Source organism: Gossypium raimondii, chromosome 9 (genome assembly GCF_025698545.1).
Source record: "Gossypium raimondii isolate GPD5lz chromosome 9, ASM2569854v1, whole genome shotgun sequence".
Taxonomy (NCBI): Eukaryota; Viridiplantae; Streptophyta; class Magnoliopsida; order Malvales; family Malvaceae; genus Gossypium; species Gossypium raimondii.
Genome location: NC_068573.1, coordinates 34,390,111 through 34,462,199, shown reverse-complemented (window position 1 = coordinate 34,462,199; position 72,089 = coordinate 34,390,111). Strand labels below are relative to the sequence as shown.

Sequence of the window (72,089 nt, the reverse complement as noted above, 5' to 3'; positions counted from 1 at the left end):
TTTGAATGGCATAATTTTTACTGAGATAAATCACACCAACATTATCACAATAAACTGTAGGTGGAACCGGTTGAGGAACACGTAACTCATGTAGTAGATTAGTAACCCAGCAAATCTCAGACACGGAATTAACAACCGCCTTAAACTCCGCCTCGGTGGATGATCGAGCAATTGTTTGCTGCTTCTTGGAGACCCAGCTGATCAGATTAGTTCCAAGAAACAAAATATGACCCGATGTCGAATTGCAGCTGTCAAGATCGCCGGCCCAGTCAGCATCTGCATACATGGATAGAGCAAACTGTTGCATACACCGAAGATGTAACCCAAGTGTCGAAGTACCACGCAAGTATCGTAGAACACGCTTCAAAGCTTTCCAATGTTGTTCGGATGGATTGTGCATGAACTGAGAAAGTTTATTGACAGAGTAGTTTATATCCGGCCTTGTAAAAGATAAGTATTGCAATTTTCCCAATACCGTACGATAACGAGTGGCATCGAATGAGGGAGAGCCATCATGCAATGATAATGGTTCGGTGCTGCTCATTAGGGTGGTGCCGGATTACAATCCTGCATGTTCTCGGTACTCAGTAGATTGGCAATGTAGTTTGTTTGAGTGAGATACAAGCCAGCAGCCGTGTGAGTGACTTCAACACCTAGAAAATAGTGTAGATGTCCAAGGTCTTTGATGGAAAAACGATTAGCAAGGGAATCAATAATGCGATCAACTGTTGCAACATGAGTCCCAGTGACAATAATATCATCGACGTAGACCAAAACAATAACTTGGACCACACCATTGCACAAAGTAAAGAGAGAGCTATCAGACTTGGACTTGTGAAAACCAAGATCATGCAGATAGGAGGTGAGAACATTGTACCATGCTAGTGGAGTCTGTTTAAGACCATAAATTGCTTTGCGAAGGCGACAAACATGATTCGGATAGGCAGAGGACTCAAAACCGGGAGGCTGCAGCATGTAGACTTCTTCATCTAATTCTCCTTGCAAGAAGGCATTGTTTACATCAAGTTGTCGAAGCACCCAATTGTTCGAAACTGCCAGAGACAAAACCACCTGAACCATCATTTGTTTGACTACTGGACTGAAAATTGAGTGATAATCAATACCGGGGCATTGAGTGAAACCTTTGGCAACCAACCGAGCTTTATAGCGATCAATTGTACCATCTGACTTACAATTTATCCTGAAAATCCACTTACAGGCAACAATATTTTTAGTATTATCTTTGGGAACCAATTCTCATGTCCCGGTTCTATCTAAAACATCGAGTTCAAGTTTCATAGAATCCCGCCACTCTTTGTTTTTTTTTGCTTGGGTAACGGTGTTGGGTATGGTTTCAGGATACACGGTGGCAAGACAGTTAATTTTTTTCTTTGGGTTGAAGACGTTATTTTGTGATCTAGTGGTGACTCGAGGCTGAGTGGAAACTGCCGTGGGCTTAGCTAAAGATGTCGAGGTGGTTTGGGGAGTAGATGTTGTCGTGGACTGAGTAGTGGCAGGGTCAGGTATGGGGGGTATCGGATCAGAATAATGGCTGGGATGTCCGAGATGACTGGGTTGATCGGGTCGAGAGGTATCGGCTGGAAGTGGTACTTGAGTTGGTGCATTGTTTGGTGACCGAGAGGATGGAGAGGAAGGAGAGGTTAACGTACCTTGAATGCTCGTGCTCGATTGAGATACTCGGTCATGGACTGAGTGTCTTTGGTGATGTGAGTGAGTTGATCGCGGAGACTAAAGAGTCGAGATTGAGATTTATTTGCATAGGTCGAGTGAAGGGCTTCCCAGGCACGTTGGGTAGAGACGGCGTTGGCCACTGTAGGTGCAATAGTTGGTTCGACTGATGCCATCATCGCACTCTGAATGAGCTTATCTTGTCGAATCCAGAGATTGTATGCTGGATTTGAGGTGTTGGTGTCACCGATGATACGAGTAGGAGTGGTTTTGGAGCTATCGAGGTGGCCGAAAAGATCGTGGCTGATCATAACCATGGAGAATTGAGCCTTCCATGTGGAGAAATTGATGCTCCTAGTCAGTTTAATCGTAAGCTGAGATGTTACATTGAACTAGATTACCGGTGTTATCACCGTTAGCTGTAAGGGCCATGAGGGACGGGTGGGAGATGAGGAAAAAAAACTGATTGGTTAGGATTTGTTGGCTCTGATTACCATATAGAAGCAGAGAATTTATGGAATTATATCTTTCTTAATTGATTGAGATTACAGTGAGCTAAATACATACTGTACACAACTAATTCCTAAACTCTAGGAGATAAAAACAATAATTTAAATCTACCTATTTACATGCTTAATAATACAAGTGGAGTTTATCTATATTAACAGAAGAATCAGTCAACAGCAGCATGTGCATAGCACGGGGTTACACTGATAGGGTTTTCAATCAATACAACAATTATTTTTCTTTATTATGGGGTATGCATGCAAACTTGAATCTTTACCGTTGGACAGGAATCGAGCTCTGGATGTGGAGGCGTTGTTCTGGAAACCTCCTGTTGTTTGAAACATCCAACGGAAACATCTTGTTTGGAGTCATGTGGACATGGACTTGTTTGCCTGACTTTTTGTTTTTGATGATACATGCATCATCATCAAATATGACAGAATATCTACCAGCCATTAGTTGTCCAACACTCAATAGATTGTATCCTAAATCAGTAACAAATTGAACATTGTCCAAATTTATTAAAGAAGGAAACTTGAAAGAGACAATTACAATATGCATCAAAGTTATTATATTATTGATGAACACTGAATTGATAAAACAAAGCATAAATGCCTATATTTATAGGCTTACAAAGAAACTACCTTAACACAAAAATAGCTAACAACTTATTCAATTAAACTGAAAATCTGGAACTAAAAAAGATTCTACCGAGATACTTGCTCAACTAAACAACCCACTACTTTGAATTAATTCTCAACACTCTCCCTTAATTCAAAGTTGCAGACAACAAGTAGATTTCTAAAATAGCTGAACTTCTCCTTTGATAAAGCCTTTGTTAACACATCTGCTAGCTGCTCTTGGATGCTGCAATACTCCAAAGATATCTCCTCTTTTGCTACCAAATCACAAATGAAATGATAACGAATATCAATGTGTTTTGTTCTACAATGAAATGTTGGATTCTTTGTCATGGAGATAGTTGATTTGTTGCACATTTTTGCTTTTGTTGAAGATCGGCTTTCTGACCCTTGTTGATCTCCTTAGTGGAATTGGTTCTTTAGAAGACTCTTCAAGTGTTGTAAATGTTGTTGGTGTCAACTCTTGTTTTTCATTTGGAGAATCTTCAATGGGAAAATATATCTCCTGTTGTACCTGCTCTACAATCATATCCCAGTTTGCATCTTCATCAAACACTACATCTCTTCTACTTAAAAAATTTCCACTACGAGGGTTATACAATCTATATGCTTTGGATTGAGTACAATAACCAATAAAATTACATTTTTCATATTTTTCATCAAGTCTTTTACGAGTATGAGAATTTACCAAAGCATAAGCAATACACCTAAAAATTCTTAAATGACTTACATTAGGTTTCCTACCATACCAAGCTTCATATGGAGTTTTGTCTATGACAGCTGTTGACACCATTTTTTTGATAAAATAGGGTCGACTTGGATTTTGAAAATGAAAACGAAAATGGGAGTCGCCACCAATCCTTTTTGATGAGGTGTGATAGGGTCACCTTAGAAAACGATTATTTTTAATAAAAGATTTGACTTTATCAAAACAACGATTTTGGTCTACGAAATTTAGAAAACGGGTTCGGGATTCGGTTACGTACGAGGAAGGATTCGCACCCTCGTAACGCCCAAAATTGGTACCTAGTTGATTACTTACCTAGTTGATTACTTAATGTCTTGGTGTCGAAAATTAAAAACTCGAAAAGAATTTAAAAATACGATCCCTCTTTATATTGTATTATTTTAAAATTACTCGAATAAATCAAAATGGAAAATGCCTCCTATCTCGAAGTAACAAGATGTCACATCCAGTAAGTTAAGATATGACACCTCGTATTTTGAGAGTAAGCTTGCCTTTTATTTTTTTATTTAAACCTCATTTATTTCAATTTTAAAAGGATATTCGGTTATTTAGGTTTAACGCGAGAAAAATCAAAACCCAGTAAGTTAGGGCACGACTTCTCGAGCTTCCAAATACGAAATATTGCCTTTATTATTATTTTTTTGAAAAATCATCGTCTCGAGAAAACAACGTGTCATATCCAATGCGTTAGGACACAACGTATTGAATTCTCGGTAATGAGCTTTTTATTTACATGTTTTGATTAAAGAATATTCTCGATTATTTAGATTCAACGAGAAAAATTAAAACCCAATTCGTTAGGGCTCAATCTTCTCGAATCAAAATACGAGGTTTTGCTTATTTTAAAGTCATGATTTATGCATCAAATAAAATTAATCTAACACGACATGGTAGAAATAAAACACGGTATTGATATGCGTAACACAACGATAATGAACACGATAATGTAAGCATAAATAATACGAACGACGTCGTAAATACGATAAATAATAGGAGAGACAAATCCATCATATCACAACAAATAAATAAATGCAATATTAAGACATTCTTTTCAAATGATAATGAAAATATATACAAATAAACAAATTAACATCGAGTGAAACAAAATGCAATAAATGAAATTAATAAAAGTATAAAAAGTATAAAAATATGTGTATATGTATATACATTTTAAAATTATAAAATATAACAAAAAATATATGTGTATATATATATATTATAAAATATATGTACATATATGTATTATGAAAATGTATAGATGTATGCGTATATTTTAAGACTATAAAAGATATAAAAAGAATATATGTATGTATATATAGTTTTAAGTTATAAAATGTACATAAAAATGTATGTAAATATATACTAATATATGATAATAAAATAATAGCACTTATTAAAACAATGTATACTTATATATAAAGAAAATATAAATAAATATAACAAAAATTAATAATTAATGATAAAATAAAAAATGCGAAAAGGATTAAATCAAAATCAGAACTAAATTTAAGGGAGAGAAAACGGAACTAAATATTGTTTGGGGATCAAATTAGGAAATGCACAGAAAATAGAGGACCAAAACAGTAAATATCCCGGTCCATTCTATACGTAGCGTTTCAGTAAGGACCGAATTGAAAACACAAAGAAAAATGAGGTGAAATTGTAAAAGTAAAAAATATTCAATTGAAAACGCAAAGAAAAACAGAAGGACTAGGGTAGCAATTATACCCTAGTCACAAAACACGCGGATCATGGTTGGATTGGTCGGGTCGCCCGCGGATCGCGCCAAACGGCGCCGTTTTAGACCATTGAAACAGAGTCTAAACGGCACCGTTTCAATAAGAAACAATGATTCTAACAAAACCCTAAGCCTCAGCAGACACTCCCCCTTTTGAAAGAAACATAATAGCCTTAAAGATCTCCTCTACGCCGCTCTTCTGCTTTCAGGCTCACCAAGGCTCCGATTACGATGAGTTTGGTGGCTCCGACGACGAGGTACGCTCCCCTCCCTCTCTTTATTTTATCTTATGCATAAAACAAGAACGAAGAACACCCCAAAAGAAATAAAAAATTGTTTCTGCCTTATTTGTTTTTTTTTTGTTTTTTTCCGAATGCATATCAGAAGAAAAGAATAGATCAAGAAAAATATAAGAACAAAAAGAAAAAAATAAAAAAAAGCTTTTAGAATCACCTCTGTTTTTTGTATTTTATTTTTTTAATATTTTTTCATCCCCAAAATCCCCCTTTTACATTACATTTCATTCGGCTCTTATAGCCGATTACACACTACTGTTTTTTGTTTTCTGTTGCTATTTTTTTTTGCTTTTGTGGTCCTTTCTTTCTTTTTCTTGCAGGTTCGGCCAGCTAGAGACGTTGACGAGGGCGGAGTTCACGGCTTTTTACCATTTTGGTGCAAGGTTGCCATGGGTAGCAGCAGGGGAGCGGCACATTAAGGAAGGCAGGGAACCCTAAGGTTCGCTGATGTTATTTAGTATTTGGCCCCTATTGGGCCGTTTAGGGTTTTAAAAATTGGGCTGTTTTGGCCCGTTGTACATGGACTTTATTTTTATTGGTTTTGGGTCTTTAGATCCAGGTCAAAATTGACCTGTTACAACAGCCCTTGTTGGCAAGAGACTCAGTAAATAGACTGATGTTGCCACAGCTTCTGCCCAAAACTGATTTGAGAGTCCCCTTGCTTGTAACATGCTTCTCGCCATCTCCATAACAGTTCGGTTCTTCCACTCAACGACATCGTTTTGCTCTGGAGTGTAAGGAATTGTTAACTCCCTACGAATGCCATTGTCTTCACAAAACAGATTAAACTTTTTGGACACGAACTCTCCTCCTTGATCCTTACGAAGAACTTTGATATGGCAGTTGCTTTGGTTCTCCACCGTAGCCTTGAATTTTTGGAACTTTTCATAAGTTTCTGACTTGTTTTCCAAAAAATACACCTAACTCATGCGGGTATAATCATCAGTGAACAACAAGAAGCAATGTCTCCCACCCAAGAACTCGGTTTGCATAGGACCACATAGATCAGCATGAATTAATTCTATACATTCAGTAGCTCTCCATGCTTTTCCAACAGAAAATGGCTTCCTAGTTTGCTTTCCATAAATGCACCCCTCACATAAATCAAGAGAGCCAATTTTTGGTAGTCCAAGAACCATACCTTTATCACTTAGCAATTTCAGGCCTTTAATATTGAGATGTTCATACCTCAAATGTCATAGCTTCACGTCATCCTTTGCACTTGCAGCAAGAACAAAGTTCTCCACGTTTGAAACATCCAACGAAAACATCTTGATTGGAGTCATGTAGACATAGACTTGTTTGCCTAACTTTTTTATTTGTTATGATACATGCATCATCATCAAATATGACAGAATATCCACCAACCATTAGTTGTCCAACACTTAATAGATTGTATCCTAAATCAGGAACAAATTGAACATTGTCCAAAATTTTTCCTTCTCCATGGCTAGTAAAAAATTTTACCGTGCCTTTTCCTTCAACTTGCATCTCCCTTTTGTTCCCAAGCTGCACATTTATCTTTTGTGACTCATTAAGCACCTTGAACAAGGATTTGGTGCCTGTCATATGATTCAAACAACTGCTGTCCACAAACCACGAATCACTTGGCTCATGGTTAGCATCAATACAAGCCCTAAAAAGCTTGTTTTCCTCATCACTTTCTGCTGCAAAGTTAATTTTTTTATCATTATACCAGCTGATGCCATTCCAAGAACACACACTCTCTTCTCTCGTGTTTCTCAAAGATCCAAAAAGGTGTTTCTCTAAAATACCCAGTGGATCCAAACTTAACTTTCACTCAATTGCCTAAAAGATCGAACCTTGCTCTGATGCCAAATTTGTTGAAGAAGGAAACATGAAAGAGACAATTACAGTATGCATCAAAGTTATTTTATTATTGATGAACACTGAATTGATAAAACAAAGCATAAATGCCTATATTTATAGGCTTACAAAGAAACTACCTTAACACAAAAATAACTAACAACTTATTCAATTAAACTGAAAATTTGAAACTAACAAAGATTCTACCGAGATATTTGGTCAACTAAACAACCCCTACTTTGAATTAATTCTCAAGAGGGTCCGTATCAACTTTGACGCTGGGTTCTTTGCAGATTTACAAGCTGCCAGCATTGGGAGGCAACACCGTTGGAATCAACAAATCACAGGTTAGCTTTATTATTTGGGAGGCAACACAGTGGCACCTTCATGGTAATAACCATTTAATATTATCACTTAATTATTATTTTTAATTAATGGCAATATAAAATTTTATTTAGAGAAAAATAATTATGACATAGATATGATGTCATCATTTTTACTATGGTAATTTTGGCTTTACTCTCAATAATTTCAGCTTGACACATGACGCCTTCTAATTTGTCCGAATTTTTTTTCTCATACAGACGAATGATTGAATTTTAGCATGCCTTCACCGATGCATGCAAGCATGCAGGATTGAATTTTAGCATGCTTTCACTGTTGCATGCAAGGCCTACTAAATTTTAGTTAATGAAAGTTGTAAGAAAAGGCATAATACTAAAAATAGCCCCTAACGTTTGGATGTTTGGTCACTTTGGCCATTTATGTTATTTTTGGATCACTTTGGCCCCTAATATTTTTTTGTCAAATTGGTCTATTTTTAATGGACATGCTCACGTGGTCGTTAGTTGAGTAACGGTCAACATTAACCACCGACATGGTGATCCAAGTGTATTTACATGCTGATATGGCACTATTTTGTTTTATATGTCATGTCAACAAATGATTTTAAAATTTTTAAAATTATTTTAAAATCATCATTATAATCTCCATTGTTTCTTTCCATCTGGATAAACTATTAAAATAGTCACTTATGTTTGAAATGTTACATTTTAGTCACTTACGTTATCGTATTGTAACATTTTAGTCACTGAGCCGTTAATTGCCGTTAACAATATAACGGTAAGCTGACGTGGCATATTAAATTATCATTTTAAATGACAATTTTAGGTTAAATTATACAATTGATTCCTATATTTTTTCGTTTTGAGCAATTTAATTTTTTTAATTTTTTCCTTATTTTCTCTTCTCTTTTGTTTCTCCTTATATTTTCCTCCCTTTTCTATTTTTAACATAGTTTTTATGTTTTCCATTTATTAAAATTAGTCCCTATACTTTTATTTTTTGAACAATTTATTTTTTCCTTTTTATTTTTATTCACAATTTTCTATAATAAGCAAAAAAAAGATTAAAAATCTTTATTCGGGTTAAAAATCTTTTTCCGGTTTTTTTGAAGATCAATACAAAATTTTTAGCTTTCCTTTTTTTTTTCTTTATTTTACATTCTCTCCTGTTTCTCTCTCTGTTTTCCTCCCTTCTCTGTTTCTTTTAACATAGTTTTTCTATATTTTCCGTTTGTTAAAACTAGTCTCTATACTTTTATTTTGATATTGGGTATTTCTTGTACGTTCTGTTTAATCTTCCTTTTGATTAGTTTTTAATATATTTTCAACTGAGGGAAACAATTTTGTGTTGCTCTTCAATGAAAATCCAGAGCAAAGATTTTTTTAATCTTTTTTTGCTTATTGTAAACAATTGTGAATTGGGTTTTTGATATTTTACACTTATTGTTGATGCTATACAAAGGATCCAAAAATGGATTATTATGATGATTTTATAGAATTGCTTGGACCTGATATTTCAATCAAGATTTTCATAATATTGGTTAACCCTTCTGATCCCATTAGAGTTAACTTGATTTTTAGTTTTTGGCACCAATTTGGTAAACAAATTAATGTCTTTGGTAGAATTTAGCTTGGTGTTCTATTATATATTGAAGAAGAGTTGGTATTGATTGATGTAATAAGATCGATTTTATTCATCTTGCAATGATCAAAAACAATCTTTGGGTTTACACACGAGTATGTAATCAAAGATAATTTGCTTTAACAAATAAAGAAATAAAAAATTAAATTGTTCAAGAAAAAAAGTATAGGGACTAATTTTAACAAATGGAAAATATAAAAAAACTACATTAAAAGAAATGGAGAAGGAGGAAAACAGAGGAGAAGTAGAAAAGAATAGAAAATAAAAAAATTAAAAGAACATAAAAGAAAAGAATTAAATTGCTTAAAATGAAAAAATATAGGGATCAATTTTATAATTTAATCTAAAATTTTCGTTTGAAATGATGATTTAATGTGCCACATCAGCTTAATGTTACACTGTTAACGGAAATTAATGACTTAATGACTAAAATGTTACAACATGATAACGTAAGTGACTAAAACGTAATATTTCAAACATAAGTGACTAAAATGTAACCTGAGACAAACAAAAGTGACTATTTTAATAGTTTACCTCTTTCCATCTTCATCATCCTCCTCCAAGTCCCACTTCTCCAGCTGAAAAAAACACAGCAAATGCAAGTGGTTAAAATTATTTTAAAATTATCATCATCATCTCCATTGTTTCTTTCCATCGTTTATTATCCTCCTCCCCCAAGTCCCACTTCTCCAACTGAAAAAAACAAACACAGCAAATGCAGAGCAAACAAAAACATAAATGGCTTAAAACGAGTCGCCTCCCATTTCCAACAAAACCCTACGGTAGTGGCACCCAAAACCAAACAGACTACAGACCTTCACAGGGTCCGTACACTCTAATTTGAGGTCAAATTTCAACAAAGAATAGAAAAAGATGATACAATAATTTGCAAAAATAAATAAATATATTGCCAATGACTCTTCAGAAGGCCACGATTTGGACCAAAACCAAATCTGCCTTTGGAAATCTGAGGTTTGAAAAACCAAACTCTGCAACCTAAAAGACTTTTGCTTGAAACCTTCTTATGGGTATTTGAGAAATAAAACCATAAACGCTTTGAAAATTTTGGATATGAGAGAAACCCCTGAATTTCCCCAATAAAACAAGAGTTTGATCACCATTGGTTCGAGAATGCAAAACTTATAAACTGGTTTTGGGGGGTTGGCTTGGCGATGGAAGAGAAGGTTTTGTACAGAAAGGAATGGAGAAGTGAAGAATGGGAACTAGTGAAGGTTGATTTTTAAAAACAGGTTTCAAAAACCAAGGTTTTAAAAACAGATTTCAAAACCTAGGTTGTTAAGTTTGATTTTTAAAATTTTTAAGATTTCATGGAAGAAAATGGGCAATCGATTTTTGGAGGATTAAGGGATTTTAGGGAAGAAACAATGGGGAAGAAGATTGGAGACAACGACGATGATGGTGAACAATGGAAAGAAACAGTGGGGAAGAAGAAACTATGGAAATTGGAAATTAAAATTATTTAATAATTTTATATTTAAAAAATAATATGATAATTTTAAAATTATTTACTGACGTGGCATATAAGATAAAATAGTGCCACATCATCATTTAATTACATTTGGACCGCCATATCAACGATTAATGTTGACCGTTGGTCAATTAATAGCCGTATCAGCATGTCGATTAAAAATAAACTAATTTGACAAAAAAATATTAAAAGCCAAAGTGATAAAAAAAAACATAAATGATTAAAGTGCCTAAATAACTAAACAACCAAAGATTAAGGGCTATTTTTAGTATTATTGAGTAAGAAAAATACTACCCATGTGGCTTGGCAATGTGGCGGTGGTCATATTTTGATGCAAACAATCGATTAGGCACAAATTTCCCCCCAGCAAAAATATTATACTAAGTACTTACTCATATTTATGGTCCACATCTTTGTGTCGTTAGTTTCCCCACATCTAGAGAGAAATTACATCCAATTTTTTTCTCAAGTAATTCCAGAATTTTATTTTAATTTTATGGAAATGTATTGGGTTTTTAATTATAAATAATAAAAAAGATCAACTTAAATTTAATTCATTTTTAAAACCTCTTTATCGTATCACATTGTATTATTTTTATAAAATAAATAAGATTCAATTTTGAAAATAATCTGACTCCTAACAAGTCTAACCTAAAACATGATTTTTTTATATGTTATTGTTGACAAGTATGAAAGGGTGAGAATTATAAAGCAAGATATATGTATGCAACTTACAACAACAAAAATGTAAAGAGTAAAAACACTGTATACGTAGACTTACATCAAAAGGGAAAGAAATATTAAAATATTGGAATTAGAAGTAAGTTTCTTTATCAAGAAATTCAGTATAAAATTAAACTGATTTTACATATTTTTGTAATTTTTATACGACTAGTATTTTAATAATCCAACAATTGAATTCATAAAATATTTGTATTTGCCATGCATATAAAATTTGAATTAATCCGATATTTCTATCGATTGATCTAAAATATTATCTATATGTAGAAAAATGTACGAGAGCATATATAAAATCTTTGAGTTCTAAATTAGGCTTTTAAGTTTCAAAATATTTCATTTTAAGTATATTTAGAGTGAGTTCTAATTTTAAAATTAAGTTTTAAATATGATTTTGACGTCATTAATAATAATGCTTTACATAATAGATAAATTTAACCATCATACATTAAATCATAATTATAATCTAAAATTATAATCTCTAACGTAAATAAAAATATAATTGCATCCAACAAGGTATAACATCTTTTTTAAAAAAATTCTTATAAAAATATCTTTTAAATATAAAATTATTTTTAATACTATTTAAATTTTAATATTTTTCTGCAAAATTTATGCATGTAATATATTTAAAATATTAAAATTATATAATCTTGTTGGAAAAATAACTTATATAAATAGCAAGCCTGTGCAAAACTAGTTAATATATATTTAACGGTTGAAAGTTTTTCACCTAAAATGAATAATTAAAATTTTTAATTTATGTCAAAATTGATATGTATGTTCTATATAAATGAAGCATAAAATATGATTATTGGATTGTTAAAATATTAATCGTATTAAAAGTTATGGAAGGATACAAAAGCGCTTTAGTTTTATATCGGTGTAAGTGGATCTCTCCCTAAAAAAGTATGTAAATAAAAATAAAACTTTGAGTTTTGAATTAGTTTTTTAATTTCAAAATATTTTTAATTATATTTAAAATGAGTCCAATTTTAAATTAAATTTTAAATATAATTTTCTTTCTATTAATAATATTAATAATAAAGTTTTCAATAATAAACAACTTTAAACAATTAATTTTTAATTTTAATTTCTAATATCATGCTTTATGAAATTACATAATTATTTTTAAAAATTAAAATGTTTTTAAAATTAAAATTATAAAACAGTTTAACATGCATATTTTATTTTTTAATTTTTTTCAAATTTTATAAAATTTTACATAAATGTTTGGAAAATGGGTAAATATATTGAAGCATGTTACGATTTATTACTTAAACATGCATAGAAATTAATATATTTTATTCTATTTTAACTATATATATATATCATAAAAGAAGTATGGAAGCAAAAATGAAAACTTTGAGTTTTGAATTAATTTATTGAGTCTCAAAATATTTCATTTTTATTATATTTAAAGTGGGTCTCATTTTTAAATTAAGTTTTAAATATGATTTTTTCTCCATTAATAATAACTAATAAACAACTTTAAATAAGTAATTTTATTTTTAATTTCTAATATCATGTTTTTTATGAAATTACATAATTATTTTTAAAAATTAAAAATTTTAAAACGGTTTAACATGCATATTTTAAAATAATTTTTAAAACTTTTAAATTTTATAAAAGTTTACATAAATAGATAAAATATTTTAAAACACATTACGATTTATTAGTTTTACATGTATACAAATTAAATATATTTTAATATAAATTTGGATATTTATTAATCCAAAATTACCACAAATAAAAGGTATGTTTGAAAAAGGAGGAGAGTATGAAAGTAAAGAACAAAATTGAGTGTGTGGTAGAGATGTAATAATATTTAACCAAAGCTAAAAGAAAAGAACAGATCTCGAATCTCGATTTGAAGACGTTATACTACACATAGAATCTTTTCTTAATTTATTATGACTAAAATAATATCGAATTAAATGTTTTAAAAAAATTAAATATAAAATAAAAGCAAAAAGATAAAAAAAAAAAAGAGAGAGTAAATATTAAAAGTTAAATTTATGATTATAGTATATATAACTTTTAAAAAATAAAAAAAGTAATTATTATCTAAAGTGTATTTAAAGAGTTGTTTTTTTGGAGGGTGTGCATGTGTCACGGGCCAAAGTGCAAAGCCCGTGATCATGGCACAAGATGTGCCCTATGGAGGTCTATCGATTAGATGGGAACATTTAGCTCATAAGAACTGGCCCGATTCAAAGAACTGTTGGAGAAGCCTATCAGATTAAAGCTTGATTGGCCGATAATGAAGACATGGCAACTTAGGCTAATTTTAATAACTAATCTTAGAAGATAGATAGAATCATATCTTGTAAAGATTAGATTAGATTTGATATGACATATCTTGTAAATCCCTAAAATCAAGGGATATGGTTAATCTCGTTCGTCGATGTAAATGTATCTTGACCGTCGGTTTTAGGGGAGCTCAATTATAAATAGAGAGCCTCCCCCTCATTTGTACTCATCCATTGTAAACTGAATTCTTAAAAGTAATAGAATTCTTTGAGCATTTACTCAAACACTTTGTGTGCATTCTTTCTTTGGCTTTCTGTTGTTCATCTGTAGTTTCTTTTAGCACAATAGCTTCCGCTATACAAATTGGTGCTTTGGAGGATTTCTAAAAGAATCCTCACTTTTGGACGTAAAGGCTGACTTAGGCAAGTTTGGAACAAACGGATTGCCTAAGGCCACACGGATTGCGAAATGAAAGGTCTAGCCCCATGACAAGTGGTATCAGAGCTGTTGGTTCGAACCAAGTGATATCTGAGTTATTGGTTCAAAGGCACCGTTGGGATGTCGAAAGAAGTTGTTGTTAGAGTGAGCCAATGGAGACCTGTGAGAGGGCCAGAAAAGCAAGTCGTTCGAAGGACATGCTGACAGCTTTGGAAAATGGAGTGGTTAATCTTGAGGAATCCGTAGGGAACATGAAAGAGACGCTTGAATTGGTCGAGGGACGCATGGATGGGTTTGACTCAATGGAAGAGCAACTCAAAGATTTTGTGTTGGATTCTCTCGATGCCAATGCGGAAAAGATGAATGAATTAGTCGAGTCCACTGCAAAAAAGCTGGCAGAGAGGGATGAGAATATCGAGGATATGGTGTTAGCCATGAAGAAAGAAATAGAGGAGCTCAAGGGGGAGCTCACGATTTACAAAGCCGCTTTGAGTAATGGGATGTTGTCTTCAAGGCCGAAGCAACAAGCAATGGATGTTCCCAAACCGAAGAAGTTTAAGGGTGCACGATCCGCAAGGGATGTGGACAACTTCTTGTGGGAAATAGAGCAATACTTCCGAATGATGGGCATCGAGGATGATGCCATTAAGGTAAACACTGCTTCAATCTATTTTACTGATGTGGCTATCTTGTGGTGGCGTCGTAAGTCCACGGAAGAAAAACATGGTGGGAACACAATTGAGACTTGGGAGGAGTTCAAAAGAGAGTTGAAGAAGCAGTTTTACCCAAAGTATACCAAGAAGGAGGCTCGAGCTAAGTTGCGTCATTTCACGAAACAATGCACTATTCGGGAGTATGTTCGGGCATTTAGTGAGTTGATGCTTCAAATCTCTGACTTGAGCGAGAAAGAGGCATTCTATTAGTTCGAGGATGGGTTAAAGCCGTGGCCAAAGCATGAGTTGCGTAGGCAAGGAATCACCGAACGTACTATAGCCATGGCCGAAGTAGAGTCCTTTGTTGAGCTTGGTCCAACGAAAGACAAGTTCAAGTCGTCTAAGCCCAATAGAAAAGGCAATGGTGAGAGAAACCATGAAGAAGAAGAAGAGGGACATAGCGATTATGACAACAGTACTGATAGCACAAGTGGCAATGGGAAACCACGAGATGCGAAGCGGAGATCCAACAACCTAAGGGACAAGGGAAAAAGAATAAAATGCTTCCTTTGTCAATGACCATACATGGCGCGAAAATGTCTGAATAAACTGATGATTTCGGCGATCAAGAAGAAAGATGAGCCGAAGGAAGAGGCGAAGCCTATTGAGGGGAAGACATCGATGGTCAATTCGATGGTGTTCATTCCTAAGAAGAGGAATGGTGAAAAAGGGTTGATGTTTGTGGATATCAATATTGCGGTTCAGAAGTGAAGTGCTCTTATTGATACGAGAGCATCGAACTTATTCATATCAGAAAAGGCTACGAAAAAGCTTGGTCTGTTGATTAGAAAATCGAATAAGAAGATCAAGATAGCAACTTCCGAGAAGGCCCCAACTGTGGGAGTAGTTCATGATGTGGAATTACAAATCGGTGAACGGAAGAGTAAGGAAGAATTCGAGGTAATCCAATTAGATGATTACAATTATGTGCTTGGCTTAAACTTCCTTGACAGGATTTAGGCAACTCTGTAATCATGGGCCGATCAAATCCATATTGTCACCAGTTCGTCAACAAAAATTATTGTGCCAGTGCATCGGGATATAAAGGTTGGGACCAAGGTGTTATCGTCAATCCAACTAGTCAAAGGTGTTTCGTATGGGAGAAACATTAACTCGTTAGAACGGAATACTACGAAAGCCCCTTCGAAAGTGTTAGTGGCACAAGAGATTGATATGAAGCCTGCAGATTCGACTGTGGAGCCGACACCTTTGGGAAATGTGGGTTGTGCATTGGGCTTCGAGGGAAGATGAGCGATGCAAAAACAGTCGGGACGAGTAAATGCTGTGAGTAAGGTACATTGCAAACACTCTAATAGTGTTTTGAATTCTGACTTGTTGGCTTGGCAAGATCGTAGGGGCCCTTTCAAAGTTCATAAGCAATGAGACAAAGGGTCTATGGGTGGTACGAAGCCAAGATGTGAGAATCCAGGGGATTCCAGTGAGAACAAGTCAAAATTAGAGTAAGTTAGAGCGGAGACTTCTTGCCAACGGGATGTACCAACGAGTGCAACGGTTTAAGTTAAGAGGCGACGGAAGCCGAGGCAAAGGTTCCAAAGTAAGGGACAACTCGATCACAAGACAAGTCGGGAAAAAGCCAAGGCAATAAGAAAATTCCAAAGTGAATTAAGTCAGTATCATTCAGAAGTCGCAACGAGGGCGTTGCGAGAATGGGTGGGGGAGAATGTCACGGGCCAAAGTGCAAATCCAGTGACCTTGACACAAGATGCGCCTCATGGAGGTCTATCGATTAGATGGGGAACATTTAGCCCACAAAAACTGGCCCGATTTAAAGAACTGTTGGAAAAGCCTGTCAGATTAAAGCCTGGTTGGCCCGATAATAAAAACATGGCAACTGAGGCTAATTTTGGCAACTAATCTTAGAAGATAGATGGAATCATATCTTGTAAAGATTAGATTAAATTTGATATGACATATCTTGTAAATCCCTAAAATTAAGGGATATGGTTAATCTCATTTGTCGATGTAAATGTATCTTGACCGTCGGTTTTGGGGGAGCTCAACTATAAATAGAAAGCCTCCCCCTCATTTGTACTCATCCATTGTAAGCTGAATTCTTAAGAGTAATAGAATTCTTTGAGCATTTACTTAAACACTTTGTGTGCATTCTTTCTTTGGCTTTCTGTTGTTCATCTGTAGCTTCTTTTGGCACAATCGCTTCCGCTATACAAATTGGTGCCTTAGAGGAGTTCTAAAAGAATCCTCACTTTTGGGCATAAAGGCTGACTTAGACTAGGTTGGAACAAACGGATTGCCTAAGGCCGCACGGATTGCGAGACGAAAGGTCTAGCCCCGTAACACGTGATTGTAGTTAAAATAATCTTTTCGCATATGTTATCATTCATAAAGGACATTTACCATTAAGAGCTTTATTCGTGGCCCGGTCTGCACAGAGACCTGTAATTTAATTTAATTTTTCTAATTCTTTTTGGTCTAAGCGAACTCATATATATATAATACTAATAGTTATAAAAATATTTTTATAACATTATATTTTTTAAGTTACACAAGTATAACTACAAATAATATATATCTTATTCACCTATAATCAAAATCAAATATTATAAAACTTAAATAGTGAAATATATTTGAAGATAAATTAAAATAACTCTAAAGAAGAAGTTAGAATAAATATAAAAAAAATTACACATAATTTAACTCAAACTTCAAGCCAAAACATGTTAGATATTGATTTTGTGTGAATAAATTCTTCTAAAAATATTTATAAGTTTTTGAAAAAAAAGGGTTTATGTTTACTGAATATAATAATTTATGGGAGATTTGTTGGAAGAAAACAAAATGTTGGGCATGTAAAGATTTTAATTAAAAATGTGGAAAAATTGGGGAAACTCCATAAATTGATTTACAATATTAAAACGTATAAGAAAGCTTTGGTCTAATTTATTAAAAAGGAAAAGAAAAAAATCAACATGTGAGCAAGTAAAGTATATTTAGAAGTGAATATATAATTCAACAGTGAAAAAAGAAGAAGTGGAAGAGGAAGAGGGTAGGTGTGAGATTGACCCAGTCATTACTGTTCCTCCCTCTTGATTTTTACTAATAAAAAAAGCATTTTCCATATATTTTAAATGAATAAGTTAGAAAATAAAATAAAGATGGAAAAAGCAAAAGATAAGGAAGGGGTTAGGTAGACAGAAGCAGCTCCACAAGAAAATTGAAAATGTAAAAGATACAGCGGAGGGAAGAGCCGAAGGGTGGGTAGGTGTGAGACTGACAGAACCACCTCCACATGCACCATCCTCTCTCCTTTCTTCATATAAAAATCCCTCTCTTCCCTTTCTTTTCTCTCAGCTTGACGTTCGCTTCTTCAAGAGAACACCAAGCTTATCTCCATTCCCTCTCCTCTTTTTTCTTTTTTGGTTTTTGGAAGGAAACGCTTTATTTATTACGAAATACACAAATATGCAGGCGGTTTCTCCTACACAAAATCTTAATTCTTCTGTCATTCGTCCTTCCAAGCCTCGCCGGTTCCATCAGTTGACTCGCTCCTTTATCCGTTGCGTTTATCACAATGACTCCGTTCAATTCCCTAATGGAGTCGGTTTAAACCGCGCTGATTGGCAGAGCTCTTGCGCTATTCTTTCTAGCAAGGTCTTTTCGCAAGATCAAGGTTCCGGCGACAAATCCACTGCTCCTTCCAACTCGGACCACCTTGCTGCCGCCGTCAATGGTCATAAAACTTCCATAGATCTTAACCTTGTCCCTATTGAAAAAAACAACAAGCCTCAACCACCTACACAGAAACCCTTAACCATCACCGACCTCTCCCCTGCTCCGATGCACGGCTCTCAGTTGCGCGTGGCTTACCAGGGAGTCCCGGGGGCCTACTCCGAAGCTGCCGCTGGGAAAGCTTATCCTAATTGCGAAGCGATCCCTTGTGACCAGTTTGAAGTCGCATTCCAAGCGGTTGAGCTTTGGATCGCCGATCGAGCTGTCTTACCGGTGGAGAACTCACTAGGAGGTTCCATTCATCGGAACTACGATCTCCTCCTCCGACACCGACTCCACATCGTCGGCGAAGTCCAACTCCCAGTGCACCACTGTTTATTAGCTCTCCCAGGTGTTAGGAAAGAGTACCTTGCACGAGTCATTTCTCATCCACAAGCCCTCTCCCAGTGTGAACACACGCTCACCAAACTCGGGCTCAACGTCACGCGTGAAGCTGTCGATGACACCGCCGGAGCCGCGGAGTACATAGCGGCCAACAACCTTCGTGACACCGCCGCCATAGCAAGCGCACGCGCCGCTGAACTTTATGGACTTCAAATCCTAGCCGATGGTATCCAAGACGATTCGAGTAATGTGACGCGCTTCGTTATGTTAGCTCGGGAGCCAATCATCCCGCGCACTGACCGGCCATTCAAAACGAGCATCGTATTCGCGCATGATAAAGGGACGAGCGTGCTTTTCAAAGTACTATCAGCGTTTGCGTTTAGGAATATCAGTTTGACGAAAATCGAATCCCGGCCACACCGCAATAGGCCGATCCGGTTGGTAGATGACGCCAACGTTGGAACCGCCAAGCATTTCGAGTATATGTTCTACGTGGATTTCGAAGCGTCGATGGCAGAGGTTAGAGCCCAAAACGCGTTGGCCGAGGTCCAGGAGTTCACTTCTTTCTTGAGGGTATTGGGCAGTTACCCAATGGATATGACGCCTTGGTGCCCTTCCAGCGGAGATTAACAAAACTTATGAAAGTAAAAAATAAAAAAAGGAATTATTTGCACAAAAAGGATATTGTGAAAATCAATTTTAATTTACCTTTATTTTTTTTGGGTATCATGAGAATTTTTAATTCATCGATGGATTTAACAACAGGCCAAAAGAAATTGTTGTTGCCGTCGTTGCTGTTATTATTTGTTGGGTAAATACTTTTATAATATGGTCCAATTAAGTCCTTCCAAAATTTTATTTCTTTTATTTATTTATTTATTTTTAAAACTATAAAAATCATAATTATATTTAATATAAAAAGAAAATACTCAACTAACAAAACCAACTATAATAGGATGGAATTCATCGTATCTACTACCACTCAACCATAAATTCTTGCTCATGGTTAATGTGTTCGTCCTACACAAACTCTCTCTGATACCCGAATTCAAAATGGAAAACCATTGCTGCATCCTTGGGTTGAAGGAAGTGAAGGAAAATGGGAAGAAAAGGGGAGTTTGGTGAGGAATAAGACAAAAGACGGGGAAAGAGCATGAACATGAACATAATTCTAAAATGGGGTGTGGTAGGTGAGAGATGTGGCCTTGCTTTATTTTTTGTAGTTGAACTTCATACCTACCAACCCTTCCTCATCTCTCGCTTACCTACGTCGGCATTTCCTGACCAATCACTTTTAACATCATCAACGATTACCTAAAACAATTAACATAAGCGTTGTAAACAAATAAAAATCAACCCAACAAGTTATTGAATTACTCACGCATGCCTCTCCTTGCTCCTTTCTCTTTCTTCAACATCCACCTACTCCACATCCTTTTCTCGCAAGTTTTTTGCTTTTTAGGTATAAATTAAACCAAAAAAAGCAGAAGTTTAAAGAGACCATTTTTAAATATATTTTAAATTTTCTGTTTCGACAATCATTAGCTTTCCGTACATGCAATTGATTCATATAAAATTTAAATTGAAAATAAATTAACTGTAATAAATGAAACTGGCAGGCGTATAAATAAAAGCGGGCCTCCATAACTCTTCAATTAATGTATCCAATTATTTGGGACCACTTGATTTAGCCAACGAAGAAAAAACCCAATGGCAAACCAAATTGGAACAACTATTACGACGTTCAAGAAAGGTACAATACAAGTAGCAAAATTTCATCACATGTGACTTGATTTTATTAGGGTAATTATTTGAGGCATGATGGTTGGAGGTTTTGAGATTCCAAGTACCACACAAATGCCATATTTATTTATATAATTATTTTTCTTTTTACATCTTATCATATATTTATTAAATTCCCAATTTATTTGTAGAGTTTAAAAACCTTTGCAGATTGTCGATGTATCAAATAATTTTCTACTATTTATTATTATTTTTAATATTATTAATTAATATGTGTAGGAAAGTTGTTTCAAGTATATTTTATCAGAGTGCTTCAATATCTATGAGTGTTAAGTTCATCTTGAGTTTTTCATACCCTTTTGAAATCTGAGTAATTATTATATGATTATTACTCCTCAATGTTCATGGGTGTCAAGTTCATTGTAATATATTTAAAATTTTAATGGTGACAATTTAAATTAATTTCCAAACAACTGAAGATTACTTTTAATCCTAAATTCAACACCTTTAGTTTGTGAATGATGATTAAAAAAAAGATAATGTAATCTAATAAAATTACAATGGACATCAACACTTGTGAGCATCATGTTTCACGTAAAATACCTAGTAGAACCCTAATTTCAAAACTTATAAATTGACAGTTAAAGTGGTTAGTTTTTCACGGGAAACCAAAAGAAGTTGTTTTTTATGTTCTACCGTAAACCCTACATAGCTATGTATCTTGAGATTACAATTTTGAAGAACACCATACATGTTATAAAGTAAAGTCACCTTCCGATCCAATTCAATTGTGGATAAGAAGACAAAAGTTATTTTTGAAGAAATTTGTTTTTCAATTCGTTTCAATTGAAGAAAGGAGATATAAATCCGTTTCAAGAGCAAGTCAAGCCGGCACTTGATGCAATCTACATCCATCCAAGACCAAATCAGACAACCCTTGGATCAAAATCAAAGCAGAGAAAAGAATCAAATGATACTTTTCTTTGTATTCAAGAAATTTTTAGAGATTATAACTTTTCTTTGAAAGTAATCAAAAAATTTTGACTTCGAATTTTCAAGTCAATTTTCGACTTGAATTTTGTGTGTACAATATGATATGGTATTATATAATATAATAGGAAGCTTAACTTTCAAATGTACCAAAAGATAAAGGCTTAGAGCATATTTCAACCAGCACAATAATAAACAATAATATATGGTAATAATAATTAATATATAATGTACTACTATATCATATATAACTATTATTATATTATAAATTATAATAAAATATATAGTATTACATGATATTATAATATTTAACCATTGATGTATAGATATAAGCTATTAATATATTATATACTATATGATATGATATAACATTATATAATATAGCAGGGGCTACCTTTCAAATGTATGAAAAGTATAAAGACTTAAATCATATTTCAACCAAGTATAATAATAAATAATAACATATGATAATGAAATAATATATTTTTATAAGTATTAATATATATAACCATCATTATATTATAGATTATAATATATCAATACTTATGTATAAAATATTATTAAAAATTTAATATGAACTTAGTATAATAGATTTGAGTTTTGAAATAAAGATGAATGTTACTGTTTTCTCGACTGTGTCCCCTTTTCTTTTTGTCTTAATGGCTAGTATAATTATATACCTTACAACATAAATTTTATATATAATTTGTCAGATCTACTTGCAGAATTGCATGTGCCTTATTCTCTACTTTGCCACTTTTTAAAATAGATTATTAACTTATTGATTTATCCGAAAACCATGTGTGCGGTGTGCGCACCAAAACCCATAAGACAACTGGAATGATTCCAACGTTTCTCATAAATTGATGTGGAATCCATATTTCATAATACCTGTACTGTAGTTTTAATTATAAATAAATACATTACTGTCAATTATTTTTCATACTGATTAAACATTAAATTTGACTTTTCCTAATTTCTCTTTAAAAAATTGGAGGATTTTATGAACAAAATAACTCATAACACATTAAAATAAATTCATAAGATGCAAACTTTAAATGAGAAAAAGTTAGAATTTTAAAGATGGTATTTGGAGCCATTGTGATTTGTCGAATTGCTTTAGGGTATGTTTGGTTGGATGGAAAAGTAGAGGTAGTGGAAAAATGAAAAAAAAAATTTGAGGAAAAAAATTGAGAGAAAAGAAAATAGAAGAGATATCACTTTCTATTTTAACGTATAAACTTCCAAATTGGAATTACGAGAGGAGTAAAAGTAAGGGAGGAAAATGTAAGTTTAAAATTATGTATTTTTAAATGTTTTATTTTATTTCCTTTTATTTTTCAACTTTACCAACAAATGGATGGAAAGAAAATTACATTTTCTTTTCTTTTTCCATATTTCATACTAAACACACCTATGGAAAGAAAAATTATATTTTGCATCTTTCTATTTTTCCACCCATTCAATTTTACATCTTTCCAATTCTCTTTCAGCTCTACCAAGCAAAGCTTTAGGGTGTGTTTGGTTGGGTGAAAATGTAAACGGAGGATGAAGGTAGTGGAATAGTGGGAAGAAAATGAATTTTGAGTGTACTTGGCAGTGAAGAAAAGTGAGAGGAAATAAAATAAAAGGGATGATCAATTTTCATCCTAATACATAAAATCAATCCATCCAAATTGGAATGGTGAGAGTAAAAGAGAGAGAGAATGATTTGTATGATAGTTCAAAATTATGTATTTTTAAAATGTTATATTTTTTCCTTTCATTTTGCAACTCTACCAAGTAATGGATGAAAATGTTTTTCTTTTAATTTCTCCATCTTTCCTACCAAGCACACATGTAGAAAGAAAATTTATATTTTCCATCTTTCTACTTTTCTACCTCTTCAATTTTCCTTCTTTCCGCTCTACAAATATTTGTACTCAATTTCTCAAACATCACATTCACATGGAGGTATCGAATGAGGGGGACAATCAAAGTGGTGGCTAATTGGTTTCTATGGGCAACATGAGCCATGGAGATTGCTCTGTTTGGTATGTCAAATATACCATGGTTTTTCAAGAGATTTCATTGAAATAATATGGTAGTTTAAGAAATCAAGTAGCAAATTAAGGACTAAAAGCAAGATGAAGGAATTCCATGAATTGCTTGATGATAGTGGGATCTGTGAGTAGTTAGTTCACGTGAGAAAGGGGAAACTCATAACACAATAATATAAGGGATTGAATCGATTGCGGTGGCTAAAAAAAAGTGGTGGGAAGCTTTTGCTTTCTTCTAAATATAGCACCTCATGGTTTCAGTTTAAAACATTACACTATCATGGTGAACACGAAAGGAATGTTCCTAGGGTTAGATATTAGAGTGAGTCATGATGGGTTTTATTTTTTTCTCTCAACGCGAGTTGAGTTTTGGAGAGAGAAATTTTTTATATTAAAAGGGACTCATGGCAATGAACCAACGACAATGGTGGTCAAGTGTAGGTTGCTAACATTGGAAAAAAAAAGCTAAGAATTGGGATAATATACAAAGGATCTTACCGAGAAACTCCAAAAAAGTAATGATATACCTCTTATTGATTTGAACATCGCCGTGGCGACAGACATAAAGTGTAGTTGAACCAAGAAATAAAAGAAGAAGAAGAAGTTATTGGAATAAAGAGCTAGTGTGAATTGGACGAAATTAGGAGATAAAAATACTTTGTTTTCCCATAGATTGGCAATGTAGAGGAGGAAAGTGAACAACATTATAAGGTTCAATAATAGAGAAGGAATTTCGCATGAGAAGAAAGAATCAGATAGCAGTATAACTACTAGTTATTTTTATAAGCTATTCAAGACCCAGAGACGAGTGGATTACACCCAAAATTTGGAGGGAGTTGACACTATCCAATGAAATGAGTATGTTTCTTCTCTAGAATTAGAAAAAGGAAACTCAAGAAGTTACTGAATTTGTTGGCAGGCCTCAAACCCATCGGTTTCTTAGCATTATTCTACCAAAAAGTTTTATAAGATCCCTACTCCTGATACGAGAACGATGTCATTTTGAATCTTACACATGTTAGAAATTTTAAAGTAGATAAATTAAATTTTCAATATTAATGGAGAAGGTAGTTGGATATCATAAGAAATTAAAAAGATTTTTAAATTTAAAGAAAGTAATTTGAGGTATTGACTAAATTATAAACTTGATTATGTTTGGTTTTGCATTAAGTTGGATTAAGTGATGGTCAAGGTTGGAAATTGTCATAAATGAATGCAGTGTTGGCTGAAATGGTTGATAGGTATCATAGGAAAATTAATTTTGGAGTTGTGAATAGAAATTGTATAGGATTTTTTGAAATAGAATGCATGTCGTGACGTGAATCTCTTGAAGTTACGACAAGCCTAGTCAAAGTGTGTGATCATGTCTCAGTGTACGTACATCGGGGTTTAGAAATATGCAATTAAATATGAAATTATGTGTGGTGTCTACAAGTGTACATGTCAAATTGTAATATAGTTAATTCTATAACAAAACACTTTGAAAATATTCTGAGGATCGTATTCAAGAGAGGTTTGTTTAAACTAAATTAACAGTAAATCTTAACACACTAAACTAAGCCTAAGCAACTATTAGTATACTTATCACAATATGGCTAACACTAAAGTGACAACAACTAAAGTGCATAAATAATAGAATTCCAAATTAATAATCAAATTTAACTACTAGAAGGATGATTAACTCCCATAGTTGTGATTAACCTAGTGTAACACCCCTAACTAGTCAGGTCGTCGAACCTGAACTATGAAACTCCACATTAGTCATCTAAGTGACTCTCCTTTATCACCCAACCTAGCCTCAAACATACCACAATTTAAAAGCATGTAATGTGCCTAGTTTGCAATGGAATGTCATAAATGTATTTATCATCAAAACTTAAAAATTCAAGACAACCCAAACTTATGGGGTTTGGCATACTTATGGGGTTTTGCATACATAATAGGTTAAGGGTTCACACTTATATGTAATAAATACTAGCACAAATTCAAGACAACCCAAACTCGCAAATATTCAAAAACTTTTTTTTTGGTGTGATTTGGAGGGATTTTTGCTTATTAAATTTGTAATTTCCATGTTAATTGAGCAAAAGAATATATGGGCTCGTATGTCGAAGAATACATAGTAAGTGTAATGGGCCAATTTTATTCAGCCCAAATAAGAAACAAAATAAAAATCAAATAAAGAATCCAAAGTCCAATTACAATGATGGCCCAAATACAAAAAAAACCCAATGCCCAAAATACAACCTAACCAAACCCCTAAGACATAATTACAGGCCCACAACCTAAACTATCTTTCAGTAAAATTAAAACCCCTAGCCCTATTCATGCCGCTCCTTGCCATGTCAACATGCGCTCCTCCCGAAGATGCCTACACCCCAAGGTCTGTTCCTCTGCCGCCCTTGCACCAAAATGACAAAAGCGAGGGTCTCCGTCCCACCGTTGACTCCATCGCCACCTGCAAAATAGAAAGAACGAAAGGACAGAAACAGTAGCAGCACAGAGACAAAAAAGAAAAGAAAAAAGAAAAATATTGTAATTTAAAATGACTATAAAGGCCGAGTTTTTGTAAGATTCAAAAAAAAAAAAAAGAGGACAATCAAAAGAAATAAAAAACTACCATAGTTTTTTAACAAAGGTATTCCTCTTCTGTATATTTATTTTTAAATATATTATATATATAAAATACGAAGGGTCTTACCTCGATTGCCGTCACCGGTGGCTCCTTTGGCCGAGAAGGCTGCCGAGCCTTTGGTGGTTTGCCGAAAGCCGCGTCGAGGACGACTAGAAACCGAAAGACCCTTTATGTTCCTTTTTTGCAATGTATACCTTAAATGTCATTTAAGTTTCGATTTAATCTCTCATTTATTAAATGTTGCTTCTTTATTCACCATATCTTTTTTTTTTAAATCCTTGTTATTTATTTTCTTTATTATTATGAATTTTATTTTATCCCTTTTATTATTATTATTATTATTATTATTATTATTATTATTATTATTATTATTATTATTTCTATCCTTTAAATTAATATTATAATAATAATCATGACGCGATATCGCTGATATTACCACAAATCGATATTTTTACTTTCATTATACTTGCATTATTATTACTTGTTAGAATAGCATTTTTCTTTTTATTTTATCTATTCATTTATTTATGCATCTACCATGTTAATATCATTGTTTCCTACTCGCCATTATGTATTTCATTTTGCCAAATCGTCATGCCATCTTGCTAAAATTTATTTATTCATCTTTATATTATGCTTAAATAAACTAAAAGGAATATCGTTTTAAAAGTTACATTCATTTTATCTAATTTATGAAAAATATTTAAAACCGAGGTTATGTTCATTATTTTTGGGATTTGAGGAATTCGTGCTCTTAATTTACGGAGTATGGCATCTCCCTAGAACCGAAGTAATTGAATAACCTATTTAAAATAACAAAAAAGAATATTTAGGTAGCAATCAAATGGCGATTATTCTGGTTTTTGAGAATTTGAGGGATCGTGTCCTAACTTACGGGATATGATCTTTCCTTCTCGATTAACTCGAAATAAAGCCCTTTTTCATAAAATTCAATTTATTTAAGTGAGTTTAATTAAAGATAACATTATGCAAAGTGGGATCGTGTTTTAAGTTCTCCTCAAATTTTTTATTCTCGACATTAAGACATCAATTAATCAACTAGGTACCAATTTTGGGCGTTACGAGGGCGCTAATCCTTCCTTCTGCGTAATCGACTCCAGAATCAATTTTCTAGATTTTGTAAACCGAAAATCATCGTTTTAGCAAATCTAAACTTTTATTAAAATAATCAAATTATAAGGTGATCCGGTCACACCTAATAAAAACGATTGGTGGCGACTCCCATTTTCGTTTTTTAAAAATAAAAGTCGATTTTCAAAAAAGGTTTCAATAGTAACATATTGATCAAACCTGATATGTTTCATATAATTTTTTAGAATATTTTAAAATAAAACATTTTAAAAACTATTTAAGTTGAATTTGGATAGGATTAGGCTGGTTTGAAATTAAAATTCTTTATCAAAATTTATCAAACAAGTGTGGATGTTAGATAATGTATATATTTTAAATATTAAATAATTAGAATGGAGTTTAGATGATGGATTGGTAAATTATATATAAAGATTGCTTTGCATTTTGCGTTTGGTTTAAAGGGGTTTTATCTATTCAATGAAATGATTATATTAATCTTTCCTTTAGTTTAAAATGCTAAGGGGTAATTAAAAGGAGATCTTAGCCACAATGAATGTCTATTTCAAACAAAAAAAGATTTGAAATCAAAGCTGTCGAAACCACTTTTTTGAAAACAAAAATTTTGTTGTCGACTTTTAAAAATAAAACTGGAGTCGCCACGATCCTTTTTTAATGTGTGACCGGCCCACCTTAAAAATTATTTTGGTCTGCGAATTTTGAAAATAGGTTCGGGAGTCAGTTACGCACGAGGAAGGGTTAGCACCCTCGTAACGCCCAAAAATCGGTACCAAATTGACTATTTAATGTCTTAGTGTCGAAAGTTAAAAAAGATTTTAAAATAAGCTTGAATGATGAAATTTGCAAAAGGATAACCAATTGTTTAAGTCATGTAAAGAAATCGAGTCCCAATACGTTAGGGGACAATCCCTCATAATCCCCGAACTTTGGATATCTCTCTTATTTTATACGAAAATCTTCATTTCGAGAAAGTAACATGCCACACCCAATACGTTAGGGCACAACAAGTTAAGTTCCCAAAAATGATTTTTATGCATTTTGAATAAAAACTATTCTCGGTCATTTAGGATTGACAAAGAAAATCAGAACCCAATACGTTAGGGCTCAATTTCCTCGAAAATCCCGAACTTCGAATATTGCTTTTATTCAAAATAAACCTTGAATCAAGAAAAAATGATTTTGATTTATCGAAAAAAAACCAAGATTTATTTTCCAAAGGGTATGTTAAAAAATTAATGTACAATATGAAGCAAATATTTTAATTTAAATTATATGTATATATGTGTTTTCAAAATATAAGTATAAAGCATAAATGAATTTTAAAAACATGTATATGCATACATTTTAAAAAATATAAGTGTACATAAAAGGGAATGAAATATACAAAACAAAACTTATAATAATATGCATGTATATATGTATGTGAAAATTGTGAAGATAAAATAAAAAAACATATGTATACGTGCATCTATTTACAAAATGTATGAGTATGTATGTATTGGAAAATCGTGTAAATACGTGTATGTACATATATAAATACTTATATATGTACAATATGTATATAAATAATAGAGTATACATAGAATAAAAAAATTTATAATAACTCAACAATATCAAAAATGTATATATATAATATAAAAATGTGTATTTTGAATTATAAAATGTAAATATATATATATAAATGTGTGTACAAAAGTCACGAAAATAAAATATAAAGTATAAATATAAAATAAGTATAATACATTAATAGATTATGGGTATATATATATGTATATAAAAAATGTGAAAATAGAATAAAGTAAAAAAATATATATGTATTTAAAACGTGTAAAATATATATATTGTACATATGCATAATAAGAGTATAATAATAAAAAATAATAATGTACAACAATAGAAATAATAATAATAATAACAATAAAAAACAATATAATATAATATAGCATAATTATGATAAAAACAAAGAAAAAGGATGAAATTGAGTTAAAACAGAAGAAATGGGGCGAATTTAGAATAATATTATTAAAAATGACTAATTCGAACACGCGAGCAAGAATGGGGGACTAAAAAGGAAATTAGTCCTTCCCTCTCAAAACGCCACGCAATAGGGTATCAAATTGCAGCAAGATTAAAATCTGCGACCCAATTTTTAAAAAAAATAAAACCGGATTTAATTGAAACGCATCGCAAAAGAAGGGGACCAAACGCGCAAATATACCACTAAGGGGTAGGACGAGCGGACCCTGCCTGCGGGTCGGGTCAACGCGCGGACCCTACCCCTGAAAACGGCGCCGTTTCAGTGATGCTATTTAAAACTGTTTTCTAACAAAAAAAACATTTGAAACAGAATGAAAAAAAAATTAAAAAAAACCCCAAATGCTCTGCTAGGGTTTTCAATCCCTAGCCCTTTGCGCTGCCGTTCATCAGCCTCCCCACCCAAAGCTCCGATGACGGCGGAGATGGTGGTGGCTCGACGACCTCGCCGAACAGATAAGCTTTTTCTTTCTTTTTTTTTGTTATTTTAGGTGAAACAAAATGAAAATAAAAGAAAATAAAAAGAAATATAAAAAAATGAACAGAAATAAACGATGAACACTACCAAAGTAAAGAACCTTCGAAAAAAGCAAATTTGATCTGTATTTCCCTCTATTTTCTTGTCTCCTTTTACACTAAAATCCCCCTACATGATTTAAATCGGTCTTTAAATAGCCGAAAAAAGACAATAAAATAAGCAAAAAAATCTTCTCTTCAATATTCGTTGCGTTTTTTACTGTTACTCTGTTATTCTTTGCGTTGTCGTCCCCTTTTTCGCAGGTTCGGTGGCCGTGGAGTGCGCCCGACGTGGAGGCGCAACTCATGCGAATGGTGGCTACTTGTTGCGACTTGACGACATTCTTTGTGGTGCTTTAGGGTTTCCTCTTTTTGTGTTTTAGGCTAGTGGGCTTGCTTAGGGTTGGGTGCAGTGCAGTAAACAAGTAATTGGGCTTGTAAAAAAACTTGGACTGCCTTATTTTTTTGTTTTGTAAGGGCCCGGGCCAATTGGGCCTGTTACAAAAGTCAAAATCTAAATTTTATGCAATCAGAATGATTTTTTTTAGGATAAAAATAAGTTAAATTCGAGATTAATCATTTCATTCCAGAAATATTGTATTGTATAATAAATTTATATTAAAATAAAGAGTTAGGCACGACGGAGTATAATTTTTTAAGGGCCAAGCTAACCCAACTTACAATCTTAATCACCGTCAATTGGTTGCAACGTGATTCGCTTTCTCGGGTGATGGTTTCATACTCACATGGCAGAGGAAATTTGTAGGTCATTCAGATCTACGACACCACTATAAATTTAAATATTCCTTAAGACTATAATTCTGTCTATTTCAAACACGGACAAAATAAATACACAAACTTTTAATTTTCTACCGCAAGAAAAAAAAAGAAAAAGAATAATTTTTTCTAAAGTGAAAACGCGTCCTATCTTAAACAGTAACGGTATGTAAGGATGAGGATTAATTGGGCAGCTGACCTTGTTAGTCCGTTCTTTGCAAGAGTCGAAGCATAATCTTTTTGCTTTTTAAATAGGATTTTCCCCGCTTAATGGATAAGCATTTGCTACCAATGGGGAATTTTTTCTCATCTTAAATTCCAAGATTGGATTTGCGCCAATGGAAACCATAAATTTCATACACAATAGAAGGATATGATAGATCTATGTTTTTTAGATAGTGAACGGACGAACCCCATTCTATTCACTGGTTCGGATCGTTGATATTGAAAAAGTTGTTTCTTTTTCTCACCCATGATCTGAACAAGTAGCACATACACCCTAGTACATGTTCCTCGTACGAGGACATCCCCAAGAGCGGGGATTTCGTGACATTTCTAATTGGTCATCTTGCATTTCTAATAAGTTGTTAAATAGTTGGCATCTTGAATCATATACATAATAGACTGTTTTAGATCGATCCTAACCGGATGATTTTGAATTACTTCTTTTCTATTTAATAGATTAATAAAATATTAACCCTTAGGCTTAAGTTAAGAAGGAAAGGAAGAAGAGGATTAACTTAATTAAATTGTGGATTGGTGTTAAATTGTTGCTATTGCTATTTGTTATTTAACTTATTTAACCTCTACAAGATCCACAATTCCATGAGCTTGGGCTTCATTCTTGACATAAAAACATCTCTTTCCATGTCTTGGATACAACCCATAGGGGCTTGCACATTCTTTGTACATAAACCCTTGTGAGGCTTTTTGAAGTTTCATGAGTTCTTCCGCTTCGGATAAATTCCCTGTTTGTGCCTCATAAAAAGAACTAGCAGGTTGATGGATCATTACCATGATGATATAACATAATAAAAGGTTCTTCTAACTCACATAATGAGGCGAGAAGAATAGCTAAAAATAGCTAAAGAATAATAAGAAAAAAAAGATAGAATTGAACAACCGTACAGGCATTTTTTGTGCATTGCATACGGCTTTACAATGGAATTCTCTTTTTTCTTTCATCGAAAAAAGAAAAAGAGAAAATATAGAGAGAGCCTATTAGAGGTGCTCATGGGCCGGGTCGGGTCGGGTTCGGGTCGGGCCCATAAAAAATTTTAGCCCGGCCCTAAATATGGGCCTGAAATTTTGCCCAGGCCCGGCCTGGGAAAAAATCATAAGCCCGGGCCCGGCCAATTTTTTTAATAAATACCAAAAATTTATTTTAAAAATTAAAAAAAGTATTTTAAAAATATTTTAAAAATAAAAAAATTTTAAAAAAATATTTTTAAAATAAAAAAATTAAAAAAAGTATTTTAAAAATATTTTAAAATTAAAAAAATATTTTAAAAATATTTTAAAGTTTAAAAAATAAATATATTTATTATATCTGGCCGGGCCGGACCGGGCCCGAGCCAAAAAAGTTGTGCCCGAGGCCCGGCCCGTTTTCTAAACATGCCTCGTTTTTTTGCCCAAGCCCATATTTTGGGCCTATATTTTTACCCAAACCTTCCCATATTTCGGCCCCGGCCCATGAGCACCTCTAGCGCCTATTAGACCCAGATCACTAAATAATCCAATTACCACCCTTCTTTTTTTTTCTTTTTTTTCGGAAAAGTTCAAAAATACTATAATGGCTCCGTTGCTTTATATATTTATTTCGTCTGTAATTCAGCAATCCCAGAAAAAAATAGTCTTTTTTCTCGAACTCTTTTATTTTATAACATAAATATTGTTATAAATATTGTTAATAGTCTTTGGTGTGAAAAGAAAAAAAGTTTGTGACGCTGAGTGGGCCCACGAAAGCTAAGATAAAATTGGAAATGCCCTTTCTCTCATACTACTCTTTCGATACAAAATCTAATATTTTGAAAAAAAAAGAAATAAAAAAAATTTCATATCGAATTCAAAGTGCCATGCTATTATTACTTACTAATTCATATTTCATATGGCGAAGGCATAGTCTTCTTTTTTCTTTCCATCAAATAAAAAAACTCATTGGTGCCGAGCGTGAGGGAATGCTAGAGGTTTGGTAATTTCTCCTCCGGCCAGGAGAAAAGATCCCATTGAAGCAGGCAATCCCATGCATATTGTATGCACATCTGGTTGCACAAATTGCATAATATCATAAATAGCTACCTCCAGGTATTACCCATCCGCTAGGAGAGTTTATAAACAAATACAGATCTTTGGTATCATTCTCTATACTGAGATATACCATAAGACCAACAAGTTGATTCGAGATCTCGATATCAACCTCTTGGCCTAAAAAAAGTATGTACAGACCCATTTTAACCTCAGCCCAAACGGCCCAATTACATTACAAATTAAATGGACCAGCCCAAATGCAAAGCCCAAAACGCGAATGGCCCACCTTACCAACCCTAGACTCAAACTAGGGTTTCAGAAAAGCTGAAACCCTAGTGCCGCCGCCATCATCACATCAGCAGGGCAATTGGTATGCCGCCACCTCTGCCACTGCCACTTTGACCAGCACCGCCACGGTCACGTCGCCTCACCCACTTGCACCTGCAGCACCTGCAAAACAAAGACCAAACACGCAACAACCAGGGCAAAAAGAAGAAACAACAGAGAAATGAAAAAAATAGAAGAAAAACGATTGTAATACTCAGCTATAAAGGCCATTTTTTCGATTTTTTTGCTCTCCTCTCCCTTTTTATGAATACTAAGAAATAAATAGAAAACCAAGGTGATTTCCTGGTTTTTAGATTTCAATCTTTCGTTTTTCCTTTTTTTTATCGCTGTTTTTATTTAATTTTTAACAAAAATAGAAAAACAAAGAAAACGAGAAGAAACCTTACTTGCGCCCTTGATTACGGTGACAGCACGGTGGCTTGCCGTTGAGATCGGCGCTGGAGTTCAGGGGGGGCTAAAACGAAAGAATGAAGGCTCTCTGTTCTCTGCTTTTTTTATTTTATTTTTGGGGGCTGCTAAAGATGAAACTAGGTTTTTTTAGGGGATTTTAAGGCTCCATTAAACGGCGCCGTTTAAGCCCCATGACCCGTGCGTGATCCGACCCGACCCAGGGGGGATCCGCGTGTTTTCGTGATACGGGCTATTTGCGCATGTGGTCCTTCCCATTTTGCACCTGAGTGCAATTTGGTCCCATTTGTTTTTTTTAATTTGGCCTCCTGGTTTTTCGCATGTTTCATTTTAGTCCACATTGAAACACTGCGTGCTGGGGAGGGGAATATTTCCTGATCAACCCCTCCCCCTTTTTAGCGTGTACCATTTTGGTCCCGAGCCACCCTTTTGTTTATTTACGTTTTAACCCTGAGATTTGTTTTAGTTTTCGATTTAGTCCTGTTCATTATTTTGTTTACTTGTTAAAATTATTAAGTTTTATTAGCATTTTCAAGCTTTAAAATTTGCTATATCACATACGAATATACATACATGCACATATTTCCATAAAGCATTTGTATACGTGTATATGCTTGTATATGTTTTTCATATTTTATATTTTATACATCTATATATCTATATCCATGTCTCATTTCCATGAGTATATACATTTATATATATATTTTAAAATATATATTCTCTTGTGGATATTTTTTTGTTTTATAACTCATATATTTATATATTTGCATGTTATATTTTTATATACATATATATATATATATCTACGCGCATATTTATATAGTTTGTAACTTATGTATGTCTATTCATATATATATATGTCTATACGTATACTTATTTTCGTTTTAAAAATACACGTGTCTAAAAATATACTTTTATGCCTTTTATAATTTATATGTATATACATACATGTGTACATCCATACATTTCTTGCATTTTTTATAGTTTCATTTGTTTGATTCATTTATTTATTCACTTATTTATTTATCCATTATATTCATTTTACTTAGATTCTTGAAAAGGAAAATTTTAAAATATATATATATATATAAGTAATACTCAATATTTAGGATCTTCGAGAGAATCGAGCCCTAACGTATTGGGTTCCGATGTTCTTCGTTGAATCTAAATAATTGAGATAATTCTTTTAAAAATGATAAAAAGTCGTTATCGAGAATTCAATACGTTGTGTCCTAACGCATTGGATGTGACACGTTTTCTCGAAACGAGGATTTTTCGAAATAAATACAATATTCAATGTTTAATATTTTGAGAAATTGTGCCCTAACGTATTGGGTTGCGATTTCTTCATTTGATTTAAACAATTGAATATTCTTTTAAACTTTATTACACGAATCTTTTCAAACTCAAGTTTTAAACGATATCGAGAATTAAAAAAGGATCGTGTCCTAACTTACTGGTCGTGATCCCTTTTTTAATCCAAGATAGTTAAATATCTTTTAAATAAGCATTTTTCTTTCGCGTATCGGGAATTCGAGACATTGTGTCCTAACTTACTGGATATGATTCTCTTTCTTGAATAATGTGAAATATGCCCCTTTTCTTGAAAATTTTCAACGTTTTAATAAAAGGATCGCATTTTTTTAAAAATTCTTCAAAGTTATCAATTTTCGACATTAAGACATTAAATAATCAATTAGGTACCAATTTTGGGCGTATCGAGGGTGCTAATCCTTCCTCGTGCGTAACCGACTCCCGAACCCGTTTTCTAAATTTCGTGGGCCAAAACCGTTGTTTTAATAAAATCAAATTATTTATTAAAAACAACATTTTTCAAGGTGACCCAATCACACCTCAAAAAGGATTGGTGGCGACTCCCATTTTCGTTTTCATTTTTCAAAACCCAAGTCGACCCCGTTTTTCATCCAAAAAATGGTGTCAACAGCTTGGCGACTCCACTAGGGACATAAAATAAGTGAGTCGAGCCACGAGTTGATTATTTTTTGTCTTTTTGTCGAAAATTGAAAATTTGGTTTAAATTTACGATCCTTTCATGACATTTCATTCTTCATTATAATTTTCATCATTGTGGTTTATAATTGCTCTGTTTGTTTAAATTTTGGTATCTTTTGCATTGTATTGCATGACCTTTGGTCACACCTTTTAAGTGGGAGTGAGAAACTAGTCCTTCGTGAGGTTTTCACCTCCGTGCAGGATAGTGAATCACTTTCGGGATACAGCCGTACCTATGTATTCGTGAGATTTTCATCTCCGTGCAGCCATAGGGAAATGTATTCTCCCGAACCGAACTCGGTCTGTATGATCCTATAATGGGTGAAGATCGAGGAATCTGCTGGTTCGGGTACCTTATCTTTAGAGCCAAACCTCATATAGTGGACTTAGGAACTTAGCCTAGATAGAGCCATTCCAAACCCCTAGTAGTCACCCGAATAGGTACTTTCCGTTTTCCTTGTTTATTTTTGTACTAACCTTTCTTATTGTGCTTTGATTATGATTGCATCGCATCTGCATCTTAGGAAAGAGATATTGATTCAAGTCCGATTACTAAATTAGAAAGCTTGTCATGGAATACGGATTCCTTGATAAAGTGGAAAACAATACGACTTCCCAAATATATTTTGAGAAACACAAGAAGGGCGATGGAAGAGTTCGTGATCTTTACTTGGTGGCCTAAGGGTTCGAGACGATTGTCCAAAAGCCTTCGACAAGCTGACGAGCCTTATGAAGATGGGCAAATGATGGATCGCGACCAAGATCAAGAAAATGAGCTAGGAATGGCATCTATTGGCGAGATTACCTCAAACATGCGGATGAAGAAAAAGACCGATGTTGTTTCTTGGAATATGAGGGTGGGGCCGTACATGTATCCGTTTTATGTAAGGGAATTTGCTTTCTAGAAAAGTTTCCTAAATGTAATTGAATCAGAATCAACGTCTCTTTAGGCATTCATTTCATGCATTTGCATTACATTGCATTACATGCATTAAAATCCATTGAAAGAGTCTAAATGAGTAAATTTATTTCAGCTAACCTGGAAAACCAACCAACCAAACGCCTTTACGATATCCAAGCAAAGACTAGAGAAATGGAACGAAGGTTGGAAAAATTAGAGCGAATGCAGATTCAGATGCAGGAGCAATTGACTGAATTTCAACAGGAGATGAGAGATCAGATTCTAGGATTACAGAGAACCATGATAAGTCAGTTCAACCGATTGCTAGCTGGAGAAAAAAGGAAGGACCCGATGGACCACACGGGGGTTGATAATGAGGATTTTGCTTATTCCCTAGATTGTACTCTGATAAGTGCACAGATCTAGCTAGATGGGCGTTCACACGGGGCACCCTTTACTATCTGATCACAACGGTATCAGACTGGTACAGCAACACAAGTGGGTTGCTTGATGGACCCAAGGTCCAAAGTGAGGAACAATTTTCCTGTTGCTCTCGACAACCTGGCTGAAACAAAGTAGGCGAGGGTGGAATACCTAAGTACCACAAAGGCCCCAAGGAAGGAGGGGAATAAATGGGATAATGCGGGCAGGTATAACAAGGGCCACTCAAAACCAATCACTGCGGGCCGACCAAAGACAGGAACCACCAGCCATCAGAGGTCTTCAAAGTAAGAATCTGGAGTGAAGCCAGGTATTGAGAAGCTCCAGTTCATACCAATTCCGATGTCATATAGTCAGTTATACTGAAGCTTATTTGATGCACATGTGGTGTCCCCCTTCTACTTAAAACCCATACAGCCTCCGTATCTCAAATGGTATGACACGAACGTACAATGCGACTACCATGCGGGAATTACGGGGCACTCAATAGAGAACTGCATTGCCTTCAAGAAATTGGTTGAAAAACTCATTAATATGGGTGTTGTCAGATTTGATGACTCGTCTAGCGCAGAAAATCTACTACCTAGTCATATTGATAATGGGGTAGACATGAAGGTAGGAAGGGGATCAGTTATTTCTGATTCAGGAGGAAATAAGGGAAAGACACGGAACCATTGCGATTTCCATCACGAGAGGGGGTTCGAGACCCAAGAGAGTGTGGAATTCAAGGTCTTGGTTCAGGACATGATGGACGATAAGGGGATGAAGCTTCGTGAGGAAATTAAAGAGGAGGAAAACATACGCTCAATGTTGGCAAGTGTTCACACCAATGACAATGACATATTTGAAGACACGAATGAAAAGGAACCTTTTTAGATATCTGCCCTTATAAATCTGGAGTGTTCTAAGCAATTAGACTGCCGAAGAAATCCCTATAGTTTTTAGGGCTTATCTAGAGTAATGTTCAGAATATTTTGTTGTTTTTAGCCTAGAAATGATAGAAATTCCTTTGTGAAATAGGCTTATGTCTGAACGTTATTATTTTAATGAAATACATCTTTGCGATTATTTTTGAGCCAATATTTTCATTCTTTACGAATAATTCTACATTATTTCATTCTTTCGGATTTTTTTTTCCAAACCATTATTCATTCATAATCATATTGTATAAATAATTATTCATAAATTTATATATTCTTTTGCATATTCTTTGGTACTTGTTATGGGTCCCCAAATATCAATTACGTGAATGATTCTGCTACAGACTTAGAATCTCCTTTTGAGCGAGACATGTGTTTAGAGGGATCTCACGCCTTTGAAGATGACATAGATTGTAGCCTATCTCTGGACTTGTTGATGATGGTAGAACAAGAGGATAAACAGATCCTACCTCTCAAGGAATCATTAGAAATGGTAAGCTTGGTGAAGACTAGAACTAACCTGACCACAGAAACGAAGCAAGACCTTGTTGAGTTACCTCTAGTGCTCAAAGATGTTTTTGTATGATCATACTAGGGTATGCCTCGATTCTTATAATAGAACTCACAATGAAATGCATGACTTGATGTCGAAATTTACAAAGATCTGAATGATGCAATTCTTTGCTGGGGCAATGCCTCTCTCGTTGAGTCAGCATAGCTTTGCCCATTTGAAGTCGAGTTTTCATCCTTTCAAAATGTTGTTGGATTTTATCCTGATTAAAGAGAAATATCCAAAGTTTTCTGCCGTAGTTGCATCCCAAAAGGGCTCTATGAAAGAAATCTGGTACCAAAGAGGGTTTTTCACATATAAGATGAAAGTGGAAGATCTTATGTGGAAGACTTTAGAATAACATTGATTCTGGTCGAAAAGCATGACCAAGACTTGCCTGATCTCATGAGTTCACATCTCAAAAAAAAAACGAAAAACAAAAAAAAATCAAATCAAATCAAATAAAAAAATCAATCAAAAAATCAAAAAAATCAAAGTCAAAAATAAGAGAAAAAGAAAGAAAAAAGAAAAAAGAGATGTCAAGGCGAAAACCCGCAAAGGGCGCTTTGACCAAAGGTGGATCTGAGTTGAAAACCCGAAAAAGGGCGACTTAAATTTCGAGCACAATGGGGCATGGACATCACCATTATCGAAGACTTCTAACGGGTATTGCTTCACTTTGAGAGGCTACTTCATGAGCTAAAGTCATCGTATACCGATACAGAATTTCAGAGAAGAGGGTATTGGAGAATGCATTGAGCTTAAACAATAGCACGATAGCTGAGGTCTCAAATTAACTCAGAAGTAGACACCACGATTCGTCACTGAAGTTCCTAGAGTTGAACATCGAAAATTGAAGGAAAATGACTGAGACTTACAAGGATTGACGTGAGAAATTACCATTTGCCCTCATTGTTTGTCGAACATCGGTACTGGGGCAACGCCTCTCTTTTTGGTTTACAGGATTGAGGTAGTTCTACCTATTAAAATCCCCTCATTGCTCGTTGAAGGGATCCAATCGCGATGTGATCAGTTGGCCCTAGGAAAAGGGTTAAAAGCTATTTATCAGGGTCAGATGTACCATAAATAAATAATATGAGCCCATAATAAACAGGCTCGTCTCAGAGAATTCCACAAGAGGGCTGGATGTTGAAAAAGATTCTTCCTTAACGAAAGGATTCTAAAGGGAAATGAATGCCAAACTAGGAAAGTCCCTATGTTGTAAAGAAGACCATTTTTAGAGAAGCACTGATCCTGAGTGAGATTGCTAATCCTATAAACTCGGATCCAGTCAAGAAACACTTCGTTTAAAAAAGAAGGAAGGACCAGGGTGAAAACCTGCAAAAGAGCACTTTGAGTCAAAAAAAATAAAAAATGAATGAAAAAATGAAAAAATGAAAAAAATGAAAACGTAAAAATGGAGAGGCTAAGGGGAAAACCCGCAAAGGGCACCTTAGGCCAAAAGGGATTTGAGTTGAAAACCCGAAAATGGCAGCTCAAATATTGATCAGAATAGGGCATGAAGTGATCAGATTTGGGCATGTGGTGATCCTGCTATACCTGAAAGGGTAGGGCGACATCTTGGGGCATCGACAAAGTCCTATAGATCTCCTAAACACATGTCAAACTCAGGAAAGTCTTCAGAAAGTTTATACAGAGAAGTTCAAGCTGCGATATCTGGGGCACCTGACATTCATACTATTTATATATTGAATTTGTCAGTCTTGGAATACTTTTTTCTTTTTCAAGATACATGTTCTAATCAATTCCTCTTTTTATTCTTGTTATCCTTGATAATTTATTCATTTCGAGCTGTGCTCTCAAATCAATTCTATTTTACCTATCGTTATGATTTTTTTGCAAGCATGTTGCATTAGAATAATGATTAATGGACTAATAATACTTTCACAATGGAAGTTTTGCATATTACTCTAGAAGTTTCTAAATAATATAGGAACCTGAAACAGGACTATTGTTTAGAAAACACCAAGTTTAAAGGGTGAAATATCTAAGAAGGAAGAGCCTAAGTTAAAGACTATCCTTTCAGATTTTGTTGTCTAAATATTGATTGAACAAAATGACAAGATGTCGTGTTGGTGGCAAAGCTTCAATGAACCAACAAGCGATGTTTACCAGGCAAAAAGAAAAGGTCTTCTAGGAGAAAAAAATTTTGCAATTGTGCATGAGCATTTGGTATGAAACCTTGGGAATGGGGTAAAGGACCAAAGAGCTTCACATTCTGTATCCTTGAATTGCGATAGGATAAGATTGAGAAAAGCCATATCTTTCTACAATTGTATTATAGTGGGAGAATGATGGTACAAATTTTGCATCCCAGTGGATTGAAGTTTGAATATCACACTGGGGGGCAATCAGATTAAGTGTTTCTTTGGATACGCCAGCCGAGCAAGAAGGCATTGTAGCACGTCAATGATAAAAGCTTTAATATGCTTTTGCGTGATGATAACCTAAGCATTAATGAATCATTTTCATGACATTTTGCATTCATACACATCTAGTTAGGAGCATTTGATTCGTTCTGATCATGTCATCCTAATCACTAGGCATAATTAGGTTCATAAAATAGAACATATAGGTCATGTTCCCCAGAGAACAGATCAATGAAGACATCAGATCTTGCTTTCCTGTACTTACTGCGAAGCAGATCAAAGACAACAGATCTTGCCTTCCTGCCTTAACAGTGAAGCAGATCGAAGATACAAGCTTTGTCTCCATCGGTTGTGGTGGAACTGTTTGAAGATAGCAGATCTGGCCTTCCTGCGTTAACAGCGAAGCAGATTGGAAACAAAGCCTTGTCTCCATCGGTTGTAGTGGAGCTGATTAAAGATAGTAGATCTTGCCTTCATGCGTTAACAACGAAGCAGATCGAAAACAAAGCCTTGCCTCCATCGGTTGCAGTGAAGCTGATTGAAAGATTTCAAATCTTATCTCCCTGAGATTACAGCGGAGCAGATTGAAGATAGTAATCCTATCTCCCTGAGATTACAGTGGAGCGGATTAAAATAAATGATCTTATCTCTCTGAAGTTACAGCAGAGTAGATCACGTCAGGTCTTATTTCCCTGAGATTACAGTGGAACAGACCGCAGAATGTCAGATCTTATCTCCCTGAGATTACAGCTGAGCAGATTAAAGTTAGTAATCCTATCTCTTTGAGATTACAGTGGAGTGGATTAAAATGAATGATCTTTTCTCTCTGAAGTTACAACAGAGTAGATCGCACTGTGTCTTATTTCCACGAGACTACAAAGTGGAATGTAATCAATAATTTCATATTATCTCCCGAGATTACAATGAGTAGATTGAAGATAGTAATCCTATCTCCCTGAGATTACAGTGGAGTGGATTAAAATGAAGGATCTTATCTCTCTGAAGTTACAGCAGAGTAGATCGCATCAGGTCTTATCTCTCTGAGATTACAGGGGAACAGACCGAAAGATTTCAGATCTTATCTCCCTGAGATTACAGCGGAGCAGATTGAAGTTAGTAATCCTATCTCCCTGAGATTACAGTGGAGTGGATTAAAATGAAGGATCTTATCTCTCCGGGTTACTGAGAGTAGATCACACGTGTCTTATTTCCACGAGATTACAAAGGAGCAGGCATCAAGAATTTCAGATCTTATCTCCCTGAGATTACAGAGGAGCAGATTGAAGCTAGTAATCCTATCTCCCTAAGATTACAGTAGAGCGGATTAAAATAAATGATCTTATCTCTCTGAAGTTACAGTAGAGTAGATCGTATCAGGTCTTATCTCTTTGAGATTACAGCGGAGCAGATTGAAACTAGTAATCCTATAGTAATCCTATCTCCCTGAGATTACAGTGGAACGGATTAAAATAAAGGATCTTATCTCTCTGAAGTTACAGCAGAGTGGATCGCATCAGGTCTTATCTCCCTGAGGTTATAGTGGAGTAGACCGAAGAATTTCAGATCTTATCTCCCTGAGGTTACAGCGGAGCAGATTGAAGATAGTAATCCTATCTCCCTGAGATTACAGTGGAGTGGATTAAAATAAATGATCTTATCTCTCTGAAGTTACAGCAGAGTGGATCGCATCAGGTCTTATCTCTCTGAGGTTACAGTGGAGTAGACCGAAGAATTTCAGATCTTATCTCCCTGATGTTACAGTGGAACAGATTGAAGCCAGAGATCTTATCTCCCTGAGATTACAGCGGAGCAGATTGAAGCTAGTAATCTTATCTCTCTGAGATTACAGTGGAGCGGATTAAAATAAAGGATCTTATCTCTCTGAAGTTACAGTAGAGTAGATCACATTAGATTGAAGCCAGAGATCTTATCTCCCTGAGATTACAGTGGAGTAGATTGAAGCTAGTAATCCTATCCCCCTGGAGTTACAACAGAGTGGATTGAAGCTACAAGATGTATCTTTCTAAAGAGCAGTGAAGTGGATCGAAGCAACAAAGCATAGTGGACTAGAATGAAGCTACTTAAAGGAGAGAAGCACCAGAACAAGTCAAGAATCGGTGAGGCCGGGCAAAATGAGTCTTTCTTAGTCTTTGCTCTGTTATCGTTACACGACAACGAGCAAAGAGGGGCAGCTGTAAAGACCCATTTTAACCTCAGCCCAAACGGCCCAATTACATTACAAAATTAAATGGACCAGCCCAAATGCAAAGCCCAAAACGCGAATGGCCTACCTCACCAACCCTAGACTCAAACTAGGGTTTCAGAAAAGCTGAAACCCTAGTGCCGCCGCCATCATCACATCGCCAGGCAAGTGGTATGTCACGCCTCGCCATCGCCACTTTGACCAAAGACCGCCACGGTCACGTCGCCTCACCCACTTGCACCTGCAAAACAAAGACCAAACACGCAACAACCAGGGCAAAAAGAAGAAACAACAGAGAAATGAAAAAAATAGAAGAAAAACGATTGTAATACTCAGCTATAAAGGCCATTTTTTCGATTTCTTTGCTCTCCTCTCCCTTTTTATGAATACTAAGAAATCAAAAGAAAACCAAGGTGATTTCCTGGTTTTTAGATTTCAATCTTTCGTTTTTCCTTATTTTTTATAGCTGTTTTTATTTAATTTTTAACGAAAATAGAAAAACAAAGAAAACGAGAAGAAACCTTACCTGCGCCCTTGATTACGGTGACCGCACGGCGGCTTGCCGTTGAGATCGGTGCCGGAGTTCAGGGGGGGCTAAAACGAAAGAATGAAGGCTCTCTGTTCTCTGCTTTTTTTTATTTTTGGGGGCTGCTAAAGATAAAACTAGGTTTTTTTAGGGGATTTTAATGCTCCATTAAACGGCGCCGTTTAAGCCCCATGACCCGCGCGTGATCCGACCCGACCCAAGGGGATCCGCGTGTTTTCGTGATACGGGCTATTTGCGTGTGTGGTCCTTCCCCTTTTGCGCCTGAGTGCAATTTGGTCCCATTTGTTTTTTTTTAATTTGGCCTCCTGGTTTTTCGCATGTTTCATTTTAGTCCACATTGAAACACTACGTGCTGGGGAGGGGAATATTTCCTGATCAACCCCTCCCCATTTTCAGCGTGTACCATTTTGGTCCCGAGCCACCCTTTTGTTTATTTACGGTGTTAACCCTGAGATTTGTTTTAGTTTTCGATTTAGTCCTGTTCATTATTTTGTTTACTTGTTAAAATTATTAAGCTTTATTAGCATTTTCAAGCTTTAAAATTTGCTATATCACATACGAATATACATACATGCACATATTTCCATAAAGCATTTGTATACGTGTATATGCTTGTATATGTTTTCCATATTTTATATTTTATACATCTATATATCTATATCCATGTCCCATTTCCATGAGTATATACATTTATATATATATTTTAAAATATATATTCTCTTGTGGATATTTTTTGTTTTATAACTCATATATTTATATATTTGCATGTTATATTTTTATATACATATATATATATCTACGCGCATATTTATATAGTTTGTAACTTATGTATGTCTATTCATATATATATATGTCTATACGTATACTTATTTTCGTTTTAAAAATACACGTGTCTAAAATATACTTTTATGCCTTTTATAATTTATATGTATATACATACATGTGTACATCCATACATTTCTTGCATTTTTTATAGTTTCATTTGTTTGATTCATTTATTTATTCACTTATTTATTTATCCATTATATTCATTTTTACTTAGATTCTTGAAAAGGAAAATTTTAAAAAATATATATATATATAAGTAATACTCAATATTTGGGATCTTCGAGAGAATCGAGCCCTAACGCATTGGGTTCCGATGTTCTTCGTTGAATCTAAATAATTGAGATAATTCTTTTAAAAATGATAAAAAGTCGTTATCGAGAATTCAATACGTTGTGTCCTAACGCATTGGATGTGACACGTTGTTTTCTCGAGACGAGGATTTTTCGAAATAAATTCAATATTCAATGTTTAATATTTTGAGAAATTGTGCCCTAACGTATTGGGTTGCAATTTCTTCATTTGATTTAAACAATTGAATATTCTTTTAAACTTTATTACACGAATCTTTTCAAACTCAAGTTTTAAACGATATCGAGAATTAAAAAAGGATCGTGTCCTAACTTATTGGTCGTGATCCCTTTTTTAATCCAAGATAGTTAAATATCTTTTAAATAAGCATTTTTCTTTCGCGTATCGGGAATTCGAGACATTGTGTCCTAACTTACTGGATATGATTCTCTTTCTTGAATAATGTGAAATATGCCCCTTTTCTTGAAAATTTTCAACGTTTTAATAAAAGGATCACTTTTTTTAAAAAATTCTTCAAAGTTATCAATTTTCGACATTAAGACATTAAATAATCAATTAGGTACCAATTTTGGGCGTATCGAGGGTGCTAATCCTTCCTCGTGCGTAACCGACTCCCGAACCCGTTTTCTAAATTTCGTGGGCCAAAACCGTTGTTTTAATAAAATCAAATTATTTATTAAAAACAACATTTTTCAAGGTGACCCAATCACACCTCAAAAAGGATTGGTGGCGACTCCCGTTTTCGTTTTCATTTTTCAAAACCCAAGTCGACCCCGTTTTTCATCCAAAAAATGGTGTCAACAAAGTAATTTTTCTCAATAAAGTCGGTTGATTAGGATAAAATTGTATCCCTTAGTAGCCGTACAGCACCTTTTGATGCATACGGTTCAACAAAATTGCGAAAAAAATCACTGTAGATTCCACCATCCTTCGCTTTTTCTAGTGTGCCTTTTCTAACTTCTAATTTCTAACGAAGGGCTTTTCTTACATTTTAAAATAAAATGAAATTCAAAATGAAATTAAAGAAAGATAAGTTTTGGCCCGTTTTCCTATAATCTATAATATAGAAAAAATTCGCTAAACTTATCGCACAAACTTTTCATTGATCTATTTTTTTCATTAGAATTCAATCCAAATCATGATGTCATTTTCTTGTTCCTGAATGGGTTTCATCAATTTTTTATTCAATTTTTTTAGGTTTATGCTCTACTCCGAGTAAAGATCCGCCCGATTTTGATTTTCGTATATAGGACAAATGACCCAATACCACATCTTTTTGCTATGATTTCATTTCCCTTTTTATTTTAATTTAATTCCTTTTTCTTTCATGTTTTCCGCCAAATATTCAACGTATTTCTCATATTTTTCGATTGATTAATAGTTTGGAATCGTTCTTACTTCTATTTCAATTTGTAAATAAAAAGATTTATGATTATGATATAGGTGGTAATCATAAATGTATTACCAATTGGGTTTTTTCTAAACGAACTGGATGCTTCATTTTTCGGTCCAACCAAGCCAACCATAAATCAGTCTAATTGAAAATATTAATCAATACCCTCAAAATGAAATGGATCTCTAATTGCACTTCATTACACTTGCGCTACAAATTTTGATAATTCAATCAATCTTTTGGGGCGAACAGAGGATATCTCGATCGGGCGAGAGAACGGTGGAATCCCATATGACCCAATATATTTGACAAATCGTACTATATGTCAACCCAAAATGCATCTTCCTCTCCCGGATTTCGAAAAGGAACTTTTGGAACACCAATTGGCATTAAAGGAAAGAAAAAGAATTAAATACTATATTTCACTTTGATCTGGAAGCGTAATAATGGTCTTAATAATATTGGCCTCATATTTTATACATAGATAGAATAAGGCCATGAAATAAAGAAAGACAGAATGAATGAATGAGAATTCTTACCAATAGGTCCTTTGAATGACGAACAAATAGGGATGCGTTCATTCATAAAAAATAGGATCAACCCCCATTGCGTATTAATACTTATTGGGTATAGAATAGATCTACTTCTCTTTTTTCTTCTGAGTCGAATTCTTCCCTTAATTACTAATGGAATAGAACAAATATTAATCCTTTCTCCGAAAGAATCCACTGAAAAGGGGAGATATTCCAGTGCAATAAAGTTACATAGTGTTTATTTTTCGTTGATAAAGGGGTATTTCCATGGGTTTGCCTTGGTATCGTGTTCATACTGTCGTATTGAATGATCCCGGTCGCTTGCTTTTGTTCATATAATGCATACGGTTTGCTGGTTGGGCGGTTCAATGGCTCTATATGAATTAGCCGTTTTTGATCCCTCTGATCCCGTTCTTGATCCAATGTGGAGACAAGGTATATTCGTTATACCCTTCATGACTCGTTTAGGAATAACCAATTCATGGGGCGGTTGGAGTATTACGGGGGACTATAACAAATCCGGTATTTGGAGTTACTGAAGGTGTGGCGGAGCACATATTGTGTTTTCTCGCTTGTGCTTCTTGGCGACTATCGGCATTGGGTATATTGGGATCTAGAAATTTTTGTGATGAGCGCACAGGAAAACCTTCTTTGGATTTGCTCAAGATTTTTGGAATTCATTTATTTCTCTAAGGAGTGGCGCCCTATAGGATGTGTTTTCTTTTCTCTCTCCAAAAACAACATAGACTAGTAAATTTCAAAATTTTCAGCATATATACTTTCTCAATTGTATTTTTTCCAACATATTTAGATAAATTAATCATATTTTTCCGATAAAATTAGAGATAATTTTTAAACTTTAACAATATAATATATATATATATATATATATATATATATATATAAAACCAATTTCTAATAGAGCGATTAGGAGTAGATAGGGTATTGTAATAATTTGTAGTCATTAGAAATTAATGGAGACAAAATGGATAAATTATCGACACTCCTTTGTAATGAATAAGAGCATTATGGACATTTAAATATAATAATATTTTAAATTATTATTAAATCGCTAATCAAAATGTAATTATTTTTATATAATATATAGACATTTCGTTTTCTTAAAAAATAATTTTCACATATTATATAAAACCATCTCCTATGGAACTTAATGGAATAAAGAAGGGTAAAATAAGTATGTAAACTTAAATTTAAAGGTCAAATTGTATCTTTCACTTTTATATAATATTTTTATTAAAATTATAATTATTTTAATATAATATTAAAATGCAAACAAGATTATATTTCTTGGTGTTGTATTTTGATATATTTATTAAGACGTTGCATAAATATATTATCAATAGGATCATGAATAAAATATTATATCTATCCATGTCCTCTTTGGTTATTTGGAATAAATAGGATGGTGTTTTTTAGTTATGTTTTAATTTTTAATGGTTATATTTTACAATTTTAATGAATCAATTTAACTTTAAAATGTTCTTTTCATAGCCGATTAGATAATTTTCTTTGTTTACATTAATTTTTGATTTTTTAATGCTACCATGGCAGAAGCTTGAGTTGTTGTGTAAGTTATTAGAGGACAATTCCCAGTAAATAGTATAGTTGGTTGCTCAAGAGGATAGAAGATGATTTATTTGACCTTGAAAATATATATAGAAGATAAAGTGAGACAAATTTGATAGTTAAGTATCATTTCTAATTAAAAATACTTTAAATACTAATTTGAAAATTGGGATATAATTTAGAAACTAATTCGCAAATAAACCAAAATTGTACTACTAAAATCCATCTCTATAATTTTATTACTAAAATTTACTATGAAATATTACTATAAACATTAAAGAATTATAATTTTTTGTACCAACAGACTAGACAAAATTGGTATATATAAAGAAATATAAATCATCTCATGTATTCTTAAAGATTTGTCATTCAAACTTTGATTGTGTTGACAAAAGTTGGTATTGAAATCTTGAGTGTTAAGTCTGAGTCTTATTACGTATGAATCATATATCAATTCTTCTCTCAGTTAATTTAAGATAAATTATTAAAATTTACTGAATATTGAATTTAGAAGTCTCTTATGAGATTTTATTTACTTTGTTTTTGGGGCAAAAACACAGAGTCAAAAAACTCAACTTTGATATTTCGATTGAAGAGGGAAAAAAAAATCTCCAACACTAATATTTGGTATTTCCAGTTGAAAGAAAAAGGTTTAATTCTATCTCCAGCCATATTCTTTGAACTTTTGGAATTTATATCCCTCTATTTTTATTTTTGAAAATTTATTCCTAATTTGTTTGAATTAAAAAATAAAATCAAATTAATTACACTATTAAATAATTTCTGTAAAATTTGAATAAGTGATGTTTTATTATTCAAATCCTGAAAAAACAAAAAATATAAAGAGTAAAGGGACTGAAGGCGGAATTAGACCAGAGAAAATTTTGATAAAATCTAAAAAACACAGGACTCAAAATTAAGCCAAAAAGTAAATGTTGAGAGTGGGATTTGAACCCACGCCCTTTCGGACCAGAACCTTAATCTGGCGCCTTAGACCAACTCGGCCATCTCAACTTCGTATTATTTTAGCAGGCACTTTTAAATATTGTGGTAGTAACAATGCTTAGCCACGTATATTTAAACAAAATTTAGTATATTAGTGAATAAGAGTAGAATATTCAGCTTCCAGTCCTGTCGAAAAATCTAAAAGCTAATGATTGTATAAAATTGTGATTCCACATTATCTTTATCCCTTTCAAATAGAAGAATCACAAATTAAATTTTTGTTATTGGCTTTCAGCTTTTTCCTTCTAAAAAAAATTTAAATCCAACTAAAAATGCTAAAAATCAGGATAAATTTTGATTTGTCATTTTTGTATTGGAAAAGAATAAAAATAACGTAAAATTACATTTTCATTCAATCATCTAAATTAGTGATTCAATATGAGTGGCCTACCACCTGCAAATAACTTCACTGTGTATTTTACTTGGCACAGGACAATGAATCCATTAAAGCCACTCATCTTTTGGTTTGGCAGTGGCACCAACTCCAAAGCAGCTTTTTCTTTTTTGAATTTATATATACAGATACAGGGTCTAATTTCTTTTCCTACATTATAATACTTAGCACAGTGAAATATATATATGCACCCAAAGAGACCACTTGAAGGAGCGCTGAATGAAGGCAAAAGTATGAGCTTAGAAAATATTCAAAGTGTAAAATGCTAAAGCTTTCAACACAGCTTGGTCATGGCAGCACATTAGTAAAGTCTTCTTGAGCATATAAGGTGAGAATGGTTGTAGTTGGTGTCACATAGTGAATGTAGGTGGAGTCAGGGAAAGGGTCAAGGTTCCACCCTCTCCGTATCCTTTCACAAACTTCCTATAGTAACCCGTGAGACCCAAAAAGCGTCGCAATTCTTTGACAGTGTTTGGAACTGGCAAATATTGCACACTATGCACCTTTTTAGGATCCATGGATATTGTTCCACTACAACAAAACAGGCTTTTAGCGGCGCTTTTTTAGGCCTAAAAAGCGCCGCTAAAAGTCTTTGTGGCGCTTTTAGAAGCGCGGCCAAAAACGCCGCTAATGACAGCGTCGCTAACTTTAGCGGCGTTTTTATAACTAAACGCCGCTAAAGACCATGACCTTTAGCGGCGCTTTTCCCACAAACGCGGCTAAAGACCAAGACCTTTAGCGGCGCTTTTCCCACAAACGCCGCTAAAGACTATGACCTTTAGCGGCGCTTCTCCCACAAACGCCGCTAAAGACCATGACCTTTAACGGCGCTTTTCCCACAAACGTCGCTAAAGACCATGACCTTTAGCGGCGCTTCTCCCACAAACGCCGCTGAAGACCATGACCTTTAGCAGCGCTTTTCCCACAAACGCCGCTAAAGAACATGATCTTTAGCGGCGCTTTTATCACAAACGCCGCTAAAAGTACAATTCTTTAGTGACGTTTATGGAAAAACGCCACTAATTTTGGCAAATTTGTAACATCCAATTTTCATCCATATACAATCCTTCTTGTAATATAAAATCCAAACAAAAAGGGCAAATTTAAATGATACTTCAAATTCAATGCAAGATATGATATAAATTAATAACTGAATTATAATTCAAAATATTCTTACAATAATATTAAAATTAACAATGTTAAAATATTCTTACAATAACTAAATCACACTAAAATGTTTACACAATCACCTCTCGAAACAGGTGCAGCAGACCACAAGAACAAAAAAAGAAAAATACACAAATCCGAAACAACAGTTTTTGGCAATCACTTTTCAGAGTAATACCAAAAAATAACCCCTGATTTCAACAAAATGACACATTACTCAAAAGTCTGCTTGCTTTGTCTTCAGTTTCAAATCTTAACTGCAAATAGAAGAATAGAAATGCACTTGATTCATACATTAGAAGACCAAAACCACATCTGCAAATAAATAAAAGCAAAACATACACACAATAAGTACTAGAAAATTAAACCAATACTAACTTTCAAGGTAACACTTTGGAATAAAAATAAATAAGTAAAGGTCTAATTATGAATTTTATCCCTTAATTTACAAAACCTGATAAGTTAGTCCAATTAATTAATTAGATAACATTAATAAACCTTACTGTTAAATTACTAGATTGAATATCAACACTTCAATATTTAATATGTAAGGAATTATCAAAAATCAACATTTCAACATGTTAGCAAAGCAGCCTGTTCCTGCAGCATGCAAAGATGATCCAATGCTTCAATAGCATAAAAAATAAAGTTTTAAGCATACTAAAATACTAAAGAGAAATAAAGAAATTGACTTGGTCAAAGATATAGAAGTTTTCATTGGCATAAATTTCAGTTAGAACATTGAACAAATAAAAAACTATATATATAAATATTGCAAAGTATAAATCCTGGCAATTCAATCTATTTGATTAAAAATCTACCAAATAGTTTGAACTCACATGCTTACCTGCTTCCTATATTGAAAGACAAAAACATGCATTAATTTTTCTATAGGAAGTGAAATCATAAAATTTAAGACTAAATAGAATATGGGTATCTCCCCATTATAAGCTTAGATCAAACAAAATTCAGAAGAAAATCTAAGAAGATACGCAAAAAAAAAAAAATCAACATGAACCAGCTAAGGAATGAATTAAAAGAAACCCAATAAGCAGACAGAAAAAAAAGGAAAATTTATTATTACCTGTAGAAAAGTAACTTCAAGGGTGATTAATGTAAAGGCTTTTTTCAGCTGAAAATAACGATAAGAAGAGAAGAGGTGAAGGTCCAAAATCCTATGCAAATATGGGTTTACTTTTTTTCTTTTAATTATTTCTCTAAATTATTTACAAGAGAATCGGCAATTTTATTTAGGGGGTGGTGGAAAAGCAAAACCATTTGAACCGAAAATTATAAAAAAGCAAGAAGCCAGGTATTTAAATATATTCTCTTTTAGCAACATGGAGTTTTTGGGATCAAATTCTAACAAATTAAAGTTTCCAATGAAATTCAAAATTACACCATTAAGTAAATAAGAGTTTTAAATTACCTGAGATCAAAAAACCATTTTGGGTATAAACTTTTGTAACTATTTATTAAATCTGCAATGTCATTTTGATGCTTTGGTTCAATATTAGCTGAAGCTTCTCTAAGTTCCTGCAATTTTAAAACAACAAAATTTAAAAGAATAAAAAAACAAAAGCTTTTTTCGAGATGGGGATTCAATGAGGCAAAATACCTGTTCGTCAACGACGTTGATATCACTGAGTTTACGAGCAGATTTCTTCCCAGAACTGCCCATTTCTTTTGCTAAGAAATAGTTTCTTGAGAATCCAAATTCCTCTTCCTCCGCTGCGTTAAAATCAATTTTCTGAAGATTATTCGTTCAAACAAAAAATATTTGCAAAGATAATAAAAAATGAAAATGAAAATAAAATGACATTATACATGATTGGAGTGCTATACGAGTAATCATGTTGCAAGAAAAGTGATTGGAGTGCTATACGTATAATTCCAGTTTCGCAGCTCTTATTCTCGTTTCTGTCTAATGCTTGGACATCTTGGTTGTGGTTGATTTTGATGACTGTTATTTTCTGTCATGAAATGAATGAAAGTGTTTTTGGTCAACAACAACAACCAAAAAAAAAAGAACACTAAAAGAACCACATGCTAAGGATGAAGGGATAGTAGCCCCCAACTTCGAGCCAGAAGAGGCAGACACTGAACCAGAGAGAAGAAACAGTAAATAGTAACTTTGGCTTGGATCTTTATGTCAACTTGCTTGTCATAGCCTAGTAAAAGTAAAATACTCAAATCTAGAGCTAACAGGAAATGTAAAACATACACAGATAATCGCTTCCTAATTCAAGAGTTCTTAGTTCAGTATAGGAGAAGAAACAACATAAGATAATAAAGCAAATAACTCTTGAACCATTAAGATTCATTGTTGAGTAATCTTTAAAAATAATAATAATAAGGGTCACTCCTACTTCAATAGGAGAGTAGAATTTGCTAATACTCATACAGCTACTCTTACAATTGAGATTAGCATCTAGATAAAATTCCTCATCAATAAACCAAAACCTGAACATTGTGATTACAATTGATAAATGAACATTTAACTACCTCAACTTAGAAATCACAACATATGGTATAAGATACCTAAAGGAATAAAGCTACAAAAATAACAATTACAATATAAAAAAGACAACAAGAACAAAATGTTAGGGTGAACCTAATAGAACTTAGAGAGGTAATCATGTTAGCTCCGCTTGCTCAGATTCCATTCACATGCATAGAAATGGTTGAGCTAGATAAACACAATGCCTACACAGGATCCAAGAAGTCCATTTACCTTGATATCAGTACCAGTGTATTGATATAGTCCGTTTGCTTAAAGCTTCATGCATTTGCTTCTGCTACTAATTTGTTCAACACTGTACCACGTTGAAGGCAGAAATAGATAACTTAAACAAATTAGAAATAGATAAATTAAACAACTTAGAATAGATAACAGTAGTCTCTCTATCATATCCATCACTTAGAAATACATTTGCCTTATCTATTTATTTTTAAAATACTTTAAAAAAACATTCAGTCATCCTCAAAACTCAAAAAGTACCTCAGCCAAAATGGTTAAATTAGCATTCAGCACAAGCAATTTAGTAAAAAAATTCCAAGTATTTCGATGAAAAAATACTCATTAAAAAAAAGAATTTTGGATGAATTACAAAAGCAGATCAAAGCCTTGTGCCCTGTTAAGTCACAGTGAATATCTTAACCATCAAATTAACATATTAAATTCTATCAAAATGAATGATTAAAATTGGGATTAACATATTAACCATCAAATTAACATATATGAAATACCAAACAGGCATTAAAACAAACACATGGAAAACATAAGAATATAACTAGTTCTTCTTGTTTGTATGCGGCGTAGTCATTCTACTGCTAAAATTTCCACTTAGCTGGGAAGAAAATTGATCTGCAAATCCTTCATAATCATTCATTACATTCATATCATCATATAATTTTGAATGACAAGTCTCAATTGCTTCTCTCTGATCTTTCTATCAACAATTATTCAACCAGTATTGCCATCAATATTTAGAAATCAGAGTGACTCTAGAACTTAATTTTCTTTAATCCCCTAATTACAGATAGACAAGCTGATAAAATTTAGACCGTAAATGAACATATAAGATCTTACCTTATCCTTCAAAACAACGGAGCTACTTCCTCCTATCAGAATGGTTGCTTTTCATCAACAGGATTCGAATCTGAAACTGACTCCATAAAGGTAGGTTCCTCAATAGACCCTTCACTCTCATATTCATCCGGCACTTTACCGTTTTCATTTGCCACAGTTGAGTCAGATTCATCTTCTTTCTTCCCAAATAACTTAGATGGAAGAATATATGAGACAGCCGCTTTTGCACTTCTCTTGGCTACTTCATGGAGGAAGAGAATTTTTGGATTTTGCTAAAAGTCCAGCGGGACTGTGACTGTGATTGTTATATGTGTATGAATCGAGATCGGTTTTTTTTAAAGTTCTGCAGAGAAAGAAAAAATAGATTTCCAAAATTGGGCGTTTGAATTGGGGTTGAGGAAGAAAAGATAGCAATGGGGTCGGAGTTAAAAATTTTAAAGGACGTATGTTTGTAAAGTTGGGGGGTTTCAAGGGGGGAAATTAGGGATTTTAGGAGGGAAAGTTGGGGATTTTGGGGGGAAGGGATTTTATAAAAATGGCGCTATTTTTTTATAAAATTATTTTTTTGTGGCGTTTTTTATAAAAACGTCGCTAAATGTTTTGTTATATAAAATAGTTATTTTTTAAAGTAAAATTATTTTTTGTGGCGTTTTTAATGTTTTGCTATATAAAATGGCTATTTTTTAAAGTAAAATTATTTTTTGTGGCGTTTTTTATAAAAACGCCGCTAAATGTTTTGCTATATAAAATGCCTATTTTTTAAAGTAAAATTATTTTTTGTGGCGTTTTTATAAAAACACCACTATTGCTTACCTTTTGCGGCGATTTTATAAAAACGCCGCTATTGCTGACCTTTTTCGGCGTTTTTTATGAAAACGCCGCTAAATGTTTTGCTATATAAATGACTATTTTTAAAAGTAAAATTATTTTTGTGTGCTTTTATAAAAACGCATTTGTTTTACCTTTTGCGGCGTTTTTATAAAAACGCCGCTAAATGTTTTGCTATGCGCTATTTTTTAAAGTAAAATTATTTTTTTTGGCGTTTTTCTTTAAAACGCAGCAAAAAATTATTTCATTTGGAATAAAACGACACTGTTTTTCTATGCTAAAAATCTTTTATTTTGTCTCGTTAAAATTATTAGTTAAGTGATTTTATAAAACATTTATTATTATTTTTATAAATTGAATTTTATAAAAAATCAAGTACTCTCAAAATAAATATCGTATATTTTAATTAAAAAATGATTAAATAGTTGTAATTAATTATTAAGTTACAATTATCCAACGTAAGCAATTAATCTCTCACATATCAAATTTCTATTAAAGATTGAGACGTTATCGATCTAATCTTCATTTTATTAGAGATATTTCTTCCTAACTAAAATATAATTATTTTGCTAGATGTTCGATGTGGAATGATTTTAGTTTTTGTATTTTATTTTTATTTGTTATAATTTGGTCCTATATATCCAAAATAGATAGTTACCTATCCGTATCAATTTGTTACATTTTTTTATTTATTAATTTTTTTAAATCTAATATTTAAATATATCAAATGGTTTAAATTAAATATTTTTTAGTCATAAACACCGCTAATGTTACCTTTTCCGGTGTTTACAGAAGAAACGCCACTAATAAATTAAATTCTTGTAATGAAACGACACCGTTTTGAAAAATTCTAAATCATATTAGCGGCGTTTTGGCTATAAACGCCGCCAAAGCTCGCATATTTTACAATTTTTTATATTCAATTATTGTATATTGCATATCAATTTTAAACTAATAATTTTTACAATTTATTATTTCTCTTTTACATTTATATAAGAACTTATTTAATATATAAATTAAAAAATACTAATTAATCTAAACCTTAAACCCTAACTCGACCCTAAATCTCTAAACCCTAAATCACTAACTCTTAATCCCAAACCCAAAACAACTAACCTCTAAACCTTATTTAATATAAAAACTAAAAAACACTAATTAATCTAAATCATAAACCCTAACCTGACCCTAAATCCCTAACCCTTAACCCTTAAACATTACTTAATATATAAATTAAAATGCACTAATTAATCTAAACCCTAAACCCTAACCTGACACCGAATCTATAAACCTTAAATCCTTAACTCTTAACCTCTAACCCTTAACCCCTAACTCTTAACCCATAAACCTTAAATCACAACCCTTAAATCAGAGTCCCTAATCCATAATCCCTAATTCCATAATCTATAAACCTTAAAATTGCAACTCTTGAACCAGCCCTAAATCCTAAATTAACCATATATCAACCCTAAACCATATATATTAAACCCTAAACTATAATGATAATTAAATTAAATATTTTAAAATTAATACTATCGTATCTTTTACAATTATATTTGAAATTATTTAATATATAAATTAAAAATCAATCAATCATGTACACAAAAAAAAATATTTTAAATAAAATTATTTTAATTTCTTCATTTTTAACAAATATTTTTCTATGTTTTTTATTTCAAATTATTTTTACATGTCATTATTTCAACCTTTGAAACATTTTTAATTGAATATTTGTTAAAAATGGATAAATTTGAATATCCTAAATGTCCTAAAAGCCTGTTTTGGTGTAGTGTTCCCTTACTAATTCAACCTTAGAGGCACCAAAGTCGCATTTTCTTCGCTTGACATTTGATTGGTGTTGCACAAGAAGCTCGAACACTAATTGCAAGTGTTGTATAAGTGAGATCCCATCAACCGAGTACACCAATATATCATCAAAGAAAACCAAGACAAACTTCCTCAAGTATGGTCGAAATATATTGTTCATAAGACTCTGAAACCAAGGGGCATTTGTTAGCCCCAAAGGCATGACAAATAACTCGTAATGCCCATGATGAGTTCGAAATGCCATCTTATGCGCATCGTCTGTAGCCGTTCGAATTTGGTGGTACTCGGATCTTAAATCAAGTTCAGAGAAAAACTCAGCTGTAGCTAATTCATCAAGTAGCTATTCAACCAATGGAATCGAAAATTTGTCCTTCACGGTTATCTTATTAAGCTGTCGATCGTCCACATACAAACGCCAAGTGTCGTGTTTCCTTTTTACCAAAACACTGGAGATGTGAAAGAACTTTAGCTATCACGAATGATTCCATTCTGCAACATCTCAGTTATAATTTTCTCTAATTCATTCTTTTGTATTGTCGGATACTTGTAAGGTTGTATTTTAACGATTTGACCTTCATCAGTAAGAGGAACCTTGTGGTCATGTTGTCTAGCCGGCGGTAGTCCTTGTGGCACTTCAAATATCATAGCATATTAATTTAACAACTCATCAAGACCAGGTTGTATTTGCTTATATCGTACAGGCAGTGTACTATCATCTTGTTTATGATGTTGAAGAACCATGACACTATAAGAACCTTTAATTGATAAAGGAACCTAAGAAGCTGCCATTTTTTACATAAAAATTACCTCACCAGATGTCAATTCTTGTCATTTAATCTTTTGCCCCTATTGCAGAAATTGAATTGTCAATGATTCGAAATCTCACACAATAGGCCCCAAGGTCACAAGCCATTGTACACCAAGTAACGTGTCACACCCTTGAAGAGGTATCACAAAGAAATCAGTAGTAAACGCAATATTCTGAACCGACCAATCCAAATCCCTACAAATTTCGGATGATTTCAACAATCTACTATTAGTAACCGTAACAGTAATTCCCTTCATTTTGTGCACACTACAGCTTAGTAGTTTAATCAAGTACTTATCTACAAACTTGTACCACAAAAATATTCACCTTCTGGTTTTTAGATACCCTCGCACTCACATGGTTTGGTATCCCTTAGTTCCAATCATAACATGCAAGGAAATAATGGGTGACTCTGCAAGCTTTTTAGTAGATGATTCCAATTCCTCCATGCTTTCTAAACAATCTAAGAACTCTTTCCCATCACCATCATGATCAGGCTCAATCAATATTTGGTACAGTGGAGACTTCATACACTTACGACCCATTGTTTATTTGACCCCACACCACATACACAGTTCGTTTTTTCTCCTTTCATCCCTTTCTTATTTACTTGGGTTCTTAGTGCTAGTAGTGGTCTTAGCCGAGTTGGTAAAAGTTGAAGACGATGTAGTTTGGTTAATATTGGAAGTTGATGGTCTAGTAGAATGTGAGGGATTAGGTACTTGATTTAAGACATTGAAAATCAGAATCAGCCCACTTCCCAGAATCAATCTTAAAGAGCATTATGCCTACTAATAATGGGCTTAAATCACCAGTTATCTCCTAAATTTTCAATCTTTTTGGCTTTATTTCTTTTTCATGAATTCACAAAATAGTTGTATTTCTCAACCTTAGAATTGTTGAAAATAGAAGGGATTTTATCTAAAATCTGAGCGAAATGGAAAAGGTAATATTAGCAGAAAAGGGTTTATATTTTTCTATTGGTTTTGAACTTTCATTGTTTTTTTAAGATGTAAAAGTGAAATGAAGATATTAAGATAAGTAATTTGTTCAATCAATTTTAAGTATTAATGCGGAGATGTTGAAGGAAGCAGGGTTTGTTACTAGGAGGGAATTATGAAATTATCACGAAGAAGCTAATCAGTATTAATGGTATTGATTAAAATCATATGGCATAATGGCTCTCCAGTTTTATAAAGAAAAATCTTTTAAGTTATTGAATCAAGTTGAATTGAATTAAGTGAAAAAATTTTGAGTTAGTCGAGTTGATGTGTTCTATTTTATCATTTTAACTCGATTTGAAATTTTTTCGAATCAAGTCAAGTGAAATGAAATTTCAGTCGAGTCAAATCAAGTGAAATTGTTCGAGTTAAATTAAAAAATTAAACACGTCAAATTAAAATCTTGTTACAGTATAACTAATTCCATGTTAGAGCACATCAATTTGAAACCATATATATTTGAAAAGTCTTTCAAAGCAAAATACTTTAGTATGATAAACTTGAATCATTAATTAACTTATTTAGGTACCAAATTATTCTAGAAAATTTTATTTTTTTACTTTTTTATATTATTTTAGAATTTTGTAATTTTTGTTGAGAAAGAGACCAATTTACTCATTTTTAAATTTGACATCAATCTATTATTTGAATTGTAAAATTCAACTCGATTCAAACTCAAAACTCGAATTTGACTCAAATAATTTGAATAACTTGATTCGGTTAACTCGAAATTTGAATTTTTTTTGAATTTTTCGAATCAAATCAAGTTTTGATCACCCCTAACAATTGGTCCCCATATTTTTTCATTTTGAGCAATTTAATTTTTTTTCTTTTATGTTCTTTTAACTTTCTTTCTTTTTTCATTCTCTTCTACTTCTCACTCTGTTTTCCTCACTTCTTCATCTCTTTTAATGTATTTTTTTATATATTTTCTATTTGTTAAAACTTTTTTATGTTTATGAAAAAAGAAAATGTGAAAGTCGGAACCAAAATAAAATTTGCTTGGCATATTCTCACCTCACAATTACAAACCCTCATCATCAATCATCGTTTTAACGAACCAATTTGGATCTCTCAATGACCTAGTCCACAAGCTCGCCTCACTCGAATACCTCACCAGTCGTGACATATGACAATCCACCCTCAACAAAGTTTTCCGAGCTCGTTCCCCTAACCTCTTAACTACCCCCACGACCACCTTATCTATCTTACCTACAATATTCTTGCCCTCTCGAAACTATGTTGTTTCATGGATTTTTCAAATGAGCTCTACACTCTCAATGACTAAAATGATCACCATACGAAACTTATCCTCAACTTTACCGAAACCAGTTTGATTCCATGCTCCCTTTCTCTCTTCGGTTCATCCATGCTCGACTTCCAATCAAGCTTCTTTAGAAATATCCAAAAAGTTTTAGATCAATTTTATTGTTTGCTTAATTTTATTCGTTAGAAAATAAAAGAAAAGGAAATGAATAATCTACACGATTATGTAAAAGTTTGGAAATAGAAAAATTTTGTTTTGACTATAAAGAATTCAATTCATATTTAGATTTGATTAGTGATATGGTTTTTTATATTGATTAGTTAGATCCAATTTTAGTTTCAAAATTAAGTTATATTCAAATCGAGATTTGATTGAGAATGATTGATATTCGGTTTTGAGTGAAATTCAATTTAAGAATCATTCGAAAGAAACAAGGGCTTGGTTGACTATTTTGGTAGTTCACCCTTTAATTTTTGTCTCTTTTAGCCCTTAAACTCACCCTAAAATGATGGAAAAGTTAACCCTTAACATGGCATATAACAATTAATTAATTTTTAAAAAATTAATTAATTGTTGATGTGCCATAAACATGTAATGCCACATCAGTAAAGTTAACAAATGTTTAACTTTTCTCTCTCGATGTAATTAATTTAATATATTTTTATTTTAGTAAAAGATTGTATTAAGTGAGAAAAGGTTGATATATTTAAGTAGAAAAGGTTAAAATATAATTTTAACTTTAATAAGATAATATATTGAAGATTGAAGTCTCTTTTATCAAATAGTGAGATTTTGTTTAATTTATTCCTAAGCCAAAAAACAACTTTGATATTTCGACTGAAGAAGAAGAAAAAACTCCAACTGTGATATTTGGTATTTCCTGTTGAAAGTAAAAGGTTTAATTCTGTATCCAGTCCTTAAATTCTTTGAACTTTTGGAATTTATATTCCTCTACTTTTATTTTGAGAAACTTAGTCTTAATTTGTTTGATTTAAAATTAAAATTTTTTTATAACATATAAAATCAAACAAATAACACTAGCAAACAATCTATGTTAATTTTGAATATGTGATGTTTTATTATTCAAAGTTCTTATTTAAAAATTAAATTCTAATTGATAGCACATTTAAATTTTAAAGAGACTAAATTCTTGAAACCGAAAAACTAGAGTGTTCAATTTTAAAAATATGAGTAAAGGGACTGAAGACGGAATTGGACCAGAGAAAAGTATGATCTAAAAAATAAAAAAAACACAGGGACTGAATGCAAAATTAAACTAAAGAAAACTCTGTTGAGAGTGGGATTTGAACCCACGCCCTTTCGGACCAGAACCTTAATCTGGCGCCTTAGACCAACTCGGCCATCTCAACCTTGTTGAGACCAAGATCCGAAAGTCACCATAATATATATTTTTTAAATAAAATCTTTCTATTGCCTTAGAAGGCACTTTATCAATACCCTCTCCGACATATTCTTGTTTTCCCTCGGTTGTATTTTATTTAGTAAACAAAAAAGAAGTTAAAGAAAGATGGTGGACTTATAATTGTGTTTAACTTATTACACATACATAAAACTTTTTAACTTATTAATTAATAACTTATTTTGTATCTAAATTATCAATCCTAGTGTTCATTATATACTTGTAGAGGCCCAATTTAGCCCGGGCCCGATTTACAAACAAAAATAAATTATTACATGCCCAAAATAAAAATTACAAAATGACCCAAAATAGATAAAATCCTAATGGCCCAAATGGCCCACTACATTAAGCTAGCAGGAAACCCTAGCTCCTGCCTTGCGCTGCACCCTATGCCGCTACCCACGTGCCTCCGCAGCGCATTTGTCGCCCGAGGTCAGCCACCGCCTGTCAGCCTTGCACCAAAAAAGCAAGTCACTCCCCTACCTTCGCCAAAGACCTGCAAACAAGCATGAAAGAAGAAACAAAAGCTGTATAAAAGAGCAGAAACAGTGAAAAATAAAAAAAAGATTTGTATTTCGGCTATATAAGCCCGAAAACCAAACAATGTAGAAAAAAACGGATATTCAAAAATCAATAAAAATTTTAAGGTTTACATCTATTTCCACTTTACTCTTTTTCATCATTTTCTGAGTCTACTTTTTTTTTTACCATATTTACATATACAAAAGTAAAAAGGGAAAAAGGGAAAAGGACTCACTTGAGGCAACCACGGTCGTCGTCGGAGGGCTCTTCTCCACCATCAAAACTGAGCCTAGGGGAGAGGAGGGACCTTCTTTTTCTATTTCTTTCGAGGTTTTTCAAGCCCAAATCTGGGCTCTACGCGAAAAGAGGAGTAAAAAAGGAAACTTTTAGCTTCTTGCCGCCGTGTACGGCGACGCCGACGCTGGTGACTGGCGGCCTGCTCAACGGTCGGTGACCATTTCCTTGGCCGGCGTCTGGAGGAAAGGAGGGAGCTAGAGAGGTTTTTCTGGTTTTTTTGTTTTAAAGAAGGGAGAAATGAGAAATTTTGAATAAATTTGGCTTTTATAGCACATATAAAACGACATCGTTTCACCTCGGGGGTCTTAGAGCCAAAACGGCGCCGTTTTGCGCGACCCGACCCGCACCCAGGGATCCGCTTGTTTTCTTTTAAAATGAGAGAATTTCCATCGTGGTCCTTCCGCATTTAACATCTGTTTCAATTAGATCCTTTTGTTTTTTTATTTCTTTTAATTAAGACTAATAATTTTATTTTCATCACATTTCAGTCCTTAATGGAACGATGTGTTTTAGGGGATGGGATTATTTCCCATTTGACCCCTCCTCGTTAACCACGCGTTCAATTTGACCCTTCTTTTCTTTATTTGTTCTCTATTTCACCCCTAAGATTTTATTTATTTCTAATTTAGTCCCTTTTTGTTATATTGTTGCTATTAAATTAATTAATTTTAATAATGTTATCGTTATTTTTACTACTACTACTACTATTATTATTATTATTATTATTATTACTCTTATTTATCTATTTATTATTATTATTCGTTTATTAATGTATGATTATTTATTGTATTTCTTATTTATTATTATTATCACCATGTATTTATATATACTTTTTGATCCCAAGCTTCATTATATATACATATATACGTATTTGTTTCAAAAAAATACATATATACGTATATATATTATAACCCACACATATATATCTTTTATAATTTTATTCATTCTCTTTATTTGTTTATTTATTTACATTTTCATTATTATTTTAAAAGAATGTTTCAACTTTACTTGCTTATTATACTTGTTATTTTGCATGTTATTAATTTGACCTTTTTATTTGTTTATTTTTGTTATTGCTCGTATTATTTTTACTTACATTATCATAATTGTTATTCCGTCATATATAATTTTTACCCAAATTCGTAAAAAAGAGAAAATTTTGAAAAATAAAGGCAATACTCAGTATTTGGGATCTTCGAGAGGATTGAGCCCTAACGTATTGGGTTCCAATTTTCTTCGCTGAATTTAAATAATCGAGAATGCTCTTTAATCAAAAAACATAAATAAAAAGCTCATTATCGGGAATTCAATACGTTGTGTCTTAAAGCATTGGATATGACACGTTGTTTTCTTGAGATGAGGATTTTTCTAAAAAATAATGAAGGCAATATTCAATGTTTAGAATTTTGAGAAATTGTGTCCTAACGTATTGGGCTGCGATTTCTTCATCTGACTTAAACAATTGAATATCCTTTTAAATTTTATTGCGCGAGTTGTTTGGACAAGCTCATTTTTGAGGAGGTGAAATATCATGCCCTAACTCATTGGGTGTGACATTTTCTCTCTCCGAAATGAGAGGGTCTAAACGGGTAATTTGTTTTATATAAGTTTTTTTTACAAAAGATCGTATTTTAAATTTCTTTAAAGTTTTCAATCTTCGACATTAAGACACTAATTAATCAACTAGGTACCAATTTTTGGGCGTTACGAGGGTGCTAATCCTTCCTCATACGTAACTGACTCCCGAACCTGTTTCTTTGAATTTCGCAGACCAAAAGCATTGTTTTAATAAATCTAAACCTTTTATTAAAAACAACCGTTTTACGAGGTGACCCGATCACACCTCATCAAAAAAAGATTGGTTACTCCCATATTCGTTTTCATTTTTTAAATATCCAAGTCGACCTCGTTTTACCAAAAAAATGGTGTCAACAGCTTGGCGACTCCACTGGGTACTTAAAAAGAGAGTCAAGCCACGTGTTGATTACTTTTTATCTTTTTGTCGAAAATAAAAAATTTGGTTTAAATTTACGATCCTTTCATTGCATTCCATTCGTCTTTATTTTGATCTTTATCAATGTGGTTATAATTGCTGTGTTAGTTTAAGTTTTGATATATTTCTGAACATTGCATTGCATTACCACTCGGTCTTACCCTTTTAAGTGGGAGTGAGAAACTAGTCCTTCGTGAGGTTTTCACCTCTGTGCAGGATAGTGGATCACTTTCGGGATACATTAGTACCTATGTCTTCGTGAGATTTTCATCTCCATGTAGCCATAGGGAAATGTGTCCCTCTGAACTAAACTCGGTCCGTATGAGCCTATAATGGGTGAGGATCGAGGAATCTATCGGTTCAGGTACCCTTTACTTTAAAACTGAACCACATATAATAAGCCCTAGGAGCCTACCCTAGGTAGAACCATACCAAAACCCTAGTGGTTTCCTGAATAGTAGCTTTAATTATTTCTTATATGCTTTGAATCTTAGTTTCGCGTTATACTTACTTGCTTTGTTTTTCTTTGACCATGATTGCATGGCATCTTTATCATAAAAGAGGTGTTGATTCACGTTCAGTATCTAAATAGAGAGCTTGTCATAAGAAAATGAGTTTCTTGATAAAGTGAGAGATAATATGGCAGTCTGAATTGGGTCCAAGAAAACGTAACGATGGAAGAAGTGATAGTCTGATGAATGAGTACACGACTTTACCTCGTTGTCCAAAGATTCAAGTTGACGAAGACTATTCGAGATCCGCTAACGCCAATTTTCTTAAAGAAGCCAATGAGCATCACGAAGATGAGTGAACAATGGGTCACGGCTCGGATTAAGCAAAAAGGAGATAGAGGAGGTGCCCCTTTGAAGAGTTTTCGAGATTCAATCTTAACATACGAATTTGAAGAAAAAGATCGATGCCTTCACTTCGAGCATTAGGGCAATGTCGTATATGTAAATATCCATTTTATGTAAAGAGATTTGTTTTCTAGTAAAGTTCTTCTAATAGAATTGAATCAAGATCAATGCCTCTTTTTGCATTCATGCATCTGCATTACATTTCATTGTATGCATCTTTTCATTCATTAACATTACATTTCATTGCATACAATAAATTTCCTAAAATCAAAAATTACATTGAGTTCAGAATTTTAGTACAGAGCCAGATAGATGATAAAGAATTGGAATTCTTTGAAGATATCAATGGTATGGAAAGGAAAGATGTTTGTGCCTTTGAAGAAGGAACTAAAAAACAAACAAAAAAAAACCTATCAGGAATTTGTTTCTACATCTCTAGAAACGTTCTGGACAACGGGACTGTGGAGGAAATTCTTGTAGTTTTTAGGACCATTTTAGAGTAATATTCAGAATACTCTTATTGCTCTAAGCCTAGGAGCAATTGAAAGTCCTTTTGTGGGAAAGGCACATGTCCACTATTTTTTATTTCAATGAAATGCATATTTGTGTCTTGTTTTGACAAACATTCTTTTGTTCCTTCCATTTCATTCATACTCATACCACACAAATAATTCCCCTTTGATTCATTGGTTCTTTGAGTCTTCTTTCGTTCCTTTAACAGGTCTCTAGATATCAATGATATGAGCGACACTGCTATTGACTCAGAACCTCCTTTTGAGCAAGATATGTATCCAGAGGAATCTTAGGACTTTGAAGATGACCGAGACTATAGCTTATCTCCTGATTGTTAAGGATGGTAGAACGAGTCGAGAAATAGATCTTGTCTTACAAAGAATCGGTGGAAATTGTGAGCTTAGGAGAAAAGAAAGAAGTGAAGATCGAAGCATGTATCATTGCAAAGACAAAGCGAGACGTCATTGAATTACTCCAAGAATTCAAAGATATTTTCTCGTGATCAAGATATGATTGAGCTATTAAGACGTATGGACGCTGTTGAGGCTAAGAAGATATTGGAAAAGGCCCATAAGGGTGTCTGAGGAACGCATGCATTGATTTTGCAATGGACAAGTAAATCATGAGATATGGGTACTGCTGGTCCATCATGGAAGGGGATTGCATCAGTTATACCAAGGAATGCCATAAGTGCCAAATTTATGGAGATAAGATTTATGCGCCTCCTTTATATCTTCATGTTATGACTTTTCCATGACCTTTCTCTATATCACACTATCAAAAATTTGCAGTCTGTTCAAGATTAACATCATGTCGAAACCACTTTTTGTTTGAAAAATGGGGATCGACCTTGAAAATGAAAATGGGAGTCACCACCGATCTTTTTTTGAGGTGTGACCGGTTCACCATTAAAAATGATTTTGGTCTGCGAAATTTGAGAAAACAAGTTCGGGAGTCGGTTACGCACGAGGAAGAGTTAGCACCCTCGTAATGCCCAAAATTGGTACCAAATTGATTGTTTAATGTCTTATTGTCGAAATTTTGAAAAGATTTTAAAATATGATCCTTCGAAGTTTAAATTTGAATAAACCAAATTGAATAATAAGATGCCCTCATTTTGAAGAAATAAATTGTCACACTCAGTGAGTTAGGGTGCAACAATTCAATCGTCAAAATTAAGTATGTCTTTTTATTTTTAAAATTTTAAAATTCATGTATTTTGACAAGGTTATTTGGTCATTTAGGTTAAATGAGAAATCAGAATCCAATAAGTTAGGGTTCAATTTCTTGAAATTTCTAAACACCAAATATTGCCTTTATTTCAAAATCGAGATAACAAAATGCCATATCCAGTAAGTTAGGATCCAACATTTTGAAGTCTCAAAAGCTTTATTTTAGAAATCAAATGGTCTTATTACAAAAGAGGTACTCGGCTATCTAAATTCATCGGAAAAATTGAAGCCCAGTGAGTTAGGGCACAATTCTCTCGAGAATCCTGAATACCAGTATTTTGTCAAAAAGGTGATTCTAATGCTTTTATCGAAACACAAAAAAAACACAGTAATTAAATAAACAATGAATCGTGCAAAATTTGAATAGTAAATACACTCCAATGGATAATGAATCAATAAGTAATCATGAACGAACATAATAACAATAATTTCAACTATACATTATACAAATACTAACATCAACATTCAAAAATTATTAATCTAAAAGGAACATAAGATGCAACTCCTAAAACAAAAATGAGAGCAAATAAATTTAGGATTTAAAATGTACACAAAAATTATAAAAAAGGTAATTAATATATAAATTTGAAGCCATTTTATAACGTAACTAAAAATAAATAAAATGTTTAAATGAATTTTAAAGAAAGAATTGTAAAAATAAAAATAAAAAATAAAAGAGAATAAATCTTAAAATTAATATATATTTTGATTTAAATAAATAAAAATTTCATGAAAATAATAGTACATATATAATAATGTATATATATAAAAATAAGTAAAATAGAATAGCAAGTTTAGAAAGAATAAAATATTTGTGCGTAAAAAATAAAATTTATGATTTGAAGTTAATAACATTATATTATATATATATATGTACAATAATTTTAATATAAATTATATATACATATATGAAATGGATCATGAAATGCTATTGTGTGATTTTTAAAAATCCAAACGAATATATATATATATATATATATATATATATATATATATGAAAATATCTAAAATAAAATATTTCCAATATTTAAGTAATAATATGCAAAACTTAAGATAATAACATATAATAAAATAATAAAAGTCATAATAAAATTAGGTTTATTATTTAAAAAATGATAATGATAATAATAAATGATAATAAACTTGTTAATTTGATAATAAGAGGACAAAACAATGGAAAATTTTTGAATTAAAACAAAAATCTTAGGGTGAATTTGAAATAAATGCGCAAATGACCAAAATGAGAGCCAATTAATATCAAAGGGACCAGTATAGCAATTTAACCAGCAAATCTTCTTTGGCATACGGATCAGAATCTTCAAAACGGTGCCGTTTCCACACAGATTCAATTGAAACCGAAATCAAACATAGCGTATAAATTAAAATAATAATTAAAACTAAATTAAAACAAATCAAAACACAAAAGGATCTATGGCGAAAATAAACCATTGAAATAAAATGAGCGGATCCTCCCCTCAGGTCGGATCATCGCGCGGGTCAAGAGCCACCAAACGGCGTCGTTTTAGTGTTATGGACTTTAACGCAACACGGCGTCGTATAATACTATTATTAAAACAACAATTCATTAAAAAAAAGTTGCTGCCTATTTTTTTAAAAAAGTGTTCTTGTTCTCTGCTAGGGTTTAGCCCTAGTTTCTGCCGCCGTTCGCAACACAGGCCATTCAAAGGCCACTGTATCCTCGTCCTACTCCGATTGCGACGGAGAGAAAGAAGGACCGACCACCAGGTAATCTCCTCACTCTTCTCTTATTCTATTTTATTATTGTACTTAAATAAATATCAAAAGAGTAAAGAAAAGAAAGAAAAAAAATCAAAGGAAATCCAAGAAAAATGTTTATTGACCTTCTGATTCTCTCTTTTATTTCTCTGAATATTTTTCTGTTTCTTGTGTTCAATATCTGTGAATGCGTGTAACCTTTTACAGATTTTGTAATAGCTTTATATAGCCAAAAAAGAAAATACAAAAATCCCTATTTTTTCTGTTTTTTCTTTTTCTTCTGTTACAATTTTAATTCGCCCAATTTGTTGTGTTGTTACTTCTCCGTTTGCTGCTTGGTTTCGTTTGTTTTGATTGTTGCAGGTACAAGGCCACTGAGATGTACGCTGCATGGTGCAAAGACGTCTTGGGAAGAGGTGCGCTTGTGGTATACCAAATGAAAGTCGCTAAGGAAGGCTAGGGTTTCTTGTTATTTTTGGGCTGGGCATTGGGCTGGTGTTGGGTTTTTGCTTATTGTAATCGGGGTTGGGGTTGAGTTGATGTGTTTTGGGTTTGGATAGTTGGGTCTGATCGGGTTAATTTTGGGTAATTTAGGTTGAAATGATTTGGGCCACGTATTTGGTATTTGTAATTCAGTTTTGGGCTAATTGGGCTTTAAATTTGTTTTTATATTGGTTTGTTTTTTGGTTTACGGGCCCGGGCAAATATTGGGCCTTACAATTAACATCATGTCACCCCAAAGCAAACAGTGTAGTGGAGGCAAAAAAAACAAAAAAAAAACCTCTACCGGGGCAATACCTTTCTCTTTGGCTTATTGCGATTTTTACCCATTGAAGTCGAGATTTTTTCTCTTTGAGTTTTTGTGGATCTAATCTCGATCGAAGATGAATGTTCAAAGTTATCCGTCATGTTCAAATGTGCGAAAAGCAAATGGTGTGAGCTCACAACAAGTGTTCACCCTAGAGAATTCCATGAGAGGGACCTGGTAATGAAGAAGATTCGTCTCGTACAAAAAGAATTTCATAAGAAAGTAGACGCCAAACTGGGAAGGACCTTATGTGAAAGGCATTATCTGGAAAAGCGTTGATTTTGATCGGAATGTATAACAAGGACATGCCTAATCTTACGAGTTCATGTGCAATCAAAATATTCAAAAAAAAAAAGAAAGGAAAAAGAAAAAGAAAAATGAGAGGCCAAGGTGAAAACTTGCAAAGGGCGCATTGAGACCAAAGGGGTTTTGAATTGAAAACCCAAGAATGGGCAATTCAAATTTTTGATCAAAGATAGGGCCATATGGTGGTCTCATCCTCTCCGAATTAACAAGGAGGGATGCTACATCTTGGGGCATCAACAAAGTCTTGTAGGACTTCTAAGCACATATCAAGTTCAAAAGGGTCCTCAAGAAGTTTTGTGCAGAGAAGCTCATGCTACGATATCTGGGGCACCTGTTTTCATCTTATTCATTTCGTATCTTAGCAAAATTTGCTATCTTGATTAATTTATTCATTTTGATCTTTGCTCTCAATAAAATTCCATCTTGTTCATTGTGATAATCTTTTTCATCTTACTCATTTCGTATTCTAGCAAAATTTGCAATCTCGATTAATTTATCCATTTCGAGATTTGCTCTCAACAAAATTTCATATTATCTATTGTTATAATCTTTTTCAAGCATTTTTCATTGAAATAACGATTAATGGACTGATAATATTCAAACAGAAGGAGTTCTGTATATTACTCTGAAAGGTTTCTAAATAGTACGATGACCTGAAACAGGACTATTGTTTAGAACTAACTGAACTAAAGGGTTGGAAACATTTGAGAAAGAATAGTCTAAATTATGGCTATTTCTTTGGGTTTGTTGTTGAAGATACCAGCTGAACAGGAAGGCATGGTAACACATCAAAGATAGAACCTTGATGAACAACGAGCAATGACAACCTAAGTGTTAAAGAGGGATCATTCTCATGACATTTCTGCATTAATGCAAATATCATTTATACAAATCTAGTTAGGAGCATTTGATTCATTCTGATCATGACATCCTAATCACTAGGCATAAATAGGTCCATGAAATGGATTCTACAGGTCATGTTCTCTAGGGAATAGATCAATGAAGTTTCCCATACCCCTGAAATTGCAGTGGGATGGATTGAACTCATCATGGTGAGTCTTATCTTCCCAAGGTAGTAGGGAAGCAGATTAAAGCCACTAGTCCTATCTCCCTGAGCAGCAGTGGAGTAGGTTGAAGATTGTAGATCCTATCTCCCTAAGCAGTAGGGAAGCAGATTGAGGCCACCAGTCCTATCTCCCTAAGCAGCAGTGGAGTAGATTGAAGATTGTAGATCCTATCTTCCTAAGCAGTAGTGGAGCAGATCGAAGATGGCGAATCTTATCTTCCCAAGGCAGTAGGGAAGCAGATTGAAGCCACCAGTCCTATTTCCCTGAGCAGCAGTGGAATAGGTTGAAGATTGTAGATCCTGTCTCCCTAAGCAGTAGTAGAGCAGATCGAAGACGGCGAATCTTATCTTTCCAATGTAGTAGGGAAGCAGATTGAAACCACCAGTCCTATCTCTCTGAGCAGCAATAGAGTAGGTTGAAGATTGTAGATCCTGTCTCCCTAAGCAGTAGTGGAGAAAATCAAAGACGGCGAATCTTATCTTCCCAAGGTAGTAGGGAAGCAGATTTAAGCCACTAGTCCTATCTCTCTGAGTAGCAATGAAGTAGGATGAAGATTGTAGATCTTGTCTTCCTGTACTGGCAGTGAAGCGGATCAAGATACAAGTCTTATCTCTCTGAAGTTGCAGTGGAGCAGACTGAAACTACTAACCCTATCTCCCTGAAGTTGCAGTGGAGCGGATTAAAGCGATGAATCTTATACCTTTGAAGTTGCAAATGGTCGGATTAAATCTTATCATATCAAACATTATCTCCCTGAAGTTGCAGTGGAGCAAGTTAAAAAAAAAGATACAAGTCTTATCTCCCTGAAGTTGTAGTGGAGCAGACTGAAGAAAA

At 33.4% G+C, this 72,089-nt stretch overlaps 2 protein-coding genes and 2 non-coding genes across 10 annotated transcripts; 1 reads left to right on the top strand and 3 right to left on the bottom strand.

Annotated features, from left to right (window-relative positions):
- Window positions 1-18,254: 18,254 nt before the first annotated feature.
- On the top strand, window positions 18,255-20,008 carry LOC105799193 (arogenate dehydratase/prephenate dehydratase 6, chloroplastic). Its single transcript, XM_012629617.2, has one exon. The coding sequence runs from the start codon at window positions 18,505-18,507 to the stop codon at window positions 19,783-19,785; it is 1,281 nt and encodes a 426-aa protein (XP_012485071.1). The 5' UTR covers window positions 18,255-18,504; the 3' UTR covers window positions 19,786-20,008.
- Window positions 20,009-49,550: 29,542 nt separating this feature from the next.
- TRNAL-AAG (transfer RNA leucine (anticodon AAG)) lies at window positions 49,551-49,631 on the bottom strand. Its single transcript has one exon. It is a non-coding gene; the product is annotated as a tRNA-Leu (tRNA).
- Window positions 49,632-51,385: 1,754 nt separating this feature from the next.
- LOC105799192 (origin of replication complex subunit 2-like) lies at window positions 51,386-55,285 on the bottom strand. 7 transcript variants are annotated; one of them, XR_008188563.1, is made up of 6 exons: window positions 54,776-55,285; window positions 53,918-53,999; window positions 52,802-53,156; window positions 52,613-52,719; window positions 52,268-52,315; window positions 51,386-51,440 (listed from the first exon to the last, which is right to left on the bottom strand). XR_008188563.1 is itself a non-coding variant. In XM_052620496.1 (6 exons), the coding sequence occupies exons 3-6, from the start codon at window positions 53,036-53,038 to the stop codon at window positions 52,312-52,314; spliced, it is 252 nt and encodes an 83-aa protein (XP_052476456.1). In that variant the 5' UTR covers window positions 53,039-53,156; window positions 53,918-53,999; window positions 54,776-55,285; the 3' UTR covers window positions 51,884-52,311. The 7 variants fall into 7 exon arrangements, 2 of the variants coding, with proteins under 2 accessions (XP_052476456.1, XP_052476457.1); XM_052620496.1 differs by lacking the exon at window positions 51,386-51,440 and having other exon boundaries at window positions 51,884-52,315; window positions 52,802-52,914; window positions 53,011-53,156; XM_052620497.1 differs by lacking the exon at window positions 51,386-51,440 and having other exon boundaries at window positions 51,884-52,315; window positions 52,802-52,914; window positions 53,029-53,156.
- A 6,507-nt stretch (window positions 55,286-61,792) lies between these two features.
- Window positions 61,793-61,873, bottom strand: TRNAL-AAG (transfer RNA leucine (anticodon AAG)). Its single transcript has one exon. It is a non-coding gene; the product is annotated as a tRNA-Leu (tRNA).
- Window positions 61,874-72,089: the final 10,216 nt, after the last annotated feature.

Excerpts from the sequence above, each read along its gene's own strand:
- LOC105799193 (XM_012629617.2), top strand. The coding sequence starts at position 18,505 with ATGCAGGCGGTTTCTCCTACACAAAATCTTAATTCTTCTGTCATTCGT.
- LOC105799192 (XM_052620496.1), bottom strand. The coding sequence starts at position 53,038 with ATGATTACTCGTATAGCACTCCAATCAT. Across the intron at positions 52,915-53,010 it reads TCGTATAGCACTCCAATCAT|CGGAGGAAGAGGAATTTGGA; the intron begins GTATAATGTCAT and ends ATTTTAACGCAG. Across the intron at positions 52,720-52,801 it reads TCAACGTCGTTGACGAACAG|GAACTTAGAGAAGCTTCAGC; the intron begins GTATTTTGCCTC and ends TTAAAATTGCAG.